The sequence below is a fragment of the Hemibagrus wyckioides genome, linkage group LG01 (genome assembly GCF_019097595.1).
Source record: "Hemibagrus wyckioides isolate EC202008001 linkage group LG01, SWU_Hwy_1.0, whole genome shotgun sequence".
NCBI lineage: Eukaryota > Metazoa > Chordata > Actinopteri > Siluriformes > Bagridae > Hemibagrus > Hemibagrus wyckioides.
The window spans coordinates 1,769,755-1,841,843 of record NC_080710.1 but is presented as its reverse complement, the minus strand read 5'-3'; the positions used below and the strand labels follow the sequence as shown (position 1 = coordinate 1,841,843).

Below are 72,089 nucleotides of genomic sequence, written 5' to 3'. Positions count from 1 at the left end.
TGGCACCGTGTAGTGATTTTGAAATTTGAGAAATTTGGGGAAATTTATATAAACTGTAAATACAAACATAAATATAAACATTTTGTTTGGTCATAAACTGACATGCAAGCAAACTAATGCAGATTGAAAAAAAATTAGAATTTTGACTTTGATTTAATTGTAAGTAGCACTTTCATTAATTCTTACATTGAACAACACAACAGCATAAATATTGAATGTAAAAACAACAACATATTTTCTTCTGTTTGCTGTAAATGAAAGTACACCCCACCCCCACCCTTTCCCTTCCAAAAGAGTCCCATTCAAAAACGTAATCTTCTGGTTCAAATGCAGAACTGTGGCTTCAATATTCCTGTGATTGTCAGAGACAATAGGGGGGAATTCTCCTTTTAAGTGACTGAGGTGGATTGTGTGTGTGTGTGTGTGTGTGAGTGTGTGTGTGTGTGTGTGTAGGATGGTCTTTTTTAGACAGTGTTTTTTTTTAGTTATCTCACCTAACTGTTTGTTCAGTCAGTGTATTGTTTTTACAATGCGTGTGCATGTGATTGAGGAATATACAGGTTTGTTTTATCTGGTTGTTTTAACCAAGGTTATGTTGCAAGATATTTTTTCAACTACATTTAAGTTCCCTGTTATAGCCTAACCTGCAATTTTGCAAATTCCCAGTTTATTCCCATATATTCCCATTAATTCCCATATATTCATGTTAATTCCTATAGAAAGTTTCCAGCCTTGAAAATTCCCAGAATTTTGCAACCCTACTATCAATCGGGTCCTAAAAGGACAGTGACACTTCTGTACCTCTGTTGGGGAAAGCAGGGTAGCGTATGGCTGCAGAGCAGGCAGCAGAAGTGCGGCCAAAACAGGCGGCCAATCAGACCAGGGCAAGAACTCCATATTCTCCAGGAGAAGCAGGGGGTATCTTGGAGATCTGCATATACTGTTCATTTCTGACCAAAGAAACTGAAGTTTCTGTTTTTTTCCCCTGAAGCTGTGCCCTGCACACTCCTGGGGTTCTTGGGGATCTGCATATACAGGGAGGTAAGAAATCAAACTGGTAGAGAAACTGATTGAAGTTTCTGTTTATTTTTCAGAGGCAGCTGAAAAAGACAACAGTTCCTGAATCTGCTGCAAGCTGCACACTCCTGGGGTTCTGCCTCATCACTGCTCCACACAGACTGGAACTCCACCATCATGGAGCACACACCACAGACGACATGTCCATGCACCTTCTTCTGCACCTCACCTCTATCACTATCACCATCACCAATCTTTTTCATTATTTTTTAATTCTTCTTTTGCACCTTACCTCTATCACCATCACTACACCAATCTTTTTAATTCTACATGTAAAAATATAAACTGCCATGACGTAAATACTAACTTGAGAAATTAATAATCATGTTGTTTCAAATAATCTCTTGCTATACAATTGACCAAATTTAATTTATCAAAGCACTACAATGGTCTAATACTGTGTGTCTAATGACTGTGTGGTTTATTATAATTTTATAATTTTATTTTTTTATCTGTACATTACAAACACAAATCCCACCACCCTTCTGGTGTTCAGTAAACTGAGTCTTTCAAACAAAGTATGATGGAACAAGACTAGTAAATTACTCAAACACAACAACAATAATAATAATTAAAAGTCCTAAGGCCCTACTTACCACTACTACCCTACTGGTTTTTGCAAACAATTATAAACAAAGTACTGACAGTAAAAGCAAAGTAAAAATAATAAAGAACTACTTTAAAAAATATGATGAATCAGAAATACAGTCTAGTAATTGTTAATAATTTAAATGACTATTATTGCTGAAAACAACTGATTCATAATGTCATTTCTACACAGGAATACACAGATATGTTTTAACGTAAAAAATAATACAAATAATGGCACATTGTTTAGTTAAACTGTTCAGAAAACACAGACTCATAACAACAAAGGATAATTGGAGGAAAAGTGTTGTGGATAGTTTGATATTTGGAACACAGAGAAAAACATTTTTAAGTTGCAGAACAAATCAAAAGATGCTGGCGGAGTTCTTCATACTATCTGTGAAGCTTGCTGGAGTTTATCTGAAGATGTTGGTGCTGGTAAAGTGGAAATGTGTAGCTAACTGAGGTTACTTGTTTGTTTATTGAAGGACCACACAATGGTTATTTAGGAAAAAAACACAGAAGCAAAAGAAGGATTTACATTGAAGTTCATTAATTCACATGATTTAAATTTAATTTAAACCCAGATATTAATAATGAATAATGAGTTAATTATCCAATGCTTTAACTTTATTTACTCATGTAAATGCCTGGTTTAACTCATGCATTCGCTAGTTTTACATAGCACAGAACCATTTTGTTGCCTGGGCTAGCTGTTTATCATCAGCTCTTTTTTTCATTTCTTGAAGTTTCTGCACGCGATCTGTGTTTCCGGTTTTCTTCACTTTCTCAATCAGATAGTCCAGATGCTGCAGTGTGTATACAGAGTCACTCTTCAAGGCGATCTCCTCCAGTTTATCCACACACTCATAACACTCTTCCACCAGTCTGATTTTCTCATTTTCCAGTTCACGTATGTCAGTCTCTATTTCATTCATGAAGCTCTTGATCTCTCCAGACTTTGTCTCGTATTTCTTTTTCAGATCTTCCATAGTCTTCTTGACTTTTCTGTTCTTTACCTCATAGATTTTCCTCTCTTTAACATGATCAGTGTAGTCACACTTTCCAGTACACACTGTGCACTTCCCCTCTGACATGGCACTACACTGGGATAGATCACTGACCCACCAGCATCCTGGGTAATGACAGTTCTCCTCAAAGACTCTACAGCAAGTGGCCTCTTTCTGTCCAAAGGGCCACCAGCTATATTCTAGTGGTACTTTTTCTTTATAGACCTCATCTACTTCATACTCAAAGTTATTATTGTCTCTCTTTTAACCACCACACATATACATTACATGTAGGCCTGAAATATTGCCCCATTGAATCCAATATTATTATCAGACAACGCGAGGTTGTGCAGGTTTATGTGAACACACTCTTTACCCATGAGCTATCTCAAAAAGGTTTACTTAAATTTGGCAAATTTTTTATGCAAACTTCACAAAGATGTCAAACATCTGAACGCCTTCCATGACAGATATGCTGTTTGCCATGGTCTGGTTTATGAACTTAAGCCATTTCTGACATAACGTTTTAGGGTGTACTTTATTGGCAAATGCACCATACATCTGGGCATTCATGATTTACAGGACACACTCACAAATTTCAATAAACATAGAGCAGCATCTATAAAAGCTACATCAAGTGTTTGCTAATGTCAAGCAATCAATAGTAATTTATTATTAAACTAAGGTAGCCTTAGCTGCCTTGATTTATGCCATAGCTTTCCTTTTAAAAGTTGCAATATCTGTGCTATGAGCTACCTTACACTTCAAAATAACTCCATCAGGAGCAGGAGTAAAATATGAGCTTTTATCAATTTAGGTCACATAAATTATAAAAAAAACAGTGTTATGTGACATTTAAGCTCACACCACTGACCACAAAGAACAGACAGAGCCATTTCAGCAACATGCCACAGCAGACAGCGAAGGTGTGCAAAGCAGTGGGGTGGAGCTACAAGGCCCACTATGCAGCAGCCAATTAGAGCAATAAAAAACTCCAAGATACAAGAATGCTGTCACATCCCCAAATGGTGAGACACAGACACACAGACCTTAACACAATATCTTCTGTGTCTTACAGGAGCAACGTCTTAGTGCCAGAGGGCAGCCTCTGACTTCCTGATCAATGACCTGGTGAAGAGCCAACTTTACTATGCTCAACCTCACAAAAGGGTATTGGCAGGTCTCCTTAGCTCCAAAATCCAAACTAAAGACCACCATCAGGCCACTGGCAATACTAGTTTCTCCCTTCTGGCCTTCATGGAGCACCCATGACATATCAGCATCTCATGGACATCATGTTAAAACCCCACTGCTAGTATGCTGCAAACTACTTGGAGGATGTTGAGATCCATTCCTCTACCTGGACCGATCAGAACTTTCACATCTATGGAAAATGAGCACTTTGACATGCATGCCTCCTTTTGCCATAGTCTAATCTTGTTTGTGACTAATGATACAATTCATGCTACATAACCTCTTATCACATACAATATGTATAAATCTAAATAAGTTAGCTTACAGTTCGCCTACCATCTGAACCGCTCAACCGATTATGCCATCTCCCACCTCCTTCACACATCACTCACTCACCTGGACACTAGAAAGTGGAATTATGTTAGAATGCTGTTTGTCAACTACAGTTCAGCGTTTAACACTATAATCCCCTCCACACTCACCACCAAGCTGGAGCACCTGGGACTCAGCTCATCTCTTTGTCAGTGGATCTCCAATTTCCTAACTGGCAGGCCACAGGCAGTAAGGATGGGCAGACATGTCTCAGCCTCACTCACCCTCAGCACTGGAGCCCCCCAAGGTTGTTTTCTGAGCCCCCTGCTGTACTCTTTGTACACGTATAACTGCATGGCCACTACCAACTCCACCCACATCATCAAGTTTACTGACGACACCCTTGTGGTTGGATTGATCTCCGACAACAATGAGACGGCCTACCTGGAGGAGATTAAGACTCTGGAGAACTGGTGCCAGAGGAACAACCTCCACCTTAATGTCAGCAAGACTAAGGAGCTGATAGTGGACTTCAGCAGAAAGCAGGAGAGGAACTACCAGGTCCCTGTGATCAATGAGAGCCCAGTGGAGAGAGTGGAAAGCTTCAGATACCTCGGTGTTTACATCATGCCAGCATGAGATCAGCTCCTTAGTCTTGCTGACATTGCTGACTAGGCTATACAGTCTCTCAACCAGAACTCCACATAGGACTCACTGAATGGACTTGCAATGCTTCCCACACATGTGTTGGAAAACACCAAACTGTACTGTACATTTGCACATTACAGGACTGTGGCACGCACACAAGCTGGGTCCGCAAGGTGGTGGGAATGAACACTTTATCTGGAGGGCAGTTGGGCAGAGGCGCTTCAGAGTGCTGGGCTTGTTTGATCTCCCTAAGTATGTCCCATTGAACTGGTGCTATGAGAACAGATGGAGGTAGGATGGGCTCAGAGAATGCAGGTTGACTTGTGGCGTCATGGAGTCTAGAGAGAGCATCAGCTTTGCCATTCTTAGAGCCGGGTCGGGTTGCCTCAGCTGGTGTGAGCTTTGTGGAAAAGAAGGAACATGGGTGGACCTTCCCGGAACTAGGTTGTCGCTGTGGCAGGACTGCTCCTATCCCACTACTAGAGGCATCTACCTCGACAATGAAAGGAAGATCAGGTCTGGGATGGCAGAGGATGGGAGCGGAAGTGAAGCTTTACTTTAACTGTTGGAAAGCTTTCTTGGCAGAGTCAGTCCACCTGAGATGATGTGGTTTCCCTTTCAATAGAGATGTTAGAGGGCTCGCAATGGTACTATAGTTACGAATAAAGCAGCGGTAGAAGTTGGCAAACCCCAAAAACATTCTAGGTCTTTGACTGTGGTAGGCTCAGGCCAGGCTGTGATCACTGACACTTTACACTGGTCCATCTCCACTCCCCCTTGAGAAATGACATAACCCAGAAAAGACACAGATGTCTGGTGTAACTCACACTTCTCCAGTTTAGCATACAGATGATGTTCCACAAGCCGACGGAACAGCTCGAACATGCTTGATGTGTTGCTTATGATCGGGGGAGTAGATGAGGATGTCATCAATGTATGCGATGACATAGCAATTCAACATATCATTGGAGACTCCTTTATCAGGGACTGAAATACAGCAGGATTATTCATGAGGCCATAAGGCATAACTTGGTACGCGTAGTGTCCGTGAGTAGTATGAAAGACTGTCTTCCATTCGTCCCCCTTCCTGATCCTGATCAGATTGTAGGCGCTTTGTAGATCTAGCTTGGTGAACACCTTGGCCCCTTGGAGCTGTTCAAGGGTGGCAGGAATGAGTGGTAGAGGATAGGGGTAGGGAACTGTTATCGCGTTCAGTCCCCGGTAATCAATACATGGACGAAGACCGCCATCTTTTTTTTTCCACAAAGAAGAAGCTTGCTGTGGCTGGGGATGTAGACGGTCGGATATATCCAGTAGCGAGAGCCTCTTGTATGTATTCTTCCATGGCTTGCTTCTCAGGAATGGAGAGAGGGTAAACTTTACTCTTAGGTGGTGTGGTATGAGTTGACGCAATCCCAGGGCTGATGTTGGGGAAGCTTCGCTGCTCTCTCTTAACTGAATACTTCCTGGAGGTCATGATATTCCCTAGGAAGAATGGTGGTGGCTGTGGCGATGGGAATTTCAATGGATGTGGAACAGCATGAACGTGAAAGATGAAGTGCAATACAGTTCTTGTGGCAGTGAGAAGACCACTTTTAGATGTCTCCTTCCCTCCATGAGAGGAGTGGATCATGGCTTTGTAAGCAAGGAAGGCCCAGGACAACAGGGTTGGATGGAGATGCGATAACAAAGAAGACGGTGGTTTCACGATGAAATAATCCGATCTGAAGACCAATGGAGATCGTCTGATGGCGGATTAAGCCTTCTCCTATGGGTTGGTCTTTTATGGCAGTTTAATGGAGGAGTATATGGAATTACAGGAATCTTGAACTGTTTAACCAGGTGTTGTGCACAGTCCGTATTCAGGTGAGGGCTCCCTCTGGTGGTCTGGACCTGTGAGTACCGTGACAATACTTCTGTATAATACAGTTGTTTACATTTTACATTTTTATATAGTTAAGTATAATACAGTATAATAGAGTTGTTTACATTTTACATATCTTATATTTCTTACATATATTCTATATTTTATATACATATTCTGTATACACAGATACCCTACCTTACTTTATTTATATTTTTATTTTATTTATATTGTATTCTATTTTTATTTACATACTGTGAATTGTAGTTTTTTTATATTTTATAATTGTAGTTTTTTTTTATATATTCTATTACGTTTTTTATATTTTACATTTTATCCCTGTCTTTTCTGTCCTTATTCCTTTTCCTTTTCAAGGGTCAAAGCAAATAGTCATGTAAGCATTTCACTGCATATCATACTGTGTACAATTATGTATGTGACCAATAAAATTTGAATTTGATTTATTACATACTTATTCGTACCCCAAGTGGCTATTATGCGATTTTGTGATTATGTGACAGTTAGGGACACTGTGTGGTCAGCTTGAGTTTTGGAAAAACTACTTAAACTAATAAATTATATAACGAATAAATTAACTGAATCATATAAATAATATTTTATTAGAAGACCTTTTCTATTAGAAATAGCGTGTCAGCATGTCTGATGGACAATTCATCTTGGATGACAGCTCATCAGCTGATACTCAATCCCAGCAAACCTGAACTGCTGTTCATCCCAGGTGATTCATCCCCAGGTACACAGGTACATGCCTTCTTGATGTTGGTGGGCTTTTACTGACATTTTGTAACAAAACTTCCCCTCTTTAGCCTCCTTCCTCTTAGACCTCACAAAAAACTGTACTGGACTGGTACAGTGGACAAACGAAATAGAGCAATCACAAGCTCCCCTGTGCTGAGGAATTCAGTCTCCCCTTTGTCATCCACATAGGCAGCCTTACCACCAATGCCACCACCAGCCCACTCCTTAAGCCATAGGCTACAGTCAGGGGTGGACTGGCCATCAGGAGCACCAGGACATTTCCCGGTGGCCTGATGGTTCTTCTGGCCTGCCGTTGTGCAATTGATTATCTTGATGTGCGATAGGCTGTTAGGCAGCTAGGAATGAATTGACAGACCTCTTAATCTTTGAATCAGGAAATCAGACAGAGAAAATGACATCACCACATGACCCAATGTCAGCGATGCACCACCTAATTGGCTATTTCCTGAGGCAATTAATATGAAGCGGTGCTTCACAGACCGATAGGTGTATTAGGTCAAAGTACCGTGAGAGTGACTTAAGAGTGTGTGCTCGAATATGCACTAGAATCGCTCTTGCGATACTTTCGTGTCTTCATTTAGCAGATGGATGCTTTCATCCAAAGCGACTTACAATAGATAAAATCAAACCCACAAACGAGCAACATGTAAGTGCTGTAACAAGTCTCGTTTAGTCTAACACAGCACATTAATAAAAAGAATAAAAGGTAGATAGAAAAGAGTGCCAGTGTTAGTGCATCAAGATTTTTATATAATAAATAAATCATTGAAGTAGAAAAGAGAGTGTAAGTGTTAGAGGGTCATTTTTTAAAAATAAATAATGACCTGCACACATGCATCTACAGCATGGCTAACTATCACCTAATAAGTCCACTTTGTGCAAGCTAAATGTGTTATTATATTTTTAAAAATATATATATAATGATAGAAGTTTTAAAAGAGCATCGTGCAACATCTTAGAAAATGGTAAACTAGCACACTGTTTTATGTGCTTTTATGATTTATGAGATCATCAGTAGTAGGACTGTAATATACAAATAATATAAGTTTATATAATAAATGAATAAATATATATGAATAAATATATTCATATTTCAGAGCAACTAGATGTGCAGAGAGAGAGAGAGAGATTCAGGGACAGATGAAAGAGACAGTGAAAGCCTTGATAATCCATTTGATAATTTTGCCCATCCTCTGTCCAAGAACTTTGATTTATTTTTCTTATACCATTGAGTGAACATTGAGTGTTATCTGTTACTTACACTGTCATAGCTTTTGTTAAGTGTGTGTTTCTGATACTTTTGATATACTGTACTTGATCATTGGAAATACATAAAGTATACATATTTCAACATTTGAATGTGTATCTCTTATTATCTCTTTTTTAAAGTGTAAGCCAATTTTATATTTGTCTGTGGTGTGGTAGTATAGATGGTGTATCCTAGAGAGTTTTTGAGGGTTCATTCTGGCCTCTTTATTCTTTAATAATTCGTCTGGTAGTCTACCTGTTACATCGACTAATAGGGTTAGCCTACAAGATTAGCAGTCAGGTGGATTACATGAATAGGGTAGTGGTGACACCAGCAGCAAAGGTGGCCTGGGATGGAGTCCAATTCTCGACCTGAATTACTGTCCCAGTCCGCTGGTAGTTGCAGTTATGTCTGGGACCTTTTTTTTTGTTGCACTTTGCCATGCTTGTTTTGGAGCTAATAAACAGATTTTATGTTCTGTACATGCCTCTCCGTGAGCTTTAAGTGCATGGAGTTCTCCCAGCCAAACAACAGACATCAGTCTATGTCAAAGATGGTCACCCATAGCATCTGCCCAATCAGGAGATGTGCGGAGAATTTCAAACTTTAGTGTCCTTCCGGAATTTGTGAAATATAGGATTAGGATTTCTAGAAATCAGTGAACGGTGTGGCATGAAAAATGGTGTGATCATATTTGATCACATACAAGTTTACTATGACCCTTATTACTGCTAAAATAAGTGGTACCAACAGTACTTAGAGCTATTTGTCACATCTTATTATATAATTACAATTTATATGTCAATATTCTTTGTTTTCAGTAAATGTGCACTGTTACTGTTTTCCTTCAATAATAACTCAAAGTAAGCTTGATATTGACTGAAAAACTTTTCTTCTGAAGCTGTCTATTCAGCTCTTCTATGGAAAGAGGTTGATTGTTGTGCCAGTTGACCCTGCCATCAGTGACAATGAGGACTCAGAGAAAGACAATGATGTTGCAGTACCCCAACTTCATCCAACTTACCTACAACCTGGACATTCCATGCCCGAGTGACATGGGCCACTCGGCCAAGAGTAAGTATGTGCAGCTTGCAGTGGAGGAGTTTGAGGATGACAATGATGACAACAAAGATGAGAATGAGAACAAAGTCAAGTCAGCACCACATGCTAAGGGGCCCACCAAGAATGGGAAGCCAGCAGCCAGGCTAACCACCTGGAAGAAGGTTGACCTGGACAACCAAGACCTGCCTGAGCACCAGCACTTTCCCCCTGACTTCAATGAGATATTCCTCTCTAAAGTGCGCTCACTTTGCAACAAAATGGATGAGCTGACCCTGACTTCCCTACATCTTTTGTCTTGTGCTTCACAGAAACATGGCTGTGTGATCTTATACCAGACTCTGCGCTACAACTGGGTGGATTTAATCTTTTTAGAGTGGACAGACACAGAGCTTTCTGGCAAAACAAAAGGTGGTGGAATCTGTTTCTTTATTAACAACACTTAGTGCAATGATGTGAAAGTACTGTCTCAACTCTGTTCCCCGGACCTGGATGCTTTCACCATTAACTACAAGCCCTTTTACTCGCCCCGTGAGTTCTCCTCATTCGTTCTCATCGGTGTTTACATCCCGCTGCTAGGCAATGTGTGCGAAGTGCACCGTGCATTGGCTGACGAGATACTGTGTGGAATGGTCAAACCCGGATGCCTTGGTTATTGTCCTAGGAGACTTTAATAAATGTAATCTCTCCCAAGAATTGCCCAAATACAAATAGTTTATTAAGTGGTCAACCAGAGAGGGGAACATACTGGACCATTGCTACACCACATAAGCTGTGCTTATCGTGCTATCCCTCGTGCTGCACTGGATCATTCCGACCACATCATGGTGCATTTGATTCCTGCATACAGACAGAAACTGAAACACTGCAAACCTGTTGTGAGAACATCAAAGAAGTCTGGAAGTCTACAAGCCTAGAGCCCCCCACTCTGTGAATGACCTTCACCTGGCCAACAACCTGAATGAGTACTACTGCTGCTTTGATAGACAGAGGGACAGACCTGACCTCCCCCAATCCTCCCCCCACGGCCATTGATCAGCAGTAGCCCCCCCTACACTTCCATAGGGGTGGTCCATACCTGGATCACCCACACGGCTCCACACCTCAGCACCACCCTCCCCCTCACACCTCTCACCATCAAAGAGGAAGATGTGAATAGGCTGTTTAAACATCTGAACACCCACAAGGCTACAGGCCCAGACTCTGTCTCCCCCTCCACCCTGAAGCTCTGTGCCAATCAGCTGTCCCCAGTATTCACAGACATTTTTAATACCTCACTGGAGACCTGCAATGTGCCAGCCTGCTTCAAGACCTCAGCCATCATCCCAGTCCCCAAAAAGACAAGGATCACAGGACTTAAATGATTACAGACCCATCACGCTGACTTCTGTGGTCATGAAGTCTTTTGAGCACCTCGTGTTGTCCTATCTCAAGGACATTACAGACCATCTCCTGGATCCACTACTGTTCACCTAAAGAGCCAACAGCTCTTTAGAACATGGCCCTCCACTTCATCTTCCAACATCTAGACTCCCCAGGATCCTATGCCAGTATACTGTTTGTGGACTTCAGCTCTGCGTTTAACACGATTGTCCCAGTTCTGCTTAGAGACAAGCTCTCCCAGCTGAATGTGCCTGACTCCTTGTGCAGTTGGATCACAGACTTCCTGACAGATAGATGGTAGTTTGTGAGGCTGGGTAAGCATGTCTCTGACTCCTGGAACATCAGCACTGGATCCCCCAAGACTGTGTCCTTTCTCTTCTGCTATTCTCCCTGTAGACCAACGGCTGCACATCTGGTCACCAGTCTGTCAAACTTTTGAAGTTTGCTGATGACACCACCCTCATCAGCCTCATCTCTGATGGGGATGAGTCAGCCAACAGAAGTGAGATGGACCATGTGGGAGATAATTTTGTAATTGCGGGTATATGTACACTATATTGCCAAAAGTATTCGCTCACCCATCCAAATAAACAGAATCAGGTGTTCCAATCACTTCCATGGCCACAGGTGTATAAAATCAAGCACCTAGGCATGCAGACTGTTTTTACAAACATTTGTGAAAGAATGGGTCGCTCTCAATTCCAGCGTGGAACTGTGATAGGATGCCACCTGTGCAACAAATCCAGTCGTGAAATTTCCTCGCTCCTAAATATTCCACAGTCAACTGTCAACTGTATTATAAGAACGTGGAAGTGTTTGGGAACGACAGCAACTCAGCCACGAAGTGGTAGGCCACATAAACTGACGGAGCGGGGTCAGCGGATGCTGAGGCGCATAGTGCGAAGAGGTCACCAACTTTCTGCAGAGTCAATCACTACAGACCTCCAAACTTCATGTGGCCTTCAGATTAGCTCAAGAACAGTGCGCAGAGAGCTTCATGGAATGGGTTTCCATGGCCGAGCAGCTGCATCCAAGCCATACATCACCAAGTGCAATGCAAAGCGTCGGATGCAGTGGTGTAAAGCACGCCGCCACTGGACTCTAGAGCAGTGGAGACGCGTTCTCTGGAGTGACGAATCGCGCTTCTCCATCTGGCAATCTGATGGACGAGTCTGGGTTTGGCGGTTGCCAGGAGAACGGTACTTGTCTGACTGCATTGTGCCAAGTGTAAAGTTTGGTGGAGGGGGGATTATGGTGTGGGGTTGTTTTTCAGGAGCTGGGCTTGGCCCCTTAGTTCCAGTGAAAGGAACTCTGAATGCTTCAGCATACCAAGACATTTTGGACAATTCCATGCTCCCAACTTTGTGGGAACAGTTTGGAGCTGGCCCCTTCCTCTTCCAACATGACTGTGCACCAGTGCACAAAGCAAGGTCCATAAAGACATGGATGACAGAGTCTGGTGTGGATGAACTTGACTGGCCTGCACAGAGTCCTGACCTCAACCCGATAGAACACCTTTGGGATGAATTAGAGCGGAGACTGAGAGCCAGGCCTTCTCGTCCAACATCAGTGTGTGACCTCACAAATGCGCTTCTGGAAGAATGGTCAAAAATTCCCATAAACACACTCCTAAACCTTGTGGACAGCCTTCCCAGAAGAGTTGAAGCTGTTATAGCTGCAAAGGGTGGACCGACGTCATATTCAACCCTATGGATTAGGAATGGGATGTCACTTAAGTTCATATGCGAGTCAAGGCAGGTGAGCGAATACTTTTGGCAATATAGTGTATGAGGTGTGTGTTTGATGTTGTGTGAAATAATCAGGGGACAGCAGAAGTGAGTTCTCAGGTAAGGTTTATTCATTAGATCGTTTGAGCTTAAGAACAATATAGGGTTTAACGAGGCATGTAGCTCTGTCGCGGGCCTTGCATACAGGCTGCAAGGGCTTTGGAGAACGGGCAGCTGTATCGATGATGTCAGTCTGGCAGGCCTTCTCTGCAGTACCAGGCTTTCCAAACTTGGACCAATCAATGGCAGAGATGCACCCTAGATTATCATGGTCAATCTTCGCTCCACTGGTACCTTGAGCGGCAGTGATCTCATCATGAAGTAGACGCAACGCGTGCTGGACGGTGATGGTGGTACCAGGTGAAATGTCTAGAGTACATACGTAGAAGACAGCAGATAAATCAGAAAAGCCGTGAAGTGTAGAGTGTAATGTAGAAAAAATAAAGAAGGGTGTTGGCCCCTAAAGAACTGAGAACTTACCCATGCTGTCTCCTGAGGAAGAATGAGGTGTTGGAGAGAGTGAGGCCGAAGACAATCCCACTGGTGGGGGCGGAAATGCCCAATTTTTAATATAATGATTTAGGAAAGTTTAATTATAATGGTATTCTAAAAGTTGTAAATTCAAAGATAATGGTGTAAAAAAAGAACCTAAAAGGTCCAAAAAAGAAAATGGGTGGGATTGTCTTGGCAAAAGACCAGTGACGTGTTACATTGGAGAGATAAGGGAAATGTATATAAAGGCTGTAGTTGGAGTTCCCCTGGCAGAGATTGTTGGGACGATCATGCGTGAGCATCTCAATTCTTGTGTCAGCGCTGATTACAAATAAAATCTCTTATCTGCATTGATCTAGTCTGCTTGATTGGCTTATTTAGTTTGGAGGCCTAATTAACTGTGAGTCTCACACAGACTGAGCTGTTGGGTCGGTGTGGAGCTGGAGTCAGATTTTTTGTAGTGAGTACAGTAGAATTTTTATTCCACATTGTTTTAGTGACCCCGACGTGATCTCAAAGAAAACGTGATTGGCGCAGAGAGAACAGCAGAGCCCCAGACCCAGGACCTGAGGCTGCGGCCACCACCCACGGACCAGACACGGGATCCATCTAGGACAGAGGTAAGGCAGAAGCCTGTTTAATCAAATTTCTGCATTAGTTGTGTGTGGTCTGGGGAGGCGGAGGCGCTCGGCCCGGGGTCGGATCAGCTCTGCACCAAGCTATTGAGGCAGAGAGGCAGAGCGAGTGTAAGTTAAAACTGCATAGAGTGACATGATAAATTGCATGCTTTGTACTGAAAAAGCCTAGATGATGTCAGATGTATGAATGTGTAAAGGCCTGTATGATCGAAAGTCCTGGTGGGTTCCAGGTGGTATGAGAGAAATTCCTGCGAAAAAGACCTTATTTGGACGCAAACGGAGCGTTTAGTAGCAGAACAGTAAGTTCTGTGAATGTGAACACTGTCACTGGAAAAAGAAAAATGAGTGTCAAGTAGCAGGTGGTAAAAGAGAAGAATAAAATTCCTGGATCCGGGTGGTAGTGAAAGGAAATAAGAGAAGAAAAGAGAAACATAGTGAAAATTCCCGGATCTAGGTGTAAGAGTAAAAAGAGATAAAGAGAATATGAAGAGAAAAAGGGCTAAATAGAAAAGTCCTGGATCCAGGCGGTAGGAAATAAAGAAAAAAAACGAAGAATAAGGAGAGAGGCCTGATGTCTGTCTTTATCTGTTGTCTGTCCTGATTGTATTGCTTGCAGCGTGTGGGTGTGTTGAGTGCGAGGGGCTGTGTGAGCGTGAGTGCATGAGGAAAATAAATGGCGATTGAATGTGCACACTGTAAATAGCACTGTATTAACCTTTTTGTCTACTAACACTATTACTGTGAGAGTATAGGAAAGCCAGTGTATACATGCATGCACAGTGATATGGAATGTGATATATGAAACAGGTGGGGATGATAGGGCTGAAGTTGAAAAGAAACTGCAACAGAGTGGGAAAATAAAGCAGAAGCCTTTGTGAGAGTAGAGGAATTACCGTGCATGGATGTAATCATACTAAGGTTTGATATATATGTTTTAGAGGTGCACCACGTGAGAAATGAAGGAAAAGTAAGGGTAGTGATGGTGTGAACCAGAATAGCCTTTAGGATAAATCTTATAGTGAAGTGGGCGTCCACATACCGTAAGTGAGGACCTAGTGCCAAGTGTGAGCAAATGTTTCATCTCGAACTATTGTACGTCCATTGAATTGGAAGGATACGTGTATCTGTCGCAAGTATAATTGTTCCACCCTCTACTGACGTGAAAGTGTGGTTTGACATCCATGGGGTCCGTGTGAAGATGTAGCACACTTTGGGACACTACTGCTCCTGAATGGTGGAAGTGTTTGTATCAGCATACACGGGACGGCACCGTGTAAGTGCTTACTTCACCGTTCCGGAGGAGCTAAGTGAGGAAATTCCTAATATTATCATGGAAAGAGCAGAGACTCGCGGATTAGAGCTACGTCTTAGCAGTCCACTACCTTCAAGCGAATTGGGTATAGGTTTCCAAACAGGTTTGAAAGGGAGTTCGCGGAGGCAGCACTAGAGTTGTTGAGGAAGGAAGCAGGAAAACTCCTGGTTAGGGTCAATTTAGTGTGGCCCATGACCCCAAGAGGTCCTCAATACACGGAAGTTTGGATTAGCGTGTGGAAGTTGGGACAGGATCGTAGATTGTGGAAGTGTTTCATTGCAGGAAGTTTAACAGTAGACCCTCAGGTGATGATGAAGAATTAAAAAAAGAACAGGAGAGTGTGTGTGTGCAAAAAGATTGAGTGCTTTCTGGAATGTTGGATAGGTGTGTGTGTGTGTGGAGGCATTGTGCCAAGAGAGAGTGAGTGAGAGCGGAGACCTCCCTGCTGGATGGAGGAATTTCACACAGAATAAGTGAGGGGAAAGAGTTGTACATATGAACAGGCTGAAGAATTCAGCGGCTAGAGACATGGTTTGTGGATTTGGGACAAAATCAAAAGTGACTGAAAGCAGGCTTAGCGAGGGATGGATATTGTGCAATCAGCAGAGGGGAATATTCAGAAAGAATCCACCTAAAACTTGGTTCTGCATTCTATTGGGCCACTCAGTGGATTGTAAAAAGTGTGACCCAGATAATACAACATTACCTTTATTGAAGTATTGAACTATCATACTGACACCATATACTGCATGCGCATTACTGTTTTCTTCAGCTGTATGGCTTCTTGCCAAGACTTAGAAACAAGGGGAATATGCACACACTTTTGGGATGAGCGGACATATAAAGATAGAGAGGGAGTAGAGCACTGGCAGCCAGAGGATTTGATTAGGGATAAATTGTGGGCCCTGACAAAGTTTGACGGACTGTATACCTTACAGAGAACTTTCCCTGACTTAGACTGATACGAAGCCTTGAGGAAGATTTGGAGGCCCAAGTTGTTGAGTCCTATATTGAGGGCACTAGTTGACCCAACCAGTTGAGCCCAGCAGCGTAGCCATCACCATATTTGATTTTATCAGTGATCCATATAAGGAGGATGATGAACCCCTGGTAGAATTATTCCAGCCCAGACCAAGCCAGTCCAACTATTGTTCGGGATTGACAGCAACTGTGTCAGTAGAACCGCGACAACAAATCAGCGTCGCACTGACGTGGTCAGAAGGACACAGGAGCCCAGGAGAGAGAAGTAGTGCATACAGGGCACAACAGGGGTGCATCATGAGTGAAGGGAGGAGACAGCCTACACCAGTTGACATCATAATAGCGCAACACAAACCTGATGAGAAGTATGTCAGGAAATGTATGAGAAAATGGCATGACAGGACCCAGGGGACATGGCAGTGGCCAGTGGAAGGAACATTCGATGAAAAGGCCTGCTCAGAAGTGAGGGAAATGCTGAGACACTGGAAACCAAGCAAAGATGATGATAAATCCAGAGGAAATAAGTATAGGCAATTAAAGATTCTGGAATGGTTCATGAGAGAAGGGAAGAAGATCAGAGAAGTGGAAGAAGCGGTGAAACAAGAGATAAAGAAGGAAGAAGAGCAGAGGAGAGAGGAAGAGAAAGACCACCGCCGATCTACTGTCCACCACCTAACTACAACGAGCCAATGGCAGGCAGGGGACAAATGGGAATTTATCCAACCTTAACGGACTGCTATGCTGATTGGACAGGATGGGAAGACGTGGAAATATCAGTGGAAAACCCAATTAAAGGAAAAATTAGAAGGAGCAAAGAAACGGGGAGATCACAGTGAAAATGAGGAAGAAGGGGAGGCAGAGGAGATACTGCAAAGAGCAAAGAAAGAGAGTGAAGAGTATTTGCAAAGGGGAAAAGAATTCACACACTCAACACCAGCGGGAGACAGTGCTGAGAGATATACCTCAACGTGTGAGAGTGGGCCTACAGCGCCCCCTATGCTCCTGGGAGAATGGGAAAGAGATGAACCAATGAATGAGAAACAGAGTGTACATAATCAATCCTGAACGGAAAAGGCAACAGGGCCACCGGAAAAACAACCATGTGCTGAATACTGGCAAGGAGATCCGGAGAGACAAGTTAGAGGAGTACTGTACATAGAGCCAAGGGAAGATGCAATAAAGAGACAGAGGGACACCAAAGAGCAGCAGGTGAGGGATAGTGTTCATAATTTCACGCAGCAGCTGGAAGACTTAGAAGAGCGTCTACAAAACTCAGTCACAGCATTGGAGGAGCAGCTGGAACGGGAACGCACGCGACCAAGAGCCTTAAGGGACAAGAAGTCATTAAGAGCATTAAGAGATATGGGTTTGATGAAGAGGAAGAGGTTCAAATGAATCCACTAGTGACAAAAGGGAGAGATGTGCAATATGTTCCATGTGCATTTATGGATATGGTAGGATTAAGCTCACAGCTACCGGAGATGTGTAATGGAGGACAGAGGTGGATTACAAAGTTTGAAGAAAAGACAGCAGGACATACCTTGTCGATAGGAGATGTGAAAGCCATATTAGCCCAAACAATAGGGAAAGCAAAGACAGCTGAAATACTGGATGAAGCTGGACTAAAAGGAGCAATGGATCTACCAGGCTGGGATGCTATAGCACTGGGGACATGGAGAAATAGGTTCTGGAATGAAATAAGGAAAACCTACCCCACAAAAATGGACCCAGGACAATTGGAACACATGATTCTGAAGGAAGAAGAAAATGTAGTAAAATTCATTCATGATTACCAGAATAAATGGAAGGAAAAGACAGGTGGAACATGGGATGAGACGGACACAAGTAAGGGACTGTTTAAATTAATGCTGAAGAAATGTCTGCCTGAACAAGTCCAAACCTTGTTGGATGAGGTGGTCGGTCTAAACTCCATGCCTTGGGATACATACAAAGCACATGTGATACATTATGTGGAACAATACAGAAAGAAACAAAAGGACGAGAAAACAGCCTCAGAGGCCCTACTGACACAGCTATACAAAACACAGCTTGGCGAGTTGACAAGAGCCAGACAGAAAGAAAAGGAGAGAGAAAAAGCAGGAAAAATACAAGCCGCAGTAGTTATTCCAACAGGCCAAGAACTTGTACAGAATAACCAAATGCTGCCGCAACAAGGACAAACACCACAGCAGCCGCAAATGATGCCACAACCGCAGGTGATAGCACCAAACTCACAGCATCCACAAAACAATCAGGTGTACCCAATGGCCCAACCCATCAATGTCCAGATTGGGGGTGCTCAAGGAAGATTTAGAGGACGACCAATGAGAGGTCGTTGGCAAGGGAGAAGACAGCCGTGGGAACGGTGGGGATCGGAAGACCATCAAAACAACAGGCTTCTCAGGGATCTCACAGATCTTACATTTCACAGAGCCTCAGATACTAACATTAGAAGACACCACTATTGTGGCACCGCTTTTGTACTCACCCTCTACACCAGTCAATTTATTGGGGTGAGACCTTTTGTGTAAATTTAAGGCCAGAATTCAGTGCAGTCCTACAGGTCTCTGGGTGACTTTCCCAGACAGAACCACAGCAGAACAATATCTCATGGTAGGGACACAGGCAGACACAGAGTGTAGCACAGTGTATTGGCTACAGAATGATAATCCTATGTTATCAGAGTTGCAGGCCAGCTATTTACAGTGGAAACCATGGATACAGGCCATGCGGCCGGATTACACCGAACCTAAGAGCCCAATGCACTGTACCATGTGTTTTGACCCAGACAGTACCAATGAAGAATATGCAACACTGTGGTCAGACATGTTGGAAGGAAAATTGTTTGATGTGGTGACAACAGACATCTTCGTGGGCCCTGAAGGGATGGCAGCACCAGTTCAGCTACCCAACAACTTAAAGAGCTGGTACCAGATTACAAACTCAATACCACACATCACACTGATGGTAGCAGGAGGCCACGAATCAAAAGACCTGGGACCAATGCTCAAAGAAACTAGCCAGGTGCTGGAATGGAAACCAACCATCAATCAGTACATGCACACCTCACAGGATGGAAAATTTATGGGCATTTCTCAAAAAGGCACAGACACTTTAAGGGCCACACAAACTTTGATAGAAAAGAAAATGTCACCTACCTATCAGTTACCACTTTCAGATGACAAAGACATCACAACAGATAAACAGTCAGATACAGAAACTGAAGAGCTTTTAGCCATGATCCCAAGTGTGCTCTGGACTCAGCACTCAACAGACGTAAGGCTCATTAAATCAGCAGGACAGGTTTTGATAAAACTTAAACCTAATGTCAGGTACCCGTATCAGAAACAATATCCACTAACACCACAGGCCCAGGCAGGGATAGGGCCCACACTCGAAGGATTATTAGAGGCAGGAGTTTTAATACCAACACATAGCCGCTGTAACACTCTGATATTCCTGGTCAGAAAACCTAACTCAGATAAATGGCGACTTGTGCATGATTTACGTGCTATTAACCATATAGTTGAGGCAAAAGCGCCAATAGTCCCAGATCCACATACATTACTCTCCAACATTCCAGGCGATACTAAGTGGTACACGGTCATTGATTTGTGTTCAGCATTTTTCAGTATTCCACTGCATCCAGATTCACAACATTTGTTTGCGTTCATGTATAATGGCCAACAGTACACATACACGAGATTGCCCCAGGGCTATTGTGAAAGCCCATCGATCTTTAATCGAATAGTGGCTAAGGATCTAGCTTCATTGGATATTGACAGTCTTCTCCTGACATATGTTGATGACATCTTGATTTGTAGCCCAACCAAAGAGCAGTGCCGGGCAGACTCCCTAAAAGTATTGAGACTTCTGGCAGAAAACAGACATAAGGTGAGCAAGGAAAAGTTGCAGTTCTGCAAACAGGAAGTAGAATATCTAGGAAGAGTTTTGCATGGCACCAGTCGTAATCTGTCGCCTACGCATCTAGAGGCGGTCTGTAAAGCCCCTAAACCGCAAACAGTTGGTCAGATGTTCCTGGGTATGGTTGGCTATAGCAGACAGTGGATAGTAGATTTTGCATTGAAGGTGGCTCCACTCCGAGCGTTGATAAAGGCAGCTGATCAGAAGAAAGCTGCATTGGTTTGGACGACGGAGGCCGTTGCAGCTTCCGAAATGCTGAAAGAGGATCTTTGTACAGCACCAGCGCTAGCAAGTCCTGATTACGGTAAGCCATTCTTCCTGTACGTATCAGAAAAGCAAGGCTTCGCTAATGCCATGCTAGCTCAACAACAGGGGCCAGGCAAGCAGCCTGTTGCTTACTTTAGCTGCAGATTAGACAACATTGAGAGTGGAATGCCACCATGTTATCGTGGATTAGCAGCAGCAGCCTTTGCGTATCAAAAGGCGTCAACCATCACAATGGGCCATCCTACTATACTGTACACTACACACGCGTTACACGCATTGCTAACCAGTCCGACGTTCGTTATAACTCATGCGCGGAAAACGGGTTATGATGTAATTCTCTCCTCACCAGAATTGACTATTCAAAGATGCCAGACAGTTAATCCAGCTGATAGAATGATGACCCCACTGGATGGTGAACCATACGATTGTCAGCAAACATCAGCCACGTACTCAAAAGCACGTCAAGACCTTGAAAATCAGCCTTTACCACATTCGGATGTAACCTTTTTTGTTGATGGCTCGTGCTTTAGAGGCCCGGACGGGAACTTGGTGGGTTACGCCATAGTAGCGCCCAGTAATGATTTGACTAGCTTCGTTACCGTTCAGTCTACGGTTGTTTCACAACCATGTTCTGCACAATTGGCTGAGTTGAAAGCACTCGCCGCAGCTTGTAAGCTAGCTGCAGGGAAATCTTGTACTATTTTCACGGATTCTCAATATGCTTATGGTGTGTGTCATTACTTCGGCCCCACATGGGCCCAGAGAGGGTTATTGAGAGCAGATGGCTCTCCTGTTACACATGGAATGGCCATAACTGATTTGTTGCATGCTATTACTCTGCCAGCTAAACTAGCCATCGTCAAATGTTCAGCGCACAAAACAGACGGTTCTTTTGTTACCAGCGGAAACACTGCAGCAGATGAGGCAGCAAAACTAGCAGCTTTAGGACATACCAACATTATGCTAGTGACGGACTCTGAAGGTGATGACTACCCAGAAGCGGACCTAACCTCCTTAGCCGCAGTGCAAAATTCGGCCTCGGTGTACAAGATATCTAAGTGGATATGTATGGATAAGTGGAAACTGATGAGGAGCTGAGGACTGTAAAACCAGGAGACTGGGTGTATGTCACGGTCTTCAAGAGGAGATGGAATGAGCCCAGACGAGTTGGACCACTAAAAGTTGTCTTAGCTACTCCCACAGCCGTAAAGGTCGAAGGTAAGGCTACTTGGTTTCATCTAAATCACTGTTGCAGAGCACCAGAACCAGGGGCTGGAGAGAGACGTGAAAGAGCACAGATGCAGGACCCATTGATAAGGGAATTCGAGATGCGAAGGTGTGATCCAGCTGTTCCCGTCTCACAACCCCCTTCAGTACAAGCGCCCCACCCGCAAAGCCAGGAGTATCAACCATGGGAGAGTCCAGCAGAACAAGAAGAAGAAGACGACCCAAGGGAAGGGCCTTCACGGCAAGATGTGTGGGATACAGGACCTGCCTATAGAACTAGAGCCCGTGCGCGGCGAGGACAGTGAAAGAGAAGAGAGAGAGAGGGACGATGAGCAAGAAATAAATGAGGAGGAAGGAAACTGTGATCGAATCAACAGAACAGATTGGGGCTTACTGGTACTTGTAATAATAGCACTGCTGTGTATAGGACTATGGACATACACACTTCTACAAGTCTTTGGTGATAATGAACAAATGAATGATGAAACTAGGGGAATACACTATATTGAGCAATCACCAACAACACTGCCCAGAGCACGCAGAGACACTGCACAGTCGATGAGCCTTATGAGTAGACTAGACCAGGAATTGTGGACAAACAACTTGTTTTACCAATGGCTAAGTTACACAGCACACGAAGCAGGAAACACCTCGTGCATAGTGTGCCATGACAGGACATCGCGAGATCCCAGAGTTATTCCGACAAAAGGACCAGAGGGCTGTAACAGTACCAAGCACAACTTACTCCACCTATGCCCATTCGTTTGTCTTATGCATTCTATCTCGTGTGCTTACGGCCCAACCAGGTTGAAGAAGCTGAACAGCACCTGCGAGTATGTGGAGATCGGGACTGAGGGACATCCGCCCACCAGAGTAAGTGAGCTTAACGTGTGGAGACAGTGGAAGAAGGACTATATTGACCTGAACCAGCCTGACCTATCTAATGGGACTAGGCCGCTAGCTGATGTATTCTGGTACTGTGGATATAGTGTTGCTAGGCAGACCCTGCCACCTGGATGTGGAGGGTGCTGTGCAACAGTGGTGCTGACAGGAAAACTAACTGTGCTGCAAGAAAAAGAGATTGTTGTGCAAGGTCTACAAACCAAGCGCGACGTGGGATGATTTGACAGGAGCAGTGGGGTTTATGTGGATTGGAGAGGGGTTCCGGTGGGAGTCCCTGATGAACATGCTGCCATCGGTCGACCAGGAGCAGGAGCACTGACCTTTTTCTTGCCATGGGCACAGATTGCTAAAAACGTGAGATGGATTAACTACATTTGGTACAATCAACAAAGGTTCATGAACTATACAATACAAGCATTGGATCTGATTCAAGAACAACTACATGCAACATCTACAATGGCCTTACAGAACAGGCTTATCCTGGACACCATGAGAGCCCCGGAAGAGGGAGTGTGTTTGGAGATCAATGTTGTACTTACATTCCAATTCACACTGGTCCGGAGGGTAACCTGAGTAAAATATTGAGGCAGATGAAAGATCTTAGAGATGAACACGTAGAAAACACATATAAGCTGACAAATGATTGGTTGTCATGGTTGTTCTCCTCAAATTGGAGAGCCGTCATACTTAGGATAGGGACAGTTATAGGTGTGGTTTTGCTGATACTTGCAGTTCTGTTGTGTTGTGTAATTCCACTACTGCGTTCCATGATTACACAGATGACGCACACATTGTTTGGCCAATATGTTCAGATGACACATGAGATCGAGTCTCCGTTCAAACCCAGTGATGGCAGTGATGAATTGGACTTAATAAAGATGATTGCATAATGGAGGGGGATTGGAGGCATATATGGAGGTACTTATGGGGTAGGTTGTTGAAAATCGATTTGGGGGAGTGGGAGCCAAATTTAGGATTGCTAGAGTACCCTTTTATAGATAGACGTACATCGGTGAGGGAGATTTACGCAGACAGGATGTATATCAGAGATACAAACATTTGCATACACTCCGAGACAGACAGCGCAGTTACCCATTGTGGTAGAACATGCACATTACAGTGTAGAACGGCTACTTAATCTCGCATACAGGAGGAAGAGAAGGTTCAGAATATGGATAGGTGTACCTCTTAGAAAGAGGGTGGAGGTCATTACAGTCAGGTTAGGAGAGGATGTGTTGTGGACCAATGTTCCTAGACGTACGATGGAGCTGCTGAGATCCTTGCTGTTCCAATCATCGGGCGGGGGCTAAGTGATGTGCTAGTAACCTCTCCTTAGTCCCCCAACGGTCCCTCTACGTGGCGCAAAATCACATGGGCAGAAGAACAACAGGGGACGTCATATCAAGGACGTTGGTCATGTTATGTCTGTGTGTCGTATTATATTGTATTTTTAAGTCACTCCTGTTTATGCATGCATCACTGTTATCATTTACGTGTGTTTTAAAATACTACTGCTGGAAAAGTGTAATCAGCCTCTTATATGAATTAATCCTTATGCTGAGTGTCAAAATGTGTCAGAATCACTGGAGAAATCTTAACCAGGTGAACCCCTGGTGGGTAGGGTTGGGATCCAGGTAGGTATGAAATTGAATGATGGGGGTGAGAGAACGAGTGAGGTTGGTGAGAGCAAGACTGAAAAGAATTAAATGCAATGATACCTGCATGGAGCTTGGAGTACTTATTACATTCCTTTATATTCAAGAGTATATAATCCAAATGCAATTTATTTACTAGCACAATGATCGTAGCAAATCACTGAAAACGAATCATATGAGTATGTAATCCTTATGCTGATTTATTTACATATACAATGGATGTATGCATAGCGTCTGAACAAGTTGAATGTGTTGTGACTTGAGTCACAAAAGGGGGGAATGTGGGAGATAATTTTGTAATTGAGGGTATATGTATGAGGTGTGTGTTTGATGTTGTGTGAAAGAATCAGGGGACAGCAGGAGTGAGTTCTCAGGTAAGGTTTATTCTTTAGATCGTTTGAGCTTAAGAACAATATAGGGTTTAACGCGGCATGTAGCTCTGTCGTGGGCCTTGCATACAGGCTGCAAGGGCTTTGGAGAACGGGCAGCTGTATCGATGATGTCAGTCTGGCAGGCCTTCTCTGCGGTACCAGGCTTTCCAAACTTGGACCAATCAATGGCAGAGACGCACCCTAGATTATCATGGCCAATCTTTGCTCCACTGGTACCTTGAGCAGCAGTGATCTCATTATGAAGTAGACGCAGCGCGTGCTGGACGGCGATGGTGGTACCAGGTGAAATGTCTAGAGTACATACATAGAAGACAGCAGATAAATCAGAAAAGCCGTGAAGTGTAGAGTGTAATGTAGAAAAAATAAAGAAGGGTGTTGGCCCCTAAAGAACTGAGAACTTACCCATGCTGTCTCCTGAGGAAGAATGAGGTGTTGGAGAGAGTGAGGCCGAAGACAATCCCACTGGTGGGGGCGGAAACGCCCAATTTTTAATATAATGATTTAGGAAAGTTTAATTATAATGGTATTCGAAAAGTTGTAAATTCAAAGATAATGGTGTAAAAAAAGAACCTAAAAGGTCCAAAAAAGAAAATGGGTGGGATTGTCTTGGCAAAAGACCAGTGACGTGTTACATTGGAGAGATAAGGGAAATGTATATAAAGGCTGTAGTTGGAGTTCCCCTGGCAGAGGTTGTTGGGACGATCATGCGTGAGCATCTCAATTCTTGTGTCAGCGCTGATTACAAATAAAATCTCTTATCTGCATTGATCTAGTCTGCTTGATTGGCTTATTTAGTTTGGAGGCCTAATTAACTGTGAGTCTCACACAGACTGAGCTGTCGGGTTGGTGTGGAGCTGGAGACAGATTTTTTGTAGTGAGTACAGTAGAATTTTTATTCCACAACCATCTGGTGTCATGGTGCAGCATGAACAACCTGGAGCTCAACTCTCTCAAGACAGTGGAGATGATAGTGGATTTCAGGAAGAACCCAGCCCCCCTTCCCCTTGTCATCCTTTGTGACTCTCGGTGACATCTGTCAAGTCCTTCCAATTCCTGGGCACCACCATCAACCAGGAGCTCAAGTGGGAGCAGAACATCAGCTCCCTCACCAAGAAGGCTCAGAAGAGGATATATTTCCTGCAGCACCTGAAGAAGCTTCTCCTCCCTGAGAAGATGTTGGTGAACTTCTACACTGCCATCATCGAATCTATCCTCACATCCTCCATCAAGGTCTGGTGTGCTGCAGCTACAGCCAGGGACAAGGCCAAGCTGCAGCGTGTCATCCACTCTGCTGAAAAGGTGACCGGCTGCAGTCTTCCATCTCTCCAGAAGCTGTATGACTCCAGGACCCAGAGACGTGCAGCCAAGATCGCAGCCGACCCCTCTCATCTCGGAAACGAACTTTTTAGTCCCTCCCCTCTGGCAAGAGGCTCCAGTCCATCAGGACCAGGACCTCATGCCACAAGAACAGTTTCTTACCCACTGCAGTCAGCCTGCTGAATAGTGCCCCACTTACCCCCAGATGACCCCCCCAACCCCTAAAAAATGTATGGACAGTCACTTCCACATTCTAAATTGCACTACTGTTCATTCAAACTCACACTTTTGTACACAATATTTATTTCATTCTAGATTGTGTACATACTTTATATCTGTTTATATGTTTGGACAACCACTTTCAATTTTTTCATTCTAAATTGCACTACTTCTCAGTCACTTTATACAGTATTTATTGAACTTATTCTAGCTTTATTCTAAAATTGTATACATTTGTACAGACATTTCATATCTGTGTATATGTTTGCACCTGACACCAAGACAAATTCCTAGTACTGTAAAGAGTTCTTTGCTGACCGTTTGCTTTACCTGGCAATAAAACATTTTCTGAATCTGATTTCTGATGAGACCCCATATAATTACTTCAGCAGGTAATTCAGCCCCAATGTCATCAAGCATATAATATACCAAACCAACTTGTATGCAAGAAGGGTTTCAAGAAGGGTTTCAACACCACCTTCATGACCACTGAAGAACTTTGTGGCTATCCTGCTCTATATGGGGATTTTTGAGCTGCCCTCCAATGATGACTACTGGGCAATGGAGACCAGAGTCCCTCAAGTTGCAAACCTCATGTCATCTAAGAGGTTCAGACTGATGAGAAGGCTTGTCCACTTTAATGACAACACCCAGATTCCTGGCACCTAAGATTCTTTAAAGTTTTGCCACTGTTCAACCTCCTGGTTCCTGCCTTCAGGAGTGAGCCACAGACCCTAAAGCTGTCTGTAGATGAGGTTATGGTTGCCTACAAAATAAAGACACCTGGCAACCTGAGGCAATACATCAAGAACAAGCCAAACAAATAAGGATTTAAGTTGTTTGCCAGATAGTCTCTGTCCTGGCCAGCACTATGTCCTCCTCCACCACCACAGCTATCTTTGCAGTCAACTTCTTCACCAGAATGTGGTACCTCAAAGACAAGAACTGTAGATACACAGGGAGAGCCAGGGACAACAGAATAGGCAACCCGCCACTGAAGTCCATAAAGTATAGGGAGAAAAAGTCGGTCTCTCATGGTATGCATGACTACATCACCAGTGATGATAGGATCCTGGCCCTCAAGTAGAAGGACAACAGGGTCATCACTGGTAAGCTGCCCTGCTGTTATCAAGAGCTACAATGCCAACATGGGGGACAATGACAAGAGTGCTGACCAGGCTAGAGACTCATCTCAGTCCACCTCTAACGCACCCCCATGAAATTCAAGAGGTGGTACATGTGGATGTTTGCAGTTTATATGAAGATGTATGAAGTTTATATATGTTTTAATATATATTTTAAAATATTTTATATTCATATTATATTTTTTGTATATATATATATATATATATATATATATATATATATATATATATGTATATATATATACACACACACACTAAAATGCACTATAACCTTTACAGGTGAACTTAATTTGACCTTCTCTACACTTTTGAATGCACAAGTCCAACTGTTCAGTGTTTCAGTACTTTTTGCATAACTTGCTGTTCTCTAACAAGGTGCTTAATGCGTGCTAGACGACCTGAGAAGGTACCTGACCACACCACCAGGCACAGGCGTCATCGTCTTGCATGGGCCAGGGAGCATTTACGCTGGACGAGGGACCAGTAGGCCTCAGTGATGTTCTCTGATGAAAGTCGATTCACGTTGAGCAGAAATGATGGCCACCAATGATGTTGGAGATGTCAAGGAGAGCGCTATGCATCAGCCACTGTTGTGGTGGTGTTACAGTCTGAGCAGGTGTGTCTACTCAATACAGAACTGCCCTACATCTTGTGAATGGTACAGTGACAAGCCAATACTACCTGAATAACATCATTAATCCAGTCATTGTGCCCCTGCATGAACAACACAGGTCTAATTTCATCTTCATGGACGACAATGCTCCAGCTCATCGAGGAGCATCATTAGGGAATGGCTGCTGGAGGCTGGGGTACCTCAAATGGAGTGGTCTGCACTTTCTCCAGACCTGAATCCCAAAGAAAACCTATGGGATCAGCCGAGTCGCCATGTAGAGGCTCGTAGCCCTTCACCCCAGAACCTCAATGACCTGAGGGCCGTCCTTCTAGAAGAGTGGAATGCCATGCCTCAGCAGACAATAAGTCGACTCGTGAACAGCATGAGACGTCATTGTCAAGCTGTAATTGATGGTCAAGGGCACATGACAGATTATTGAGACATTGAGATTTTTTGTTGTGGTATACCCACCACTGTTGTTGGCTTTTGTTTCAATAAATTGTTTGAGATGAGGAAATCACCATTGCATGCTTCTGCTTAAATGCCCTACTTTCATGATATAATATTTACTTACATTCATAATAAACTATTTACATTTTCCATAAATTTCACCCAAAAGCCAAATATCCTTAACTTTTTGTGAGTAGTGTATATATATATACAGTATCTCACAAAAGTGAGTACACCCCTCACATTTTTGTAAATATTTTATTATATCTTTTCATGTGACAACACTGAAGAAATGATCCTCTGCTCCAATGTACAGTAGTGAGTGTCCAGCCTATATAACAGTGTAAATTTGCTGACCCCTCAAAATAACTCAACACACAGCCATTAATGTCTAAACTGTTGGCAACAAAAGTGACTACACCCCTAAGTGGAAATGTCCAAATTTGGCCCAATTAGCCATTTACCTTCCCCAATGTCATGTGACTTGTTTGTGTTACAAGGTCTCAGGTGTGAATTAGGAGCAGGTGTGTTAAATTTGGTGTTATCGCTCTCACACTCTCTCATACTGGTCACTGGAAGTTCAACATGGCACCTCATGGCAAAGAACTCTGAGGATCTGAATAAAAGAATTGTTGCATAAAGATGGCCTAGGCTATAAGAAGATTGCCAAGACCCTGAAACTGAGCTGCAGCATGGTGGGCAAGACCATAGAGTGGTTTTACAGGACAGGTTCCACTCAGAACAGGCCTCGCCATGGTCCACCAAAGAAGTTGAGTGCACGTGCTCAGTGTCATAAAAAAACAAAAAAAACAAAAAAAACAAACAGCAGAAGTTTAAACTGTATCTGGAACAGGATAGACACTTGATAGACACTTTATTCATCTCACTATTTGTCAGAGGTGATTACCTGAATTAACTGAATTTGAGGGATTATGCTTAATGTATATATATATATATATATATATATATATATATATATATATATATATATATATATATAGTTGTTATATATATAGTTATTTAACTATATCGTTTTTATATTAATAATTGTCATCTAATAATCTATTAATCAAAACCAGTTCATAATAAAGTAAACAGCGCCTCATTGTGGTTATGTAAATCAACTGCATCTGCCTTTGATAAGAACGAGTGCTCCAACTATTTGATCAAAAATATTGGCAGTTAAAACATAACAAACACTGATAAAGATTCTTAACCCAATAGTGGTTTTGTATATCAAAACTGGAAACCAAAAATAGTTTTATCCTAGCTGCTAAATCAGATTAATGAAAATTATAAAGGAATAAAACATCAAAGACATCCATGTTCCAAAATATTATAATCTTTATCTGGAAGGGGATAAAAACACACCACAGGGCAACATGTATGTATGCACACACACACACACACACACACACAGCAATAGAAGGAATCCAAATGGACACAGGAAAACATCTGAAACACCACATAGACACTAAACTCATGCCTAAGATCAAATCAGGAACCCTGGAGCTGTGAGGCAGGAAAACTACCTGCTGCACCACAGAACCTCCTACATTTAATAGTTTAGTACTAAAACAGGAAAAACTCACATTCTCACTTTGTGGTGTTTTTTTTCTGATTAAACTAAATGCTCACATTTATCACATTACAAAGAAAAAACAAAGCTGAGTAAGATTAAAGCTAAGTTAAAGAAAACATTTAAATAGTGAATGTTGTGGCTAGACAGATACACAAAAGAAATCAGATACTTGATACTGATTTGTTTATTTTTTTCTGCTATAATACTTATATTTTGGGCATTTGGCAAATGTCCTGATCAGGGGCAATTTTAGGATTTTCATTTAAGGGGGGCTCAGCCCCCAATGAGGATATAATAGATGGATGGATGGATGGATGGATGGATGGATGGATGGATGGATAGATAGATAGATTAATGGTCTGACTAACAACTTATTGCAGCATTCCACTGTATTGCATAGATGTGTATAACATTTGAGTACTGAACAAGCCAAATATGGGTCTTCCTGAGCTCACACACACACTCACACACACACACTCACACACACACACTCTCACACACACACACACTCTCACACACACACACACACACACTTGTCCTCTGATCCTCGCTCTGTGACGCCGCGGTCTGTGGATTGAAGAACGCGCTGAAAGACGGGGAGGAGCCGAAGAGCCGCCGTTTTCATATGAAATTTAAAGGGGACTGAAAAGATCATGAATTTGTGTAGAGTTTATGGAGAATCGCAGAATTTTAGGAGGGCTGAGTAGAAAATGGCCTAGCGACGCCCATGGACCTGATCCAGAGCGATTACAAACGAGCTTTAAAGTCCATCAATAAATACTGATACTGATTCACTATGCTAGGGACTAAGAGTAGTCTAAGTATAATACTGGGGGAAAATAAATAAATGAATTAGTATATGCCAATATAGCTACACTGAACAAAATTATAAACGTAACACTTTTGTTTTTGCCCCCATTTTTCATGAGCTGAACTCAAAGATCTAAGACTTTTTCTTTTTCCAGTTCCTGCCAATATCCAGCAACTTCGCACAGCCATTGAAGAGGAGTGGACCAGCATTCCACAGGCCACAATGAACAACCTGATCAACTGTATGCGAAGGAGATGTGTTGCACTGCAAGAGACAAATGGTGGTCACACCAGATACTGACTAGTTTTCGGGAGCTTTCAGTCTCCCTCTGTCTGACAAAAGACATTACAGAAGTGTTTTAAGAGAGGCAAACCAGGTACAAAGAGCAGAGTAATTACTTAATGTATTAACTGTTCTCTCTCTCTCTCTCTCTCTCTCTCTCTCTCTCATTACCATTAGGTGAATAAATATAAATATAAAAGTGTGTGTGTGTGCATGTGCACTTCTGCGTGTATAGGGGATGTACTAGAATTTCTTATGTTAAAGAGACCAAAAATGTCCACACAAGTATAATAATACCAATAAATTCTCACCTTCTGGAGATCGAATATACAGTTTGTACAGAATAAAAATAATTGTGTTTTGAAAGTTCCCTTAATGTTAGCAATACCAGTATGTGTGTATATGTATATATACTGTGTGTGTGTGTGTATGTAACGTTGTATTCGGACCCAGAACACCAGAGGGCACCGTCACCCGAGTATTGACATTCTCGAACTGACTTCCGGTCTTGCTCGGGTATTTAAGCAGCACACTGTCTATTGTTCAATGCGAAGTATCGTTCTCACTTATGGATTATGTACCAAGCCTTTGTTTATTGTTCCTGATTGCCTGCTACGTGTATGATCATTGCCTGTTCCTGTTTGTTACGAGTCTCGGTTTTGCAGTTTTGGTTTCAGTTTGCTAGTGTGACTGATGAATTATGAGCATTTTATGCCTTAATCTGTCACTGTTTTTCCAGTCTTTTTTTTAAATGATTAGTTCTTGTAAAGAATTTTTTTCTGTCAGCACAAATCCAATACACTGCCTGTATTATGGTAACTTTACCTGTTACTGTTCCTGAAGTCACAAAGTTTTGGAAGGTCTGTGTGGTTGTCCTTCTGCACAAACTGCTTGAAGTATATGATTGCTGAAATACATCTTCATGCATGTCTTCTTTTTATTGAGGCTAACGAAGTCAAATGATACTTTTGAAGATCATACATGATCTCACAGACAGGAGAAAGTCTAGTCAAGAATAGTTTTAAAAAAAAATGTAAAATTTTCCTCTTTTGACATTTTCTATCATTTCATCAAGGATCACTTCTTAAAAATGGTTTTTGACATTCAGATTTCAATGCTGTGCTCAATATCATGACATCATTCGATGGGTGGACAATAACATATTAAACATATATGTAAACATATACACTACTCACAAACAGTAAAGGATATTTGGCTTTTGGGTGAAATTTATGGAAAATGTAAAAAGCTCACACTACAGTGATATTATATCATGAAAGTCGGGCATTTAAGTAGAAGCTGCAGTGGTGATTTCCTCATCTCAAACAATTTATTGAAACAAAAGCCAACAACAGTGGTGGGTATACCACAACAAAAAATCTCAATGTCTCAATAATCTGTCATGTGCCCTTGACCATCAATTACAGCTTGACAACGACGTCTCATGCTGTTCACGAGTCGACTTATTGTCTGCTGAGGCATGGCATTGAGGGGTACACCATTCTTTCATGAATGCAGTTTGATGTGTTACACTAAGACTTGGCTACATGATGGCATACCCGATTCCAGCATTAATATTGACGGATTCAGTGTAGTGTGGGCAGATCGGAAACGAGAGGAGTGCGGTAAGAGGAAAGGAGGAGGACTGGCTGTTTATATTAATAATATGTGGTGCCACCCGGGTCATGTGACTGTGAAAGAGCGTGTTTGCAGCCCTGATATTGAATTTGTGGCTGTGGGGCTTCGTCAATACTATATACCCAGAGAGTTTTCTCATACCATTTTAATTGCTGTTTATATTCTGCCATCCACAAACGCTGCGTGTGCATGTGACCTCACACACTCAGTCACTGCCAGACTTCAGACTCAACACCCTGATGCCCAGTATCTCATCTCTGGCGACTTCAATCATGCATCCCTCATGAAGACATTTCCCACCTTCACACAGCTTGACTGCCACACCAGAGGTGACAGGACCCTAGATTTGATGTATTCAAATGTTAAAGGGGCCTATAGCTCTTCAGCCCTCCCCCCTCAAGGAAGGTCAGACCATAACCTGATTCAACTTCTGCCAGTATGCCCACAACTGGTTAAGTGGCAACCTGCTAATGTCAGAAAGGTGAGGAAATGGTCTGATGAAGCCAACGCTGCCCTGCAGGAGTGCTTTGAGGCTACAAACTGGGAGGTACTCTGTGAGCCACATGGTGAGGACAATGACAAACTGCATGACGGAACATATCAATTTCTGTGTCGACATCCGCATGCCCCTAAAAGCCATACACTGATTCCCCAACAACAAACCCTGGGTCACCAAAGACATTAAAGCCGCGCTCAATGATAAAAAGAGGCCTTTTAAGTCTGGAGACAGAGAGGAAGTTAAGAGGGTTCAAAGACTGCTGTCTGTCAAAATAAGGGAGGAAAAAAGATGTACAGGAGGAAACTGGAAATGAGTCTGCAGCATAACAACATGAGGGAGGTGTGGAGAGGCATGAGGACAATCACTGGCTACAAGACCAGGAGCCAGGTGATGGAGAGTAATAGGTATTATGCAAATAAGCTTAATATATTCTTCAGTAGATTTGATGTCAAGCCTCAGATGCAACCGTCCCTCTGCCCCATTACATGTTCACCAGTTCATTCTCCTCAGGTAGTGGCTACTATTCCAGATTCCTCTGGAACCATCAACATCTCGGTGGATCAAGTGAGAAGGGAACTAAACAGGCTTCACCCCTCAAATGCTGCGGGCCCAAATGGAATCAGTCCGAGAATACTGAAAGCCTGTGCCTTGCAACTTTGTGGAGTACTCCAGAACATGTTCAGCCTAAGCCTGCATCTGGGAGGGTCCCGGTTCTATGGAAAACATCATGTCTACATCATGTCAACATCATGTACCGGTACCAAAGGTAGCACGGCCCTGTGCCCCTAATGATTACAGGCCTGTAGCGCTGACCTCTCATTTAATGAAAGCTTTTGAGAGACTGAGCTTCAGTTCCATGCACCCCATTTTCAAACCCTTCCTTGATCCCCTACAGTTTGCCTACCAGCCTCAACTTGGAGTGGACGATGCTATTATACATTTGCTTCACCACACCTACACCCATCTAGAGAAACCAGGGAGGTTTATGTTTTTCGACTTCTCAAGTGCTTTTAACACCATCAGGCCCACCCTACTGGGAGAGAACTTGAAGAACATGAATGTGTACACTCATCTGGTTTCATGGATTATGGACCTCCTCACTGGACGTCCCCAGTACGTCCGAATACAGAACTGTGTGTCCGACACCGCGATTTGTAGCACTGGGGCTCCTCATGGAACTTTCTTTCTCCCTACCCTGTATACATCGGATTTCAGACACAACTCAGAATCCTGCCACCTTCAGAAATTCTCTGATGACTCTGTGATTGTTGGATGTATCCAGGGAGGTAACACCTTGGAGTATCAGACAGCAGTGGACAACTTTGTCACCTGGTGTGAGCTCAACCACCTACAGCTCAATGTTGGGAAAGCAAAGGAACTGGTAGTGTACTTTAGAAAATCCAGAACCCCAGCCTCTCCTTTGTTTGTCCTTGGAGAGAAAGTTGAGATAATTGAGGATTACAAATACCTGGGAGTCCACATTGACAACAAACTGGACTGGACACTAAACTCAACAGCCCTCTACAAGAAAGGACAGAGTAGGTTGCATTTTCTGAGGAGGCTCAGGTCCTTTTCAATTCAATTCAATTTTATTTGTATAGCGCTTTTAACAAAGAGCATTGTCTCAAAGCAGCTTTACATGAGAAACGACATAAGAAAACAACAAACATATAAACAGACAAACAGACAAATAGTCCTAGATGTCCTTCACTCTCTGCAACACCATACTGTGGATGTTCTATGAGTCTGTAGTGTCTAGTGTCATTTCTATGCAGCAGTCTGTTGGGGAAGTAACATGAAGGTGGAAGAGGGAAATAAACTGGACAAACTAATCAGGAGGGCTGGCATGTACTTGGCATGGAGCTGGACCCAGTTCACATTGTTGAGAGAAGAATGCTGTCAAAACTCCATTCAATCCTGGACAACCCTTCTCATCCACTATACAGTGTGCTGGTTAATCAGAAGATTAACCAGCCAGTAACTGATCACTGCCAAGTGCAGCATTGAGCACTTTAGGAAATCTTTCATCCCTGTGGCAATTAAACTGTACAATTCCTCCCTTTAAGAGTTGGGACATTTTCATGTGCCATTTCATGTGCTACCATTAATGATGGGTGCTATAGTAATTATAAACCTTTCATGCACATTACAATTTCACCATTATCTATCATGTACAATATACAACTTTACCATCATTATTTGTTATAATTATCACCAATTTACAATCCTTGTGTGCAATATTACATCTTAACACTATTATTTGTACAGTATTTGTACAGCATTTGTATTTATTTATTCTATTTTACAATTTATATAACGGTGTATATATTTCTTTCTTTCTCTCTTATATTGTTATTTTTATTAGAGCAACTGTAACATGGCAAAGGAATTTCCGTCTGGGATTAATAAAGTTTTTTGAATCTTGAATCTTGAAGTAGTCTTCATTGAAGAACTGGGGCTGCGTTTCTGCAAATAGAGTTGGAGATTTGGTCAGGATTCAATGGTGTCCTCAATGCTGAGAAATCCAGGCAGATACTTATCCATCATGCAACACACTCAGGGTGGTGTCTGATTGTCCCCAAATTCATTCTGCAGCAGGACAATGATCCCAAACATACAGTCAATGTCATTAAGAACTATTTTCAGTGTAGAGAAGAACAAGGAGTCCTGGAAGTGATGGTTTGTCCCCCACAGAGCCCTGATCTCAACATCACTGAGTCTGTCTGGGATTACATGTAGACAGAGAAGGATTTGAGTCAGCTTACATCCACAGAAGATCTGTGGTTAGTGCCAAGATGTTTGGAACAACCTATCTGCTGAGTTCCTTCAAAAACTGTGTGGAAGAGTAGAAGAACCGCAGGCAAAAGTGTCACACTAAATATTGATCTGGATTTCTGTCCTGTTCAATTAAATTCCATTTCATTTGATTGTTTCATTTAATTGTACTGAATTGGGCTGTAAGCACCAGCTGGGATGCTCCACTGTTTTGAAATGCTCCTAATGTTAAACAGTGGATTACTGAGAAACTCTTCTTCTCAAGTCAGAACTTTATCTTAATCAATACTGACCATGTTAGCAATAAAAACTAGTTAGCATCACTAAGCTAGCTAATTTAGCTAACATATGGTAGAACACTAGCTAAGATATGGAAAAGTTCAAAGTTAATATATTTATCCAAATGCAGAATGTGAACATAAAGCTTATATAAGAACACCAAACATATAAAATATAAAGTCACATGAAGTGTTCACTCACCTGTGGGGTTGTGGAGACGTGAAGCTCAGCCTGAGGTAAACTACAGTCTGAGGGAAACTGCAGTCTGAGATAAACTACAGTCTGAGGGAAACTGCAGTCTGAGGTAAACTGCAGTCTGAGATAAACTACAGTCTGAGGGAAACTGCAGTCTGAGATAAACTACAGTCTGAGGGAAACTGCAGTCTGAGGTAAACTACAGTCTGAGGGAAACTGCAGTCTGAGGTAAACTACAGTCTGAGGTAAACTACAGTCTGAGATAAACTACAGTCTGAGGGAAACTGCAGTCTGAGATAAACTACAGTCTGAGGGAAACTGCAGTCTGAGATAAACTACAGTCTGAGGGAAACTGCAGTCTGAGATAAACTACAGTCTGAGGGAAACTGCAGTCTGAGATAAACTACAGTCTGAGGGAAACTGCAGTCTGAGGGAAACTACAGTCTGAGGGAAACTGCAGTCTGAGGTAAACTACAGTCTGAGGTAAACTACAGTCTGAGGTAAACTGCAGTCTGAGATAAACTACAGTCTGAGGGAAACTGCAGTCTGAGATAAACTACAGTCTGAGGGAAACTGCAGTCTGAGGTAAACTACAGTCTGAGGGAAACTGCAGTCTGAGGTAAACTACAGTCTGAGGTAAACTACAGTCTGAGGTAAACTGCAGTCTGAGGTAAACTACAGTCTGAGGGAAACTGCAGTCTGAGGTGAACTACAGTCTGAGGTAAACTGCAGTCTGAGATAAACTACAGTCTGAGGGAAACTGCAGTCTGAGGTAAACTACAGTCTGAGGTAAACTGCAGTCTGAGGGAAACTGCAGTCTGAGATAAACTACAGTCTGAGGGAAACTGCAGTCTGAGATAAACTACAGTCTGAGGGAAACTACAGTCTGAGATAAACTACAGTCTGAGAGAAACTGCAGTCTGAGGGAAACTGCAGTCTGAGATAAACTACAGTCTGAGGGAAACTGCAGTCTGAGATAAACTACAGTCTGAGGGAAACTACAGTCTGAGATAAACTACAGTCTGAGATAAACTACAGTCTGAGGGAAACTACAGTCTGAGATAAACTACAGTCTGAGGGAAACTACAGTCTGAGATAAACTACAGTCTGAGGGAAACTACAGTCTGAGATAAACTACAGTCTGAGATAAACTACAGTCTGAGGGAAACTACAGTCTGAGATAAACTACAGTCTGAGAGAAACTGCAGTCTGAGGGAAACTGCAGTCTGAGATAAACTACAGTCTGAGGTAAACTGCAGTCTGAGGTAAACTGCAGTCTGAGGTAAACTACAGTCTGAGATAAACTACAGTCTGAGAGAAACTGCAGTCTGAGGGAAACTGCAGTCTGAGATAAACTACAGTCTGAGGGAAACTGCAGTCTGAGATAAACTACAGTCTGAGGGAAACTGCAGTCTGAGGTAAACTACAGTCTGAGGGAAACTGCAGTCTGAGATAAACTACAGTCTGAGGGAAACTGCAGTCTGACGTAAACTACAGTCTGAGGGAAACTGCAGTCTGAGATAAACTACAGTCTGAGGGAAACTGCAGTCTGACGTAAACTACAGTCTGAGGGAAACTGCAGTCTGAGATAAACTACAGTCTGAGGGAAACTGCAGTCTGAGGTAAACTACAGTCTGAGGTAAACTACAGTCTGAGGGAAACTGCAGTCTGAGGGAAACTACAGTCTGAGATAAACTACAGTCTGAGGGAAACTGCAGTCTGAGGGAAACTGCAGTCTGAGGGAAACTGCAGTCTGAGGTAAACTACAGTCTGAGGTAAACTACAGTCTGAGGTAAACTGCAGTCTGAGGTAAACTACAGTCTGAGGTAAACTGCAGTCTGAGGTAAACTACAGTCTGAGATAAACTACAGTCTGAGGGAAACTGCAGTCTGAGATAAACTACAGTCTGAGATAAACTACAGTCTGAGGGAAACTACAGTCTGAGATAAACTACAGTCTGAGGGAAACTGCAGTCTGAGGTAAACTGCAGTCTGAGGGAAACTGCAGTCTGAGGTAAACTGCAGTCTGAGGTAAACTACAGTCTGAGGTAAACTACAGTCTGAGGGAAACTGCAGTCTGAGGTAAACTGCAGTCCGAGGTAAACGGCAGTCTGAGGTAAACTACAGTCTGAGGTAAACTGCAGTCTGAGGTAAACGGCAGTCTGAGGTAAACTACAGTCTGAGGTAAACTGCAGTCTGAGGTAAACTACAGTCTGAGGGAAACTGCAGTCTGAGGTAAACTACAGTCTGAGGGAAACTGCAGTCTGAGGTAAACTACAGTCTGAGGTAAACTACAGTCTGAGGGAAACTGCAGTCTGAGGTAAACTGCAGTCTGAGGTAAACGGCAGTCTGAGGTAAACTACAGTCTGAGGTAAACTGCAGTCTGAGGTAAACGGCAGTCTGAGGTAAACTACAGTCTGAGGTAAACTGCAGTCTGAGGTAAACGGCAGTCTGAGGTAAACGGCAGTCTGAGGTAAACTACAGTCTGAGGTAAACGGCAGTCTGAGGTAAACTGCAGTCTGAGGTAAATATCAGTTGCTCGGTTTCAGTTGGTGCAGTAGCAGAGAGCTTGTGCATGTTTTTTTTAGCGTTAAAATTTAAAAGATAACAAAATCAGCGCGTGATGCAGGCTGAAACTGAAAACAACCATAATAATAATAAAACACTACTGTTACTAATAATAATAACAATAAATTTTCCTAGTGTATGTGTGGCTCATGGGATAGACACTTGATTCATCTTGCTATTTGTCAGAGGTGATTAACTGAATTATATAAATATTTTGTATTTAATTATGTTAAATATTTGAGGGATTATGCTTAATAATAAATAGTTATTTAATTATATCATTTTTATATTAATAATTGTCATCTAAATTAATAGTCCTGATTCATGACCCATCAAAACCAGTTCATAATAAAGTAAACAGCACCTCACTGTGGTTGTGTAAATCAACTGCATGTGCCTTTGATAAGGACGAGTTCTATTTGATTAGAAATATGGGCAGTTAAAACGTTTTAATAAACACTGATAAAAATTCTTAACACAACAGTAGTTTTATAAATTAAAATTGGAAACCAAACAAGGAAAACAACAAAGACATCCATGTTCCCTCACACACACACACACACACACACACACACACACACACACACACAGGACACATACAGATCATCTGAAACACCACACAGACACTAAACTCAAGCTTGAGGTTAAATCAGGAACCCTGGAGCTGTGAGGCAGCAACACTACCTGCTGCACCACAGAACCTCCTACATTTAATAGTTTGGTTCTTTAACAGGAAAAACTCCACATTCTCACTTTGTGGTGCTTTTTTCTGATTAAACTAAATGCTGAGCAAATGATGAGCAAACACTAAGCTGAGTAAGCTAAAAGATAAGTTACATAAATACATTTAAATAGTCTTAAATAGTGAAGGGTGTGGCTAGACGGATATACAAAAGATATCAGATACTTGGTACTGATTTGTTTATATTTTCTGCTATAATATTTATATTCATGGCTTTTGGCAGACGTCCTGATCCAGAGAGATTACAGAAGAGCTTTAAAGTCCATCAATAAATACTGATTACTGATACTAGTTCACTGTGCTGGGGACTAAGAGTAGTCTAAAAATAATACTGGGATAGGGGTCTATATGGGAAAAAACACACAATAAATTAATTAGTGTATGCCAAAGTGACATAAATGTGTGTGTCCCTCTGGCCTGACTTGCACACACTAGCATTATGTCTAGTAACAGCAAACTAATTAAAACATTTCAAATAATTTTATAATAAATAAGTAAACATTTATTATTAACAGCTGTGTGAATAAATGTACACAGTGCAATGAGAAATAAAACGTCAGTGATTATGTCATGATTTTATTTATTATTTCATTTCTGATTAATTACATTTGGTTGGAAATAATGTTCAGTTTTCAGAATCCACGTAGCGATTATCTGTTAGTCCACGTAGCGATCCGCCTGTCCATGTTTTAATCAAAACCAAAAGTGTTAGTTACTTTGGTTCACTGTTTACTGAAAATAAAGAGAAAAAAACAGGAGCATTTTGTAACCTGTAATGTTAAATGAAGAAATATTTACATGTGATACTTTCTCTTTCTGAACCTTCAAAATACACTGATATTTTAAAGCCTTTACTCCTTCAAGTAAAGAAATAAGATCAACACACATACAATATAAAGAGTGTAAATCCCTGCAGAAGAGTTAAAGACTTGTACTTGTACAGTAATAATAAGAATCTGCAGAACATCTTTCATACTTTCATACAGAGTAAATATCTACGATATCTAAGATTGTCTCTGATCCTTCTGTAAAATATTTGCAATAAGTTCTGGCTGAATGAAAACAGGCAAAATGATGAGAGGTCACTAACATCAGTCAGGTAGCTTACAAAGCTAAATGGCCAGTTTACGTTTGTCTACATACTTTGAACTAAAAAAACAGCTATGTTTCTACTTTGGGCTCCATCACTGTGTAGATGCTGGGGTTTGGCGATTAATCCCAGTGTTCCAAGAACAGAAACATTTTCTTTGTCAGATCAACATTATAGCACAGATATTTTTTGTATATATCAGCCCCCATTGCCTTTTGTAATTAGATTTTATTTCAATAGTATTAATAAAGAAAACACTGAGAAAATCATTTTAAGGATATTTTTATCATTTAATGCTAGTATCAAGCCACATACAGGGATGCAGAGGCCAAAGAAGCACAATTAATGATATGAAGACAAAGAAAATCAGAGGATTCATAGATACATTAATCTGGAAGAGGCTTCCTCTTTCATCATATGACTAAATAACTAATAAGAAAATAAACACCTCATCATAGAGTGATTTGTAGAGCACACTACACAGTACTGATGAAATGATCAGTGGACTGTTATTATGTAAAGTGATGATCTAGCCATTTCCTGCATACATCTACAGTCTAGTCATGTCGGACTTCCCCTCTGCCTTTTTCTTCAATTCTTCAAGTTTCTGTACTATTTCTTCTTTACATTGAGTTTCCTTTGCTTCCTTACACAGGAAGTCCAGATCCTGAAGTTCAGAGAGAGCATCAGTCTTTAAGGCGATCTCCTGGAGGACATGAATACACTTATCACATTCTTCCACCAGTCTGGTTATTTCTCTTTCTTGTTTGGAGATTGCTTCCTCTAGTTGGTGTATCCGTCTCTTATTCTCATCAGACTCTTTCCCGTAGCTCTTTTTCAGATCTTTCAAAGTCTTCTTGACCTTCCTGGTCTTCGTCTCATAGATTTTTCCCTCTTTAACATGGTCAGTGTAGTGGCACTTTCCTGGACACACTGTGCAATAATTCTTAGTCATGACAGTACACCATGAAAGATCTCTGACCCACCAGCATCCTGGATAATGACAGTTCACCTCACACACACTGCAGCAAGTAGCCTCTTTGCTCAAACCTGTTGACGGGTCAATTGGTACCTTTTCTCTGTAGGACTCTTCAAATTCATGTTCAAGCTGCATTGCATTGATTTGTTTCCTTAAACTGGTGATGTGTTTGACTAGCTGCTTGCGGTGTGTCAGCACACTTTTAGTATTCTTCAAACTTACAGGTTTGTTCCCCTTTAGAAAAGTCAAAAAGTCATCCATGCTTGTGTTGAACAGATCCCATGCTGCATGAAAACCTTGAATCAGTTGATCAGTTTCCTCTTCACAATCGGAATTCACAGAAATGTTTTCACAGTGACTGTTGTCGAACCTGAAATACACAGGCTCCTCATCATCAGTCTGAGCGCATGGGATTTTGGCTTCTTTGATGGCTTTGATAGAATTTGTAGGCTTTGTTGGTGCATGTGTGACGAACACAACAAAGTTTTTCTTCACATCATTGCTGAATAAGGAAAGAACAGCATTGAAAACATAGTTCTGTCTTGTATTGAGTCGAACCGTGCTGGATGACATCACCAGACACACGGCATCAACTTTATCAACCCTTTCACCGGATCTCAGTAACTCAAGCAAACTTTCAGCAACTTTTAAATCCTCATCTGTACCTTCTGTTTTTCCAAATCCAGGTGTGTCAATGATGGTCAGAGAGAATGGGCAGTGTTCAGTAAATAAATCATACACCGTTACTGTAGAGGTTTGAGATTCATATTGGTTTTCTTTTGTCTCTATGACCTCAAACCAAATTCTGTCTTTACTCTCAACACCAAGCATGTAGTTGACCATGGAGTTGATGAGAGTCGTCTTCCCCACTCCTGTTTCGCCAACCATTATCATGGTTTTATGAGGTTTGCTCTCATCTATTTCACCAAATGCCATTCTCTTCAGACTTTCACTGTCAAGTAGAGTCCAGGTTTTTAGAATATATCTTGTGAGGAATCCTTTTATTTCTATTTTGTTTTTCATATATTTATGTTGTTGTTCCTTCTTTGAGGAGCTCCTAAGAAATTAGATCCATGTACAGAGAATTATAATAGATAAAAATATTAGATATAGATATAAAAGTGTTTGATTGCCTGCCATTTGTGATAAAGACTGAAGCTATAATGTAGATATTACAGAAAAATGAATCCTTACCCATGAGTGAAATGTTGACCGTCTTCCATGACTCTTTGTCGAGTGTCTAAATGTGAGAAAAGTTAAAAAAAATACTTTCACTTAGAAATAATAAAATAATGTGTATTCCCTGTAGTTTGCTATTGCAACACACTGATTTGATCAAATACAGGAATGAAGATCGAGAGAACGAGAGAATATGAGGAGAATGTGTTCAACTTATAATTAATATTCCAATTTTTCAGAACTGTTCATTATGATTAATTTCATGTCTTTATACAGAAACAGAAAGAAAATCAGAAGTCAGATTGTGATTGAATAATTAAGACCAGCTGCAGTTATTCACCAACTTCACTGTGCTCACTTTGGTCTTGAGTCCTAATATATTTCTACTTAAATATTCGTATAAATTAACATATCTATAATGACAACAACTGAACAGCAACTTTAAAGCATAACTGCAGCGTCATTACATTTTAACAGCATGTCAAAGCCTGAATAACACTGTGAAGCATCATCACCTTCATTTAAATGGAAATCCAGATTTATCACCTACCTTCTAATGTAGCTGTATACTTTTCCTCCTGTTCAGCTACAAGACAGTAAAAATTCGACTGAGTAGAAAGCTGCCTGTGTGTATCTCAGCACCTCGACTGTCACCTAATTCACAGGAAATCAGTAAGGTATTCTGCTGAGAACGAGATGGCACAGCATTTCCTGAGACCTGGTCTGTCTTCCTCTCTACACAGCCATTTCTACAGCTACAGTTTCAACATGTACACCTTTAGTTTTACAAAAAATAAATAAATAAATAAACCATATAGACATTTTTGCTTGTCAAAGCCAGTAACATGTTAGTGTTGACTTCAGTGGAGATTTTTACTCTCCTGTTTCCACCAATGTCACAACTCAAGAAATCAAATTACTTTGTACAACTACTCTGTGTGTGTGTGTGTGTCAGAAACTTTCTCCGATACCAATGTTGTTATTTTAGCATGATAAAACATCTTTATGGTGTATGAGTCATATGTTTATTATAGAGTATTAGAATGGTTGTTAAGAGCATGCAGAGCAGTATGAAAAAGTGTGGTCATTAAAAATGAGCACAAGGTGTGTTCAACTGTGCACACAAAGATAGCAAGTGTGAAGCAATGAACTGAATGTACAGAGAAAATGTTGCATGCCAGAGCTCTGGCTTTGCAGGAAATGAGCACTTACACAAGATGCAATTCATGCAACACAACCTCCTATCACATATCCTATTAATATAAATCTAAATATGTTGGCTTATTACATATACTGTATGTTAATAATTCCAGTGACTATTATGTGATTTTGACAATTAGGGACACTGTGTGGTCAGCTTGAGTTTTGGAAAGACTATCTAAAATAATAAATTATATAAAGAAGAAATTAACCGATTCATATGAATATTTTATTATTAGAGTGATTTTTACATTAAAAACCGTCTATTGTTTCTGTGTTACATAATTATATTAATTATAAATTATACCACTGCTATTTTCTCTTTATACTAATGACTGAGGACCCAGATGTTAAACTTCTGAAGTTTGCAGATGACACTATCTCCTTGGACTGAGCCAATGAGTCTGCATATCGGCAGGAAGTGGTGTATATCAGTATCCAACAGCCAAGTGTAATATGTAGAGACCTTCAAGTTTCTGGGTTCTACCACTTCCCAGGACATGAAATGTAAGAGCAACATAAACTCTATGCTCAAAAGCTTCCATGGAAGCTTGTCTTCGGCTTGTATTTTTTGCTAATAAAAAGCTACGTTAATTAACTTTTACAGTAACAGGATTGAATAGCTATTGATTCTGTTTAAAGTGAATTTGAATAGTAAATAGTAATGTTAGTAAAAAGTTAGCTTTTTGAGTGTTATAGAGTTAACCAAGTAATGTGTCTGTAATTTGACTGATCTAAACCCAATACTGTTGTGAACTACTTTAAATTCAACTGTACCAGAAAACTGTACAAAATTCAGGATTTTGTACAAAACATGTAAACTCTCAAAACATGTAAACTCTATTATGAAAGAAGACACCTGGCTAAATTGAAATATACCTGATGATGCTATTAAGCTAGTGGGCCATAATTGAAAAACATTCCTTACTTAGAATTGTTATGGGTGCATACACACCACCATAGGGTAAAGTCAAGATCTACTACAGCATAACAATCAGCCAATTATCAGACATATTTAACAACATATTCAACCTCTCACTGTAGCAGATTAATATCTCCATATGCCTCAAATGTGCTCAAGAAGTCAGCAGTGAAATACAGGAATGTCTATTGCAGAGTTGTCCTGACTCCATAATGGGGTTTCTATATTTCAGCTCTACTTTTAAATAAGTAGACAGTTTCTTTAATTTTTATATGCTTGGAAGAGATTTATGTTTGAGATGAATATGATAGAATATAGATACAGATACAACGTTTAAAAAATGATTTAACACAGGTCCAGATTAAAGTTTAGAGGCACACTTTTGCCATATAGCTGGCCTGAAGCTCTGCATTAACCTGGGACTATTCATTAGAATCACATCATATTTTTCAGTTTTTTAATCCAGACTCCTTTTTTCTTACTGTTTCCTTATTTGTTATGTTCACCTCTGTACAGCAGTTTGGTCAACCCTTGGGTGTTTAAAAATAAATGTGATTGACTTCAAATTTGAATGCATATCCCTTGCTTGCAATAACTGCATTAATGCTGTTCACCCACAATTGTCGCATTTTTTTTGTGAAGCTCTTCCAGGTTTGTAGAGCACCTTCTTTGAGTCATTGTTTGTTTCAGGGTGTTTCATCCTTCAGTCCTCTCTTTAAAATTTCCGATAATACTCAGTGGGGTTAAGGTCTGATGATTAACTTGGCCAGTCTAAAACCTTTCACTTTTAATCCCTGATGATATCCTTTGTTGAGTTGCAATTGCATTTTAGATTATTATCTTACTGCATGGTGAAATTCCTCCCAATTAGATGTGATGCATTTCTCTGTAAATTGTTAAATGGAATGTATCTATGAATTTCTGAATTCATTCTGCTGCTGACACCATGAGCTCCATCATCACTAAAGATGTGAAAAGTGAGTGCAGTCCAGAAACAGCCATGCAAGTCCAAGCCATGACACTACCACAACTATGCTTGACAGGTGAGCTCATATGTTTCAGACCTTGAGTAGATCCTTCCATTGTCCATATGTTCTGGTCTGGTCTTCTGATTCTTACTGCTGATGAGTGCTTTACCTCTTGTGGTATGGTAGTTCTGTTCTCAAAGTCTTCTTGAAACAGTGGATTGTGATACCTTTACCCTGCCCTGTGGAGGGTGTTGAAGATGACTGTTGTTTTTGGTCCTTTCTAAACAGCTGTCATAATGCTTCTGTTTTCTGCTGCTATGGCCAACCTGCTCCATGTCTGGTTGTTAGAACACCAGTGTTTTATTTCTTCTTCAGAACATACCAACTGGTTGTATTGGCTATGACCAATGCATGTAAATGACTCTGATCAATTGTGCCTCTTTTCTCAGATTGCAAATGATTTTCTTTATTCCTGTGGACAGCTATTTGTTAGTTTATCCATTTTTGAACAAGAAACATTATGTTCAAGCTGCAAGGAGTCAAAGTTGCATCCTATTGCCTTCATTTCTCAAAAGAAAAGTAAAAAAAAAGTAGTTCTGCCATGCCAAGAGGAGTTATGTAGGAAGCAGGGACATTTAGTCATAATCTGGCCAAAGTCGAGGCACTGACTCAAAGTTGTCCTCCATCCCTTTCTTGCGTACACAGATCATCTGAACCTGTAATATGTCAGGAGGGCCCAACACTTCTTACTAGGTGGGCTCCCTTATTCACCACATTCAATTTCTCAATATCCAACAGACCTGGAATTAAGAACAGTAAAGCAGATGCTTTGTCCAGAACACATGACCTACAAACCAAAGACCTGTCATTCCAACCCATTTTTGAGCCCACCTCCTTGGATGCTTTAATCCTCTGGGAGATTGACCAGAAGAAGTGCTACAGCAGGTGACCCTAGATCAAGCAACAAACCACCCAGGAAGTCATTTCCTAGGATGACTTTGGGTCTTAAGCAAGCCCATTACCACATACCCCAAATGAATACTTTAATTACTCAATTCCCAGCTCATAAGGGCCCTTACCATATACCTCTGACATCCTCCCCTTCAATGCATCTACCATGCACTCTTGCTCTTCCAGTATTCAGTTTTTCACTGTGCTGTCATTAACAGTCAATGTCTTGAGACTGTTTAGCCTTCCATTACATTATAGTTGTTGTTTGTATATAGTCTATGCATTTAGCAGGTTTCACTGAAGTGTAGATTCCTGTTAGTGGTCAGCAACATATTTAGCATTAGAGTGTTTTCGTTAGTGTATACATCACTATTGATTATGTTAGTTTGTACAGCCATTTTCTCATTCCTCTGTGTGTTCAATAAACCACTGCTTGCCTGACTTAAAGCCTACCTGCCTGGAGTTTTCCATGTTATAACCACCATACATATACATTTTATGTCTGCCTGAAATATTTCCCCAGTGCATAAAATATTATTATCAGACAATGTGAGGTTGTGCATGTATATGTGAACACACTCTTTACCCATGACCTCAAAAGGCTGACTTAACTTCAGCAAATGTTTCGTGCAATCTTGGTGTGGCTTTATGAACTTAAGCCACTTTTAACATTATGTTTTAAAGTGTACTTTATAGGCAAATGCAATCTCAGCACATGCAGCCTCTGCATCATACATCTGGGTATTCATGACTCACAAGACACACTGGCAAAAATTCGATAAACGTATATCAGCTACATCAAATGTTTGCTAAGCAATGAATAGTAATTTATTATTAAACTAATTTAGTCTTAGCTGCCTTGGTTTATGCCATTACTTTCCTTTTGAAAGTTGCACTATCTGTACTATGAGCTACCTTACATTTTAAAATAACTTGTAAAAATTTACAAACCCCAAAAAAAATTTACAAACCCAGAGCAGGAGTAAAATATGAGCATTGGGCCTCATTAATCAATTTAGATTTCATAAATTGTGCAAAAACTCTGTACTATGTGATAGAAGAGCTCACCCCGCTGCCCAAAAAGAAACCAGAAATGCTCCTCACACAACTGCCATCTGGTTTGCAAATTGGTGGGATGGCCCCTGTTTTTTTGAGCTGATCCCAAAGTTGCCTGTACCCCTCTGAAGAGGGGAAGTGGGATTGAAGTGGGATTCTGAAGTGGGATTCCCTACTTCCCAAACTGCCACAACCACTGAAGATTGATGACAACGAAAGTACAGAGGGTCTGCATAGCTCACAGTGGATGGGACACCACCTCATCTTCAAAAGGTGAGACACAACACCCTAGACACTGTAGCTCCACTTTAAAGGAAATAATTAAAGAGAAGAAACTAGCACCCTGGTACAACGACCACACACAAGCTTTAAAACAATCAGCTAGGAAACTAGAACATAAATGGCGTCAAACTAAATTAGCAGTATTTCAGTTAGCATGGAAGGAAAGCCTTCTGAGATACAAAAACTCTCTTAGTGCTGCTAGATCAGCGTATCTCTCTGCCCTAATCGAAGATAATAAAAACAATCCTAAATTTTTATTTAGCACTGTAGCAAAACTAACTAGGAGTAAAACCAGTGTAGAAAAGTGCACACCATCTACATTTAGCAGCAATGACTTCATGAATTTTTTCAGTGAAACAATTGATAATATCAGGCAAAAAATTTAGACTATTAATTTAAAGCCAAATTATTTGATAGATAATCCTGTAGATAATATAGCTGATCTCTGATCTCTGATTTCTGATCAGAGCTTAGAGTGCTTCACTCCACTTCAAGAGCCTGATCTAATTTCACTAATTTCTTCTTCAAAACTTTCAACCTGCATCCTAGATCCTTTACCCACGTCTTTCCTTAAACAGATATTACCAGTAGTTACTGAACCCCTTCTAAAAGTAATTAATTCTTCTCTAAGCACTGGCTATGTGCCTAAATCTTTTAAACTAGCAGTTATCAAACCCTTGATTAAAAAACCGGACTTCGACCCCTGTCAGCCGTCTAACTATAGACCGATATCAAACCTGCCCTTTATCTCCAAGATCCTAGAAAAGGCTGTAGCACAGCAGTTACGTTCAGACCTGCATAGAAATAACATTTATGAAATGTATCAGTCAGGATTCAGGCCTCATCAAAGCACAGAGACAGCACTGGTTAAAATGGTAAATGGCCTGTTACTGGCTTCTGATCAGGGTTGTGTCTCCTTACTGGTGTTACTCAATCTTAGTGCAGCTTTTGACACCACTGACCACACTGTTCTACTTGATAGACTAGAACATGTTGTTCATGTTAAAGGAACAGCCCTCTCCTGGCTCAGGTCTTATTTGACTGCCTGTTATCAGTTTGTAGATCTAGATGGTGACTTCTCCATGCATACCAAGGTTATGTTCGGTGTTCCACAATGTTCTGTCTTAGGCCAACTGATTTTCTCCTTATATATGCTACCCCTTGGTGTAATTTTTCGTAAACAAGGTATTAGCTTCCACTGTTATGCCAACAACACACAGCTATATGATTCAGCTAAGTCAGATGAGAGAAACTTATTAAGTGTGAAGCTTATTAAGATTGAAGAATGTGTAATGGACATTAGAAATTGGATGCTTACTAACTTCCTCCTGCTTAACTCTGACAAGACAGAGGTGCTTGTTCTAGGACAAGATGCAGCTAGAAGTAAGCTTTCTGATTACAGAGTAACTGTGGATGGTCTTTCGGTTTCATGATTCACCATGCCTACTCCGATCAAAGCTAACACTCCTGAGCTACCAGTGTTCTGAGTTGCCAGTGTGACCACTGGCTCTACCCCTGGTCAGAGTCTCGTCGCTTGGTGGTGCTAACTGATGCTGTTAATGGATCTGTGTGGACAGCCTGTGACCAGGAGACAGCCATGGCCAGAGCCACTTGGGGACTTTCACACCGTCACAGATCTGCCGTTGCATCAGTCAACATGTAACAGCAAAGAATTAGTGTCTATAATGAACTCAGATACTATACTGACCTAATAGTTCCCCATAAGCCCTTGGTTGCTGTTGTAGAAAGGACATTATTTAGTTACATTTACATTATGTAGTGTCCAGTGTCACCCAAATGAGGATGGGTTTCTTTCTGAGCCTGGTTCCTTTCAAAGTTTCTTCCTCACATCATCACAGGGAGTTTTATAAATAGGGATAAAATACTTTAATTTAAACTATATATATATATATATATATACACTATATTGCCAAAAGTATTCGCTCACCCATCCAAATAATCAGAATCAGGTGTTCCAATCACTTCCATGGCCACAGGTGTATAAAATCAAGCACCTAGGCATGCAGACTGTTTTTACAAACATTTGTGAAAGAATGGGTCGCTCTCAGGAGCTCAGTGAATTCCAGCGTGGAACTGTGATAGGATGCCACCTGTGCAACAAATCCAGTCGTGAAATTTCCTCGCTCCTAAATATTCCACAGTCAACTGTCAGCTGTATTATAAGAACGTGGAAGTGTTTGGGAACGACAGCAACTCAGCCACGAAGTGGTAGGCCACGTAAACTGACGGAGCGGGGTCAGCGGATGCTGAGGAGCATAGTGCGAAGAGGTCGCCAACTTTCTGCAGAGTCAATCGCTACAGACCTCCAAACTTCATGTGGCCTTCAGATTAGCTCAAGAACAGTGCGCAGAGAGCTTCATGGAATGGGTTTCCATGGCCGAGCAGCTGCATCCAAGCCATACATCACCAAGTGCAATGCAAAGCGTCGGATGCAGTGGTGTAAAGCACGCCGCCACTGGACTCTAGAGCAGTGGAGACGCGTTCTCTGGAGTGACGAATCGCGCTTCTCCATCTGGCAATCTGATGGACGAGTCTGGGTTTGGCGGTTGCCAGGAGAACGGTACTTGTCTGACTGCATTGTGCCAAGTGTAAAGTTTGGTGGAGGGGGGATTATGGTGTGGGGTTGTTTTTCAGGAGCTGGGCTTGGCCCCTTAGTTCCAGTGAAAGGAACTCTGAGTGCTTCAGCATACCAAGACATTTTGGACAATTCCATGTTCCCAACTTTGTGGGAACAGTTTGGAGCTGGCCCCTTCCTCTTCCAACATGACTGTGCACCAGTGACCAAAGCAAGGTCCATAAAGACATGGATGACAGAGTCTGGTGTGGAGGAACTTGACTGGCCTGCACAGAGTCCTGACCTCAACCCGATAGAACACCTTTGGGATGAATTAGAGTGGAGACTGAGAGCCAGGCCTTCTCGTCCAACATCAGTGTGTGACCTCACAAATGCGCTTCTGGAAGAATGGTCAAAAATTCCCATAAACACACTCCTAAACCTTGTGGACAGCCTTCCCAGAAGAGTTGAAGCTGTTATAGCTGCAAAGGGTGGACCGACGTCATATTGAACCCTATGGATTAGGAATGGGATGTCACTTAAGTTCATATGAGAGTCAAGGCAGGTGAGCGAATACTTTTGGCAATATAGTGTATATATATATAGCTGCTTTGGGATATTGTCCATTGTTAAAAGTGCTAAACAAAAATATTTAATTGAATTAAATTGTGTAAAGACTTCCAGATCAAGGATCTTGTGAAGAGACTGGAGAGGGCCAACCTTACCATGCTCAACCTCACAAAAGGGTATTGGCAGGTCTCTCTAGCTCCAGAAGCCAAACCACAGACCAGCATCAGCACAGCCAGTGGCCAAGGTGCAATACAATGTTCTCCCCTTTGGTCTTCATGGAGCTCCTGTGACATTCTAGCACCTCATGGACATTGTGTTAAGGCACCACTGCCAGTATTACTTGACCTATTTAGATGATATTTGACTCCATTCCTTCACCTGGCCTGATTATTTGTACTACCTAGGGGAGGTCTTGGGAGCCCTCTGGAAAGCAGGCCTAATGGCCAGCCTGTGGAAATGCCACCCGGGGCTGACCAAGGCACAGTACCTGTGATACAGCAGGAGAGAAAATTCAGAGAATATCCCCAGCCCACCAGCAAGAAACAGGTACATGCCTTCTTGTGGTTGGTGGGCTACTACTGACAACAAAACTTTCTTTTCTCTCAGACCTTACAAAAAAGGCCAATCTGACCAAGTGCAGTGGACCAACAAAACAGAGCTCAGGAGAGGACTCACAAGCTCTGTGCTGAGGAACACCGACTTTAGCCTCCTCTTTGTTGTATACACAGATAGCTTTACTCCCAATGCCACTACTAGCCTGCTCCTTAATGCATAATATTTGCATCATTTTTAAAGTGCATAATATTTCTGCAACTGGATTGACTTCAAATCATATAATGTACTTTAAGTTCTATAATTCTAATTTAATATATTGTCAATTTTAAATTGTTTATTTTTATTATGTTTGAAGCATTTAGCATATGCTCTTATCCAGAACTAAAACAGCTTACAGAACTAAAGTCTTTATTCAAAACCTCAAAATCCTCATACTAGTTCACTAAAATAGGGACTAACCATTACCACTGAGAAGATTCAGTGAAAACCATTTATGGGCATTAGCAAAAGAATTAAAAAATACCCGGGGCAACACTACCCCATAAATTAAGACAAATAAAAATATTCAATTAATTATGACTAAAGAAATAAAACCATATAAATGTTGGTGCTGGTCTATCTACAAGCCTGTCTACATGGAACTCTAAGCTATAAACAAACATCTCAGCTGACAGCAGATTCATTGCTCACTAATTGTTATTAATGTTATATGTTGTTAAATATTCTTTAAATAATGACAGAATTGTGTGTAATGTTGTTGTTGTGGGTGTACATGTCTGCAGTAGGAGAATGCTCTAGTTCATGGGACCTTGCACTCATTTTTATTGACCATGTTTGCGAGGTACTTCTGTATGCACATTTGCTATAAAACTATTGCTATTAAAACAAAACTTACACTCTAATACTTTACTCACAGCTTTATAGAAACACTTACCTGTAGTAGTGTCTCCAGCACTACTCAATCCAATGTAGCTAATGAACTTTATTTATTCTGATCTGTGACAGTTCTGTACATTATTGGTACCAAAAACCATTCATAATTCTGCCTCTAGCAACACTTCTAAGTTTTTGCGTGTGTTGAGGGAATAATTAAAAAAGGAAACCTTACTGAAAAGAAGAATACTGGTACTCTGCCATGGTGTTTCTAGACAACAGCAGCACACAGCTGGTATTGCTTAAATCTAATTATGGAAAAAGAAAGGTTGTTTTCGTCAGACTAAAATAAATTATTCATAGTATAAAGCAATTTCAGATTAAAAATAAAAATAAAATTTTACCTGTTTTAAAAACTGAAAAGCTCCTTTTCCGTTATAATGCACCAGGTTTTAGACAGAGGTCTAACACATCACCAATACTCTTTTGTAATAACCCTACTTTTATTTGGACAAAAAACAAGTTACATCATGCAGCCCCCCCCCACAGTGGGAGGTGTCAGATGATTTACAGGAATTCTCCACTGCAGTTACGAAGTGAAAACGAATGTGCTTGTGACTGTTATTTTATTTGGCCAAAAACAAGTTACATCATGCAGCCCTCCCACAGTGGGATGGTCAGTGGGAAGTGTCTAATGATTTACAGGAAATCTCCACTGCAGTTATGAAGTGAAAGCAGATGTACTTGTGTTTGTATTGCAAACAGTACAATACAGCTGTAACTTTATTTTAAATATTTTATTATAAACATAAGCCAATTCACATCCCATATAAAGAAATGCTAACAAAGGGTGAGGACAGTATAGTGTACATTCACCTGTATTTTGTGCTCAGGTCAAGAACGTCATCTTCACCTTCATTGTCTCCCGCTTATCTGGAGTTGGATTTGTGCTGCTGCTGCACCAATCCGTCTGTCAATCTCAAGCTCCATCCTTCCCTCACTCATAAATAAAACCCCAAAATAAGGTAAGAACTTACAGAATTTAATTTTTGTTTGAGGCTTGTGGAATCTCTGATACTGCAAAAGTTTTAGCCACTTATCCCAATTTGCAGGTTGATTTTTTACCTTATAATTCATACAGTTTGCAGTGAGTGACTGATGCCATGATGGTGGGAATTTAGCTCGGTTATAGTCAGCAACATTTATATTCCATCTCAGGCAGACAAGGACACTGCCTTGTGGGAACTACAGTGGTATCTCTGTGTTCGACCTTAATTCGTTCCAAAAGTCTGGTCGAATACTGATTTGGTTGAAAATGGAAATATTTTTCCCTATAAGAAATAATGTAAAACGAATTAATCTGTTTCAACTCGATGGCTGATCTCACAACTTTCCTCTTGGCAACACTGATGCCTGATTTCCCCTTTTTCTGAGACATGGCTACTGAAATTATACCACAAAAGATAGCGTGGGGTTATAACACAAGCACCCACAGATGATGCTTTCAGAACAGATGACCCCTGTAAACTGCTTCATCTCATTATTGTCTATGCCAGGGAACGCCGCATGGAAAGCGTGTGCAGCATGGGCATCGCTACGCCATTTTAAAAATTTTTACTCAGCACCCCTAAAATTCTGTGATTCTCCATAAATTCTACACAAATTCATGATCTCCTCAGTCCCCTTTAAATTTCATATGAAAACGATGGCAGACTTCGGCTCCTCCCCGTCTTTCAGCGTGTTCTTCAATCAGTAGACCGCAGTGTCACAGAGCAAGGATCAGAGGACAAGAGTGTGTGTGTGTGTGTGTGTGAGTGTGTGTGTGTGTTTCGTGTTTGGCTTGTTCAGTACTGAAATGTTATACACATCTATGCAATACAGTGGAATGCTGCAATAAGTTTACCATCCTACCCTGTTAGTCAAACCTTTATTTATTTATTTATTTATTTTTTACTATTATACCCTCATTGGGGGCTGAGCCCCCTTAAATAAAAAATTCATTATTCAATTTTCATTGCAATCCTGTATGAAACAAGAACTGGCGTATACAGGAAATATTTTTGTACACCGAGGTCAAATTGACTTGAAAATTTGAATCAAATACCGAAAATTCGAACACAGGGGTGGTCGAGGACCGAGGTGGCACTGTACATGAGTTCTCACTCTGCAACTGACAACACCATGATGCTGTGCCCATCACAAGTTTGAGCACCAACCTCAAGTTTGGGAGGTTTTGCCATTGATGGATTTGATGCAATTGGTGGCCACTTTACTTCATTGTCTTTTAAAGGCAATTTTGTATGTACACATTCATACATACATACATACAACAGCAACACAACACACATTAGAGAGTAGTACTAACCACCTTTCGTTAAAGTATATTTTGACAATTCTAGGTGAAAGTTCGTCCAATCAGAACGCGCTACGTCATGAAGTCCTGCCCCCTTTCATCCAATCAGAACGCATTGTGATAGGAAGTCCCGCCTCCTTCGGACCAATGAGATTCTTCTATTTTCCGGATATCCTGCCCCGATTCCCCCGCCCAATTTTTTGAATATCCGTTCACGCGCACCAGGGTTCCGTTCGCGCGCTTCAGGGTGTGCCGCGTGAATGCGAGGCCGAAAGTTTTTGGACAGTGAGCAAGGGTGCGTCTCATGCAGCTGTGTCTTGAACTTATGGTGTGATTTTAAACATTTTATTAAAAACCTTTATTTTTTTCATTTGTGAAACGTAAACGGTTATATGCAAAAAGAGGATTAATGGCATATCACGGGAGTTCTAACCCTCGGGGGGTTTAGTATAAAAGAAGACTTGAACGAGAGAGGAGAAGAGCGAAAAAGAGAGATAGAAAGAGAAAAATGGACCCCGGCTGCGAGCGCGTGCTTAAGAGAATCAGGCCTACCCGGCTCATACCGAAGGCGTCAGAAGATGTAGAGGAAGAGATGTCCGATCCTCCTTCATCTCCGGAGGACAGTTATGCCGTTCCTTTACCACCAACCCCTCCCGCGACCCCTCAGTCCTCGCAACAGCTTTCACCCTCTCGCTCCGAGGAATCCACAAAAAAATGACCACGGGCCTGATGAAAGCCAACGCTCTCTACCCCCTCTCACGCGTCATCGTGAAAACATACTCTGTACTGGCAAACTCTAGGATATGTAACCAGGAGAATCTATTTCTCGGAACCACTCCTAAATACATGGTTTTAGGTATGGTGCATCACAAAGCCTTCACAGGGAGAAGAGACCTATCCCCTTTTAACTTTGTACATAACGACGTGGAATACTTGGCTCTGTGTCAGGACGGCTGACAGATCCCCTCCAAGGCTTTCCAGCCACAATTAACAACCGACAATCCGTCAGAGAGTTTTACAACATGTTCATGTCTACCGGGAGACATCTTAAAGATTTACCTCTGTGTATTAACCGCAAGGATTTTAACGCCGGCTACACTCTGTTCGCTTTCTCAACCCCGCCGACGACAATGACGCGAAAACATCAAGTATCACACGGGACAATTGCAACATCGACTGTCTACCGTATGCGGTCAGTACTGCGTCTATTATCTTTACCACCGAGCCAGAGGCTTATCTTTCGAACAAGTATTGTCTCTGTACGACGAGGATGTTATAAAAATGATATTATGGTGCGTGATTTTGTGAAAAAATGTGGGGTTAAAAATAAAAGAGAGGGGCAGCGTTGTTATTCTTTATCGACTTATGAAAACAAGTTGTGAAAATGAAAGACCGTACACATAATGATTCGTCTAATAAATCTCTTTATTGATGAAATAATTGTCTCTGTCGATTATTATTGTGAATACTCGATCCACCGAGGGGACAGAATGATTCTTTTTCTGCTCCTGAGCTTCTTAGAAACTTGAGGCTCAGAGGGCGTGATCCAAGGCGGGGATGACGATGGATTCTCCTTTTCCGAGGTCCTTACGCGATGTGTTTTTAATCTCTCCTTCTGGGAGCGGTATTGATTGCGAGCATGCGGGTTATTCACCGAGTATTCAAAAATTGCGACCAACCGGTGGGAGGGGGTGATTTTTTTTTCTTATAGGAGAGAGAAAGATGTTTGAATAAATCGATCATATGAGACCCTTTCGCCGTCTCACCTTAATAAACAAATTCCCCCTTCGAATTCCAAACCCCGCTGCTCTCCTTTAATTTGTCAACGATGTATCCGGCGTTCTTGCGATCCTGAGGAGGCAGGCTTTTCAAAACCTCATCCCCCGTACGGTCGAAATCGGCCCCGTCGATCACGCGCGTGCTTTGTGCGCTTCGAGGTGGAGAAGCGCGTCCAGCGGGGGGCCGTGCATCCCCCTCCTCCTCCTCCTCCTCTCCATCCACGTTTCTCCCCTGTTTCTAACCCTATGCTCGTCTCGTTGATCCTGCTTCAGCAACGTCAAATATATCCACAGCAAAGCATCGTATTTTTTTATTTATTCATAAGAACTCAAACCCTTGTTCGTTTAATACCTCCCTCATTTTACCGTCCAAATCGTCTTCGGCCGTTTCTCTGACCGTAGGTCGTGTCATACCATTTAATAGACGGGGAGAGACGAGAATCATTTTCTGAGCTTTCTTCAAAGTCGTTTTTTTTTTTTTTACTGTCTACTAGAGAGTTCACCGATAAGATTCCCGATCAGAGGTATGACGGTCGAGAGCAAAGGTAAAAGAAACCCGCCCGTCTGTTTCTTCAGAACCCTGCGTTTGCTCTTTAAACAGGTTTTTTCATCCGCCAACAGCCTGATAATTTTTCTCCACTTTTTGAGTTTTTTGTATTGCAAAGGGGTTAAGGGGTTGTTACCCTTGAGAAGGTTTAAAGAGATCTCGCACAACGTTCTGATAAAGTCGTGAGAGCAGTATTCGAGAACATCTTTACGTTTCCTGGGGCCGGCGTGGTACAGAGCGGCAAGCAAGGGAGCGTTCCTTTTTATATGAGACGTCATGCCTTAGATTTTTGGGACGTACACCCTATCGCTATCTGTCTCGTGCCGTCGATCTTTGATGAGGAAGCAGCCCGGTCCTCAGCCTGTAGCGATCTGGGCACGTCGGGGTGAGGTCGACAATTAAATAGCCGTGAGGATCTCTCGTAGCATCTTCGAGGCTTTCCAGGAAATAACCGTTTTGTGAGGGAAAGATCTGATGGGCTAATACGCTCGCCTGTAGTTTATCCCGAGGGTTTTTAAACATTACCAGATAATTACAGTTCAGGCTGATGGTACGGTTGTGCTTACCTCGCTGAAACGTTCTGAGTCAGCATCATGACGCTCATTTTTCTGTGATGTCTATACTGAGTGAAAATTTTAACCACTTCAGGATGCTCGGATGCTTGAAAGATGACGTCGTCCAGAATGATCAAATGGTTTAAGTCGTGAGGAAACAGGCTTTCATCTTCAAAAGAATCAGGAAGCCCTTCTGATTCTTCTGATTCTGATTCTCATTCTTCTGATAATCTTTTTATTCATCTTTTGCAATTCATCATACATAGGCTGGTAAGAAGTGTAGACCCACACAATGTTTTCGGGGACTACGTTCATGACACTCTCACAATTTTCCAATACACTTTTCACAAAATAGGTTTTCCCACACCGGCTAGGGCCCGCTATCATACAAGAGAAAGGACAGATGAACCTGTGTTCGAAATCTGTTTCTTCTATAACATCGAGATGCGACATTTTATTTATTTGCCCCTCTATAAATTTTATTTGGTTAATATCCGTACGGTAGAGTAGTACCGTCTGGAAAGAGTCGTCATTTGTCGTATACAACCCGAAGCTTTTTCTAAAATGACGAGTTTTTTTAATGAGAAGCCCTTTTTATCACGAGTTATCCCCTGCTGAGGAATCTCGATAACCCCCACCTCCCCAGAGATCCTTAAGTAATCCTCCACCAGATCTCTGACGCTGTCAAAGCTGACCCTCTCGCAGCATTCTAGGGTCTGTGTGATGCCTTTGATGCGCATCACCACTTTTTTTTTTTATCCTTCGTCTGATAGGCGTAGGTCTTGGGCCCCGCGGACACAAACTCTTGTATGCTATCCCCGTCCAATTTGTCGGTCAGCTCGCCTAGGTAATTTCCCAATTCTAAAGGTGTCTCCCCCTCCTTCACCACATAAATCAGACTGTCTGTGTCGGTGTACAGAACCCTCTCCCTCAACCTTTCCAGGTAGTCGTACATCTTGAGATGCGCGTACGCCGTTGTGAACGCCACTATGAAGACGTTACTCCTTTTACCCGGAGGCTGAACGCAACCCTCGCCGTATCTCCACCTGATCAGTGCTCTCCGATCATCCAGAATATCAAAATACTCGACCACATATTTACCGGAAAACAGATAGTTGAAAAACGTTTCAGGTTCCGAGACTATCTCGGTGCGGAGCAGATCATCTCTCTGAGCAAACTTTCCCCAAAGGCTATTGAGACAGAGTTTAGCCACCTGTCTCTTGACGGGATTCGCCTCTATCTTTTCGGGGTCTAAACGGATCCCCTGACGTTCCATATACTCTCTGACGTACCTCTCCCTGCTGTCCCGATCCATAGTGTCGGGCGGATAACAGGAAGCTTCCTGCTTTCCTTTTAAAAATGTGTGTACGTACCCGGTGAACACAGAGTCGCTGGTTTTATCGAAGTGCCATACCTCAGTGATTTTAACTATTCTGTAACCCATCTCCAAGGCTTTGTTAAATTCTACAGTAACCCACACACCCGTCAATGCTCTGGCATCATCGTTGTGCGAGCAAGGGTCATTCTGCATGCAGGATTCTGTGCACGTGTGACATAGAGGAAATATTAATTTACCGTTCTTGCTTTTGTACGGTAAAATGGGGAAAAAGAGACCGCGAGGCAGGTAGACCGTGGCTCTGATAAGACCGAAGTAGTTTCTTAGATTCTAGTTTCTAGAATCTTTTACACGTCCGAGCATAACCATAGGGACAGGGTATGGCCAACGTCTTAGGAGTCATATAATTCGTGATAAACATTTTCATGCAGGCGGATACTATGGTGATCGAACCGAACGGGTCCACCCGCGTCTCTCCGAAAAACTGATCTCTGAATTTGACACAGCCCTGGGAGAGTATGATCACGTCATTTTTACAATAACGCAGAGCTTCCTTCCTAAAGTTAAAAATGCCGTGCGCGGCCTCGGCGTACCATTCATGTAAATCCTGACGTTCGCGCTCTGACATGCGCTCCACAGCATAATCGGAAGGGTCCTACATACTCGAGACGCTCCGCCGAGCTGAATTTATGAAGAAAATACCCCTTGCTCTGATCGGCGAAACCTACGGCTTTTGGGAAATCGCTAAGATGCATGGATAGGAAAGACAGAGAGTCTATAAATTTCAGCTCATAATGAGAGTCTTCAAAACTGAGGACTTTACTCCCCGTCATGAGAATACACCGAGGCGATAACCCCTCTTTCAGCATACCGCTCAAAACCAGATAGGTGTCGAACCCTTTGGCATTGTGAGCGATAAAAACATTACGTCTGTAGTGTTTGTTTATGAAATGCATAAGAAAATGTTTAACGCAGTCCCGACCGTAAAACCACCTCTCTTCACCTTTCAACGTTTTTGCATACACCAGAAAAGGAACGTGCATGCCTTTCTCATCGGCGAACATTTCAAAGTCATAAAAAATCAAATTGGGACAGTCGGCGCTCACGGGGAGGGGACGGATGTAACACCTGTGATCAATTCCCGACTCCCTCGATAACCTCTCCCCGCAGATTTTACATTTCACCTTAGCGCAACGATGACCGTTTCCTACACGAGCGTCTGATCCCGCGTTGTAACACCTGCCGCATCTGGAGCATTTTTTAACGAGCTTGCAGAGACTGATCGTCTCCGGGGGAATGACACTTTCTAAGACAGTCGGTGCATTCTACAGGATCGTGCTCTTGCATGGGGCACTCCCCGTCATTGCATATATGACAATAACCTTGACAACAATGCGTGTAGGAACAATCAAAACCCTTGTAACAATAATTACAGATGAAGCGCGTGCCTATAAATAAATGCTTTGAGGCTTTTTATCCCGGAATAATGGTTATCCTGTAAAAATAAAAACAAAGTTCGGGAGCGGTCGGGGAAATCCGTTTCGAAATGTGAGAGGATGTTAGATTTTCTGTAAAACACTACGATTTTATGTTTTAACAACTCTTCGAATTTCCGCACGTCACCAAAGCGAACGGGCGTCCGCTCGTCCAAACCGATGGCACGCTGCCACTCTCTAGCGCGTCTCTTGCACTGCCAGTCTGTGAATCCCTCGTTACACGTGTGAGCTAGACCAATGGCGAAGCAGAGCTGATCTCCGCGCTCCTCTGTAACGTACAGGTGTCATCTTTTCTTACATACTATCTCGCCGTCTAAAGTTTTCTCCAGCTTATGTTTCCCACTGCCTTTAGGTTTCCACACCACCTGAACTATCAGCTCAGCTCGTTCGCTTGCTGCAATGCCCATGTTCGACTGTACTAAGTGATCAAGCATATCTTCAAAAATGGGTAGAATGTTTCCGCCCATCTCATCGACGACTACCGACGCATGAACTCTTACATTTTCCCCCTCTATGCTCATCTGCACCACGTCCCCCTGTTCTGCTATGGTTCTCACATCCTCGACCGATTCTCGAATGAGGCTGATCACGTTTTGATAAAATGTAGCGATATCTGGCACATCTCCCTGCGGTGGGATCGATAACACGCGTCTCATTTTTACTGCGTTAAAATTCTCGTGAGTCGTGCCATTGATTTCTCTTATATACATACATATATATATATATGAAAAATAAATATCCAAGATAAAAAAAGACATACCAGTAAACAACCTCTTCACTATCGACGGGCTCTTACTGACGAATTTCAGTCCCTTCGCTCGCCGGGGCGCGTCCAGGCTTTTAAGATGGGCGTCACGCTCGCGACTCGCGGTGTCGGAGTCGGTAATATTTTGATCGCGACGTCTCCGCTTCTCAGAGGAGCATGCTGAACATGTCGATCTCGTGAGATCGCTGGTGAAGTCCTCACGGGTGAAGCCCCTGTAAGAATTAAATCCAGATCCTCCACGAGGCTGTCGTTCCCCGGCTCCCTGGAAAACCCATCAGGATTTATGCCGCGTGTAAAATCTGGCGTGTGTAGGAAAAAAAAAAGTTTTTTACCAGAGCTATATATAACAGATGGCAAAATACAAAATACACAGAGAGAGATACGGTACCTGGTTCAGTCTGACTGAGGCTAATACCCTCTAGTTCCGCGGTAACTTTATTAAAGGGAAAAACATTTAAAAAAAAGTACAGAAGAGTTCAAATTAAAGAGAAATGAATAGAAAAAGCTTACCCTGAAAGTCGGGTACCCTGTGAACGTCGGCTTGAACTTTTATAGCTGAGAATATAAAAAGTGTTTATTGAAACAATGTTTTTTAAGAGAAAAGAAATGCCTTATAATTTCAACAAGTTTTTTTCTTACCATGAACCATCATGTTGATCCCCCGGGATTTCTTTCTGGAAAATGTTGATCCCCTGGATTTCTTCCTGGAAAATGTCGGAGCGTTTCCTTTCTTATATACCCAAAAGTTCTTGAGCATTTTCCCCCAATACACCTGCCACAAGTTCTCGACCATATACATCTGTCGCTTCATATCATCATTTCAGAAGGTAGAAGAGTACCATCCGACACCAACACGTGGTCTGCGGCCGCGAATGAATGAATCCTGGTACTTGAATTAAAATATAATTTTCAGGTTGCAAAAGAGAGTATGAGGATATTTTCATAATATGTGATGCATGATTTAAAAATATTTTTATTTTGCATATAACCATTTACATTTCACAAATAAAAAATAAAGGTTATTAATAAAAGATTTAAAATCACACCATAAGTTCAAGGCACAGCTGCCTGAAACCCGACCTCGTGCACCAAGGGGGGTGAAGGGGGGAGGGCACGGCCGGCTTTGCGCACCGTCCGAAAACTTTCGGCCTGACATTTGCACGGGGCGGTCCAAAGGGGGGTGGGACTTCCTATCACTAAAACTCTCAAGGAAGACCTTCTTTAACACACCCCAGTTGTTAGAGGATAACGAAGCCGGACGCCTCGGGACCATCTCTCCACACTTCAACTGATAAAGCTGCAATTCCCCTATTTCGTATTTAAACACATAACCCCATCGGCCCCCGGAATCCAAAGGCCATTCCTCGCACAACGGATCCGACGGCGGTGCCTGAGTAAGAAGAAGACACGCGCTGCTTTTCCATGGACCCTCTTTCCCAGAATCTTGAAAAATTGATATAAGGGTCTCGTTGATAATAGAACTCCCGTGATACGCCATTAATCCTCTTTTTGCATATGACCGTTTACGTTTCACAAATAAAAAAAATAAAGGTTATTAATAAAATGTTTAAAATCACACCATAAGTTCAAGACATGGCCGCATGAGACGCACCCTCACGCACTGTCCGAAAACTTTCGGCCTCGCATTCACGCGGCAGGCCTCGCGCACTGTCCAAAAACTTTTGCACACACCCTGAAGCACGCGAACGGAATCCTGGTGCGCGTGAACGGATATTCAAAAAATTGGGCGGGGGAATCCGGGTGGGATATCCGGAAAAAAGAAGAATCTCATTGGTCCCAAGGGGGTGGGACTTCCTATCACAATGCGTTCTGATTGGATGAAAGGGGGCGAGACTTCATAACATGGCGCGTTCTGATTGGACGACCTTTCACTTAGAACTGTCAAAATACACTTTGACGAAAGGTGGTTAGTACTACTCTCTCACATTTATCATCAGTCATTTAAAAACATGATTGCAGCATTTACAAAGGAATACTTGTATCTATTTGATTTGCACAAAGGGAATTTAAATCTCCAGAAGGAAGCAGTTGAAATTCGGTACACAATGGATGGGTGGCATCAGAACTGGCATCAGGACTGACTGGCCCTTCTTAGTCACCTTATGTTCATAAATTTGTGTGATAGTCCTTAAATCAGCCCCTACTATCTTACTACACATCTTAACAATACTGTTCAACTTACCCCTATTCCTTATATTCAAGTTGCCATACCAACAAATAATGGTAAAACCTAAAACAGATTCAATGAAACGTGTAAAACATCTTCATAAAAGAAACATCCATATGAAAAGTTCAAAGTTTCCTTAGAACATACATATGTTGAAGAATTTTCCCTCTTATAATGTGTTTGTCTCAAATTTTAATTAAATTAAATTAAATTACATTAATTTACTTTAATTACACTACTTATACTACATTAAATATCATCAAATACAGTCCCTAAGTATTTGTACTCCTTGACCACTTCTACTTGATGTCCTTTAATGACAGCAGGCAGCACAGGTACATCATTCTTCTTACAGAAGTCAATAAACATATCTTTTGTTGTAGACGCATTAATGTTTAAAAATGAAGCATCACACAACTGAATAAAATGATCTACCACTGGACCATGACTTTCATCTGACTTAGTGAGGAGAGACACAATCACAGAATCATCTGCAAATTTACTAATGTGACAGCATTATTATTCAAAAATACTCTGACAATCATCAGTATATAAAGAAAACAAAAGAGGGGACAAAACACAACCCTGTGGGTGCCAGTAGAGGATAACAATACATTCAACAACATCCCATTAACACACACTTTTTGGGATCTGCTAGTTAAGAAATCAACCAACCAACCAACACACAATATTTAAATCTAAATGAAAGTTTTCAACAAATTTCTTTGCCAGATTATGGGGCTGAACACAATTAAAAGCAGGAGAAAAATCAATAAGAAGCAAACACACAATTATTTGTACCTTCCAAATGTATGGAAGTATAATAGTGCCAAAATTCCTGAAAGCAAAAGAGTATATTGAATCACATGAACTGAATAAAAACTTGTTACAAAAAAGAAGTTTGAATTTTTCTGCTTTGAAATTTGATCTGAATGAAAACAATCCTTACAGCATTTACAAAAAAATACAATCTTCATTATTTTTCAACATCAAAAATTCAGGTTAAAAAAATCAGGAACAGGTTTAGAAAACAGGGGCCAGATAAACAACATGATGGTCAGACAGGCCCAAAGGGGGCCTCAAAAACGACTTATAAGCCCCTTTATTAGACCCATAACAGAGATCAAAATATTTTCCACATCTGGTAGGACAATCCATCTGTGATACTCTGAGATCCTGCTCCTGCTGAAAATAAGTCTACATCCTACATCATACACAGGGTGGTGAAGGAGGCAACGTGGCAGTACAGGAGGAAACTAGAGTTACATTTTCAACATATTGGCTCTAGGAGCCTGTGGCAAGGACTGAGAACCATCACTGACTAAAAAATACCGTCCTTCAAAATGGTTCATGCAGACACTTTTCTGGCAAACGAGTTAAACACATTTTACACATTTTACATTGTAGAGTCCATGCCTCATAATGGTCATCATGTTTATGCTCATTGGTGTGTACTGTGTTAAGATTCAGTTCTTACAACATACAGTACAGTGATCTTATATAGCTATTGACCAAGGCTATCACTGAACAAGCCAGGTAACAAAAAAAATTCAATAATTTATTACTGACATACCTTTCCTTTAATTTTCCAGCACTACTCAATCCCAGCAAACCAATGTAGCTAATGGACTGTATTTAAATCAATAACATTGTAAAAACAAAATGTGTCTGATAAGTGCATGAACACACACTTAACTGTAAATTAACTACCTGTGACAGTCCTGTAAATTATTGGTAGAAAAAAAAAATGCAATGGCCTGGTCAGCATGGTAATATAATGCATGCTGGAGGCAGGATGGCTTGAATGGACTGGGCTTGAGTGTCTGACGTGAGCGAGTGAGAGACCCTAACCCTAACCCTAACCCTAGGGAGATGGTGGTGGACTTTAGGAGGCCCAGGCCTCAACCTGAGCCTGTTACTATCAACGGGGACTGTGTGGAGTTTGTCAAGACCTACAAGTACCTTGGAGTACAGCTGGATGAAAGAATGGACTGGACAGCCAACACAGACGCTCTGTGTAGGAAAGGACAGAGCCGGCTGTACTTCCTAAGAAGGCTGACTTCCTTTAACATCTGCAAAAAGCTACTGCAGATGTTCTATCAGACTGTTGTGGCAAGTGCCCTCTTCTATGCGGCAGTGTGCTGGGAGGCTGCATAAAGAAGAAGGATGCCTCACGTCTGGACAAGCTGGTGAGGAACGTGGGCTCGATTGTAGGCTCAGAACTGGACAGCCTGACATCAGTGGTAAAGAGGAGGGTGCTGAGCAGGCTCCTGTCCATCATGGACAATCCACTGCATCCACTGTACAACATCATCTCCAGACAGAGAAGCAGCTTCAGTGACAGGTTGCTGTCACTGCCCTGCTCCACTGACAGACTGAGGAGGTCGTTCCTCCCCCATGCCATGAGACACGAGGTGGGAGGAGTCAGTGCTGACACTACTCTTCTGTCTGTACTGGACTGTACAATAAAACACACTACACACAATACACTTCAGTTTATACAGAACTCTCAATTAACTGAGATTTGCACAGAATTCATAAACACAGTTTTTGCACATAACAGTTTTTGCACATCGACTAGGTCTGTAACCTTAAACACTTGTTTTGCACATTACTTATCTTGTTTTTCATCTCATTCTCCATATTTATTCCTAAATCTCTGTATTTAGTATTTTTCTGCTATATTTTGTTATATTGTTATATTCTGCTATATTTTGTAATATTTTATATTTTGTTATTTGATATATTTTTTGTTATATTTTTGTACCCTAATTTGGGTATTTTAGTATTTTTCTGCTATATTTTGTTATATTGTTATATTCTGCTATATTTGGTAATATTTTATATTTTTGTTATTTGATACATTTTTTGTTATATTTTGTACTGTAATTTGGGTATTTTAGTATTTTTGTTATATTCCTATTTTATCTATTACCTGTGTTTGTGGATACTGCTGGAAACTGTGAATTTCCCTTTGGGATGAATAAAGTTTCTATCTATCTATCTATCTATCTATCTATCTATCTATCTATCTATCTATCTATCTATCTATCTATCTATCTATCTATCTATCTATCTATCTATCTCCTCTTCATCTAACCCCATCATTCTGGGCTTCCCCAGGTTGCATCTTTATAACCCACATATGTCTTGATGAGATAGAGAATTGACTCAGTGCTCCCCCACCTGCATGAATCATTGTATTAAGAACTTTGTGTCATACACCTGCCTCACCACAACTGTGGAAAGAACAGTTACTCATGGAACTTTGATCATACCACAGGAACTACGAATATCTGGTAATGCCATATGGTCTAACTAATGCTCCTGCTGCATTTCAGGCTTTTATTTATGAAATAAATAAAATTTATTTATGAAATCTGTTTATTAATTCAAAGAATTAATAAACAGATGTGTAATCATCTACATTAATGGCATTCTGATTTACTCTACCACCTACGATATACACATATCACGTATATGATGTGTGCACTGTACTCACTCGTCTGTTACATTATGTACTTCATGGGAAGCCCAAGAAACTGCACTGGACTAATTCTGCCAGAACAGCTTTTAAGAAACTGAGAATGAGTTTCACAATGGCCCCTATCCTCAAACAAAGTAGATGCCTCCAGTTGTGGCATAGGAGCCATTTTATCTCAGCATCATGGGGAACCTGGAAAATTATATCCTTGTACATTCTTCTCATGGAAACTGGCAGAGGAAAATTATGATTGGGTATTCGCAAGCTACTATCCATTAAGGAAGCACTTGAAGAATGGTGACATTGTCTTGAGGGGACACAGCATCCTTTTCTGGTGATAACAGATAATAGAAACCTTGAATATACACTATATTGCCAAAAGTATTCGCTCACCTGCCTTGACTCGCATATGAACTTAACATCCCGTGACATCCCATTCCTAATCCATAGGGTTCAATATGACGTCGGTCCACCCTTTGCAGCTATAACAGCTTCAACTCTTCTGGGAAGGCTGTCCACAAGGTTTAGGAGTGTGTTTATGGGAATTTTTGACCATTCTTCCAGAAGCGCATTTGTGAGGTCACACACTGATGTTGGACGAGAAGGCCTGGCTCTCAGTCTCCGCTCTAATTCATCCCAAAGGTGTTCTATCGGGTTGAGGTCAGGACTCTGTGCAGGCCAGTCAAGTTCCTCCACACCAGACTCTGTCATCCATGTCTTTATGGACCTTGCTTTGTGCACTGGTGCACAGTCATGTTGGAAGACGAAGGGGCCAGCTCCAAACTGTTCCCACAAAGTTGGGAGCATGGAATTGTCCAAAATGTCTTGGTATGCTGAAGCATTCAGAGTTCCTTTCACTGGAACTAAGGGGCCAAGCCCAGCTCCTGAAAAACAACCCCACACCATAATCCCCCCTCCACCAAACTTTACACTTGGCACAATGCAGTCAGACAAGTACCGTTCTCCTGGCAACTGCCAAACCCAGACTCGTCCATCAGATTGCCAGATGGAGAAGCGCGATTCGTCACTCCAGAGAACGCGTCTGCACTGCTCTAGAGTCCAGTGGCGGCGTGCTTTACACCACTGCATCCGACGCTTTGCATTGCACTTGGTGATGTATGGCTTGGATGCAGCTGCTCGGCCATGGAAACCCATTCCATGAAGCTCTCTGCGCACTGTTCTTGAGCTAATCTGAAGGCCACATGAAGTTTGGAGGTCTGTAGCGATTGACTCTGCAGAAAGTTGGCGACCTCTTCGCACTATGCGCCTCAGCATCCGCTGACCCCGCTCCGTCAGTTTACGTGGCCTACCACTTCATGGCTGAGTTGCTGTCGTTCCCAAACACTTCCATGTTCTTATAATACAGCTGACAGTTGACTGTGGAATATTTAGGAGCGAGGAAATTTCACGACTGGATTTGTTGCACAGGTGGCATCCTATCACAGTTCCACGCTGGAATTCACTGAGCTCCTGAGAGCGACCCATTCTTTCACAAATGTTTGTAAAAACAGTCTGCATGCCTAGGTGCTTGATTTTATACACCTGTGGCCATGGAAGTGATTGGAACACCTGATTCTGATTATTTGGATGGGTGAGCGAATACTTTTCATACTGTGAATACTGTGCCAAGTGTAAAGTTTGGTGGAGGAGGGATTATGGTGTGGGGTTGTTTTTCAGGAGCTGGGATTGGCCCCTTAGTTCCCGTGAAAGGAACTCTGAATGCTTCAGCATACCAAGACATTTTGGACAATTCCATGCTCCCAACTTTGTGGGAACAGTTTGGAGCTGGCCCCTTCCTCTTCCAACATGACTGTGCACCAGTGACCAAAGCAAGGTCCATAAAGACATGGATGACAGAGTCTGGTGTGGATGAACTTGACTGGCCTGCACAGAGTCCTGACCTCAACCCGACAGAACACCTTTGGGATGAATTAGAGCGGAGACTGAGAGCCAGGCCTTCTCGTCCAACATCAGTGTGTGACCTCACAAATGCGCTTCTGGAAGAATGGTCAAAAATTCCCATAAACACACTCCTAATCCATGTGGACAGCCTTCCCAGAAGAGTTGAAGCTGTTATAGCTGCAAAAGGTGGACCGACGTCATATTGAACCCTATGGATTAGGAATGGGATGTCGCTTAAGTTCATATGCGAGTCAAGGCAGGTGAGCGAATACTTTTGGCAATATAGTGTATCTATGTAAATGTCTCAATCCTTTGGTCCAAGGTATGCCCGCATGGTTGCATTTAGTTACTGCCTCTGCTCTACTGGTCTCAGATACTGAAAGAGTTGTCCTTTGACACCCACTTATGCTAATATTCACATCATCATGTAGTCACCATTCTTAATAGCATTTAGACACAACACATGACCATACAGCATTGTTTAGGTGATGAAACCATCCTCTGTGCCATACAAAATCTCACTATCAAACCTGTATCCTGTTTGTTCTCTGCCTAATGTCGTACACAAAGCTCACTCCATTTCTTTTTTCTCAGCTCAAGCTGCTAACAAGGGAATGTTGTCTGTTTAAATATCAGGTAGTAACTGTTTACACTGATTCATGATATGCTTTTGGTGTAGCTCATGATTTTGGTGAAATTTGGTATGCACGTGGTTTTAAAGCTGTTGATGGAAAGCTCATTTCACATGCTAAACTGGTTTCTGATCTTTCAGAGGCCTCAATGTTACCTAAAGTTCTAGTTGTCATTAAGATCAAGGGTCAGGACCCAGGAGATTCTGAAATGGCTCGTGGTAACTCTCTAGCTGATAAAGTAAACTCGCTAAACCACCAGTGAACACGTCAAACACAATGTCTGTTTCTGCTGACGTGTTTTTTTTACTGATAGATAACACTGTATGTCACAGCTTTGTTCTGTATAATGTAAGGACTTGTTGGGGACAGGAGTGTCCATATGAGAGAATCCATATGCAGATCTTTATTAAACAAACACACAGGCTGAAGTCATAAATCCAAGAAGCAAGGCTGAAGTTGAAAACCGGAAAGCAAATACGTAAAACCAAAACCAAAACCGAAACACAAAACCAAAACTGAAACTTGTAAACGGGAAAAGGCAGGCAAGGATCATACATGGCAATATCAATCAGAGTCAGCTGGCTTGGTATGTCACTAGGGAATGATACTTTATGTAAAACAAAGGAAGCATGCCGCCTATATGTCTGCGCAGACCTCGGAAGTGTAGTTCGTGGGTGCTAATACTCCGGAGAGGGCTCCTTCTGGTGTCCTGGATTGCGGCGTGTTACATATAAATACTCCCTGTTCTCAGTAAATTTCAAAGAGATTTGCTATTTATTCTTTGCCTCTGCGTGTTTCTTTTGGCAAAAAGTTTTCCTTATATCAGTAGTGGCAGCAGTGCAGCTCAGGCTTCTTCATCGAGTGAACCTGAAAATTCTAACAGCTTTCTGGGGGGTCCAGACTTCTCCCCCGAGTGACATACAGTGGTACCTGTAACTGACCTACTTCATTGGAGTGTGTGGCCCACAATTTGGATGGGATCTCAGAAAACTTGATAAATATTGCAACATCATTCAGTTTATAGTTGCACCAAAATTTAGACACAGCTAACCGGGGAGCAACCAACTTCTTTGGCCACACTTAGTGTTGAAATTCCTTGTTGAATAATCCTTCAAAGACAACTCTTTCTTTGGAGCCATGTTTCCTTTCAATTAGCCAAATCCAACAGCTCATTAAGGTGTGTAAACACTCCCTTTTAACTGATGACTAATTAGTATTTTTAGACTTGTCCTGGTGTTTGTTTTAGAAATGGAAATAAAAAACATGATTCCATAATTTTTTCCTCAACATTGAGTGATTCCAAAATCTTTACCTACACTGTAAAATCTAATAGCTGTCATGACTTGCATAGATAAGTTACCAGTACTAATATGTACTACTTAATAGTTTTTATAAAGTAACATGTAATTGCATGGTAAGAAAGTACATTTTACTTTTTATTCTGAGTGAAGATTACATGGCTTAAGGCACGATCACTCGCTAATTTTATTTTGAGTTAACCTAATAGGGCTTAAGTTACTTTCACAACAGGGCTTAAGTTGCTGTCACTTGCTAAGAGCGAGTATTTTCTAACGTATCCTAAAAGCAATCAGATGTGCGCATGTGCAGTAGAAGCCAGTGGACAGTCTCGCACCCAGACACTGTGCCGACATATTTGACTGCAATTCGAGGATCTCTTCGTGTAAAGAACAGTGAGGTAAGTTATCAAACAAATAATAAGTGTATGTGAATTTGATAATTCTACTTCTGTTATAATGCTAGCTATAATTTGTTTCATATTAACTTAGCTAGCAAACACTGCACAAGTTGAGAAATGTCTTGGTGGCTGTCCCGGTACTCTTCCGAGAGAGGGAGAAGAGAAACACCACTCAGAAATTAATAAAACGGTCATAACGTTCAAAAGAACATCAAGATGTTCTTTTGAATGTAGAAGAGTTTAGGATTACTCTTGGGCTATATATAGATGATTTTGAAGTGGCTAATCCATTGGGAACATC

The 72,089-nt window shown here is 41.7% G+C and overlaps 1 protein-coding gene across 2 annotated transcripts; it reads right to left on the bottom strand.

Annotated features, from left to right (window-relative positions):
• Positions 1 to 40,463: 40,463 nt before the first annotated feature.
• Positions 40,464 to 53,703, bottom strand: LOC131360762 (uncharacterized). Of its 2 annotated transcripts, XM_058401517.1 has the most exons (5): positions 53,461 to 53,700; positions 53,292 to 53,364; positions 43,655 to 43,758; positions 43,120 to 43,165; positions 40,464 to 42,982 (listed from the first exon to the last, which is right to left on the bottom strand). In XM_058401517.1, exons 4-5 carry the CDS (start codon positions 43,146 to 43,148, stop codon positions 41,497 to 41,499), a joined length of 1,515 nt encoding a protein of 504 aa, XP_058257500.1. In that variant the 5' UTR covers positions 43,149 to 43,165; positions 43,655 to 43,758; positions 53,292 to 53,364; positions 53,461 to 53,700; the 3' UTR covers positions 40,464 to 41,496. The 2 variants fall into 2 exon arrangements, with proteins under 2 accessions (XP_058257500.1, XP_058257588.1); XM_058401605.1 differs by lacking the exon at positions 43,655 to 43,758 and having other exon boundaries at positions 53,461 to 53,703.
• Positions 53,704 to 72,089: the final 18,386 nt, after the last annotated feature.

Excerpts from the sequence above, each read along its gene's own strand:
- LOC131360762 (XM_058401605.1), bottom strand. The coding sequence starts at position 43,148 with ATGGAAGACGGTCAACATTTCACTCATGG. Across the intron at positions 42,983-43,119 it reads GGTCAACATTTCACTCATGG|GAGCTCCTCAAAGAAGGAAC; the intron begins GTAAGGATTCAT and ends CTAATTTCTTAG.